Source organism: Alexandromys fortis, unplaced genomic scaffold (assembly GCF_014885135.2).
Source record: "Alexandromys fortis isolate MF-2015 unplaced genomic scaffold, M_Fortis_MF-2015_v1.1 scaffold_296, whole genome shotgun sequence".
Classification (NCBI taxonomy): domain Eukaryota; kingdom Metazoa; phylum Chordata; class Mammalia; order Rodentia; family Cricetidae; genus Alexandromys; species Alexandromys fortis.
In genome coordinates, this window is record NW_026068172.1 from 834909 (window position 1) to 905560 (window position 70652).

General features: G+C 49.3%; 3 protein-coding genes across 4 annotated transcripts; all 3 read right to left on the reverse strand.

Moving 5' to 3' along the window:
- Positions 1 to 6350: 6350 nt before the first annotated feature.
- Positions 6351 to 31142, reverse strand: Tpm4 (tropomyosin 4). Of its 2 annotated transcripts, XM_050128462.1 has the most exons (9): positions 31014 to 31142; positions 24842 to 24967; positions 20012 to 20145; positions 15058 to 15175; positions 14098 to 14168; positions 12417 to 12492; positions 11834 to 11896; positions 11684 to 11753; positions 6351 to 7867 (listed from the first exon to the last, which is right to left on the reverse strand). In XM_050128462.1, the coding sequence occupies exons 1-9, from the start codon at positions 31125 to 31127 to the stop codon at positions 7785 to 7787; spliced, it is 855 nt and encodes a 284-aa protein (XP_049984419.1). In that variant the 5' UTR covers positions 31128 to 31142; the 3' UTR covers positions 6351 to 7784. The 2 variants fall into 2 exon arrangements, with proteins under 2 accessions (XP_049984419.1, XP_049984418.1); XM_050128461.1 differs by lacking the exons at positions 24842 to 24967; positions 31014 to 31142 and adding an exon at positions 24441 to 24669 and having other exon boundaries at positions 6430 to 7867.
- A 13327-nt stretch (positions 31143 to 44469) lies between these two features.
- Positions 44470 to 45411, reverse strand: LOC126492234 (olfactory receptor 1361-like). Its single transcript, XM_050128469.1, has one exon. It carries the CDS (start codon positions 45409 to 45411, stop codon positions 44470 to 44472), a length of 942 nt encoding a protein of 313 aa, XP_049984426.1.
- Positions 45412 to 55662: 10251 nt separating this feature from the next.
- Positions 55663 to 58483, reverse strand: LOC126492228 (olfactory receptor 2Z1-like). The gene has a single exon (XM_050128460.1). The coding sequence runs from the start codon at positions 56825 to 56827 to the stop codon at positions 55868 to 55870; it is 960 nt and encodes a 319-aa protein (XP_049984417.1). The 5' UTR covers positions 56828 to 58483; the 3' UTR covers positions 55663 to 55867.
- Between the last annotated feature and the right edge of the window lie 12169 nt (positions 58484 to 70652).

The following is a 70652-nucleotide window of genomic DNA, read 5'->3' on the forward strand; positions in this document are numbered from 1 at the left end:
GCTAAGTGCGTTGACGCTATAGGTGAAATGACTTTCCCAGGCTTCAGAATTTTTTCTTCTGTTTTTCATATGTGCTTTAAAAAATTGTAGAGATGGCACTTGTCAAGCCTTATGATCTTAGTTCGATTTCTGGTACGCACGGAGTAGAGAGAACCAACTCGTGTAAGTTGCCCTCTGACCTCTACACATAGGTCCTGTGCCACCCTTCCTCTTCTCCCCAAAAGATAAAAATCTGTGGAAAGCATCACCAAGATGAACACTGAAGTTGGCTGGAGAGATGACTCAATGGTTAAGAGCACTGGCTGCTCTTCCAGTGGACCCAGGTTCAATTCCCAGCACCCCCATGGCAGCTCACAACTGCCTGAAGCTTCAGCTCCCTGGAAGCTGACACCTTTACACCAATGCACATAAAATAAAGTTAAATTATTTTTTTTTTTAAAAAAGATTAACACTGGGGGCCAACAAGATGGCCCAGCGGGTCAAGATGCTCACTGCGAAGCCTGACAACATGAGTTTGATCCCTGAGAAGACACATGGTGGAAGAAGAGAACCAGTTCCTACAAGTTCTCTTGCCTTCACAGGTAGACTATGCTAACTAAACAAATGCAATTAAAATATTACATGTATATTATATGTATGAGGGCTGAGGAGATGGCTCAGTCGGTGAAACACTGGCTGAATCTTAGATCACAGAGCAGCTTAGGTCAAGCCTGTCTCCAAATGTGTCTCTCCTTACCCTCATAGCTGATTATGCATGTAGGCTCCAGGCTAATACCAAGTTATCTGATGCTGCCTCCTCAGAGGAACACCATTAATTAAAATGGACCTCTTCCCACTTCCCCTACATCATGCCAGCTGGGAATCAGAGACAGCCCAGCTGCAAGCTCTTCCTGTAGACTACTCAACCTCGTCGAATGGAACCACTCCCTCCCTATAAAACCTGGAGGTAAGGCCACCCTACTCCAGCATATTGACCTGAATCCTGAGTTCTACCATGATGTCTGGCTGCCTGCCTATGGCCATAGGATCTGAACTCCTGCCCTGCTGGTATGTGTTAATAACTCTTCTAATAAATCTCTTTCCTGAAAGGATAAGCTGTCTCAGTATCCCCTGAAAGCTCAAATGAGATGAGGACTGAGTTTGCATCCCCAGAACCCACATAAGGTCAAATGGAAGGCAGGGAGGAGACTCTTGGAAACTCAAAGGTAAGCCTGGCAGCAGTGCACAAAAAAAAAAAAAAAGAAAGAAAGAAAGAAAGAAAGCCCTGTCTCAAGCAAGATGGAAGGCATGGACAACAATTGAGATTGTCCTTTGACCTTCACATACATGTGAGCACACACACCTCAACAGGATGACGAACAGAAAGCCAAGTGGCAGAGAACTGGAATTTCTTTTCGACCTGGACTTTCTGTAACAAACAGCATGTGCGGAAAAGGCCACCGTATACATATGTGGGAGAGGCTGGTCATGAGTCTTGTAGCTTTTGAGAGGATGCCTCTTTTCTGCTCACAAGTCTACTCTCATTCTCAAAAGCACTATCTCTTTCTTACTGTCTATTTTTACGTCCCTGGTGCAATCCTTTGTCCTGGTATATACAAGAGCCTGGAAATCCAAGCAGGTGTGCCTGGGTTGCACCTATAAAAAACAAGGAGGCCTTGTGCATGCCAGGCAAGTGCTTTGAAGCTGACCCATTCCCAGTCTAGAAACTCGTTTCTGAGCTCAGGCCACCATGGAGTAATGGCAAGAATTTGATCTGTGGGTTCCTATTCCTCAGAGGTAGTCTACTTTTAGGTTACTGCGGAACATTAGAAAGGCAGAGATTGACCCAAGGACATACAGGAAGCTGGCCTCTGCCTCTTCTCCCTTTTCATTCAGCTTACTGTAGTTATCTGCCTCTGCTTGGGAAGTTTCCATCAGAACTGATGCCCACTCTCTAGGCCTCAGCCTCTGTGATAGTTGCTTCTCTTGACTACCTCCGCAAATTCTTTTTTCTTGGTACTCTCTTAGGTTAGCTGCCTCTCTCTTCTCTCTTCTCCATCGCCCCTTCACTAAGTACTGCAGATGTCTGTAGATTCCTGTTTGTGTTTCAATATTGGTGTTCTGCAAGATTCTTTCCATCTGACTGTCATTTTCTGGATGCTTTTTTCCTGTAGCTTCTAATATCTCCATAGTGATAATTCTGAATACCTCATCCAGGGACCAGTGAGATAACTTTGTGAAACACCAAACTTGACAACTTGAATTAGAGTCTTAAGATCTGTGTGGTGGGGGTTCAAGGTGGCCAATATGGAAGGGGAAGCAGGGTGGGGTGCCTGTAAGCTGTGGAGCTGAAGCCTTGATGTGCTGGATCAAGAGTGTTGGGCCAAAGCTGGACTAGGGATTTAAGCAGAAGATGCATACGGATATGATCTCCTCTAGTCTATGTGGCTCTACTGCGAGTCTCTCCATATATCTTAAAGCATATGCAGATTGGAAGTCACAAGTGGATGCCTGACATGAAGGACCTAGTGACAGTTTCTCCTGCCTGTAGATGACATGGCATAGAAAGGTATAAGAATGATTCAACAGACATAAACATTCTTCTGTTAAGAACAAGTCGGGCGGGGCTGGAGAGATGGCTCAGAGGTTAAGAGCATTGCCTGCTCTTCCAAAGGTCCTGCCTGAGTTCAATTCCCAGCAACCACGTGGTGGCTCGCAACTTATCTGTAATGAAGTCTGGTGCCCTCTTCTGGCCTTCAGGCATACTCGCAGACAGAATATTGTGTACCAAATAAATAAATAAATAAATAAATAAATAAATACCAAGTTGGGCTGTGGGAACTGACAATAACAGCTGAAATATAGAACCATTTGGGAAGTGCAAAAAGATATCTTGTATTGATAGTCCTTCTGTGAGTTGATGGACTTGTAAGTAGTATCAGACTATAAGATGATTGTGTCTGCAATGATACTGTCTTGGCAGTCATTTCTGTTTACATCTCTACTTCTGTTCAGAGTGTTTATGAAGAGTCTGATGGAATTCTTCATGTCCTCACAATGACATTTAAGCACAGAACCATTCATTCTATATTTTTAGTAAACAAACTGATGGAAAAATTCAAGTAGTGGAAGAGGACACTCAATTCCTGCAAGTTGTCTTCTGACATCTATAAACATGCTATGGCATGCAGCACGTCCCCAGACCCGTACACACATAATACATGAGTAAATAGTGTTAAAAAAATAAATTACTCATCCATTGCCCAGGTTTAATTGCTTTCTAGTCATTATCCAGACTAGCTTGTTCTAAATTACCTTGTGGGTGAAACTGAAATAATTTTTGAAACTTTTAGAAATCTCATATCCTGGTTCTTTGTGTATTTCTATCTTAGTGTGTATGACTGTGCATGTAGGCAAGAGGTTGACTTTGTCAGCTGTCTTCCTCAATCACTCTCCACCATATTGAGACAGGATCTCACTGAACCTAAAGCTTGCCAGTTTGGCTAAACTTCCTAGCCAGAGAGCCTTGTCTCCGTCTCCCCAGTGATGGGGTTAGAGCTACAGACCAGCATGCCTGGCTTTTCCACATGAGTGCTAAAGACTGAACTCAGGTTCTCATGCTTACTCAACAAACACATTACTGACTGAGTCATCTCCCTAGCCCACACTCTTAGAGGTTCAAATCCATTCCCATTACTATAGTCACATTATCATACCCTTCCATGCCCACGTTAGAATGCACCCTGTGTGCTCATTCTTAATGGTCACCCAATCCATCTGTGCCTTTGTCCACCCCTCACAATCTGGTCCTAACCTCACTTTCTTCTATCCATAATTCAGAGGATTGGGGACCCCTCAAGACTGGGACAAGTCAGCAAACACCAGACCCTTTTTGTTGTTATTTTAGCCTTCTCAGTGTCTGTCAAAACTTGCCAAACCTAAGTATATTCTAAGTCATCACCAAAGAGAGAGAAAAAAAAGTTTCAATTACAGTCACACATCACTGGCTCCAATTCTCCCATCGTGGTGGTAAGCAAAGCCTCAAGTGCTGAGGTACAAAAGTGACTTAAACCATCCTGTGTTTAGTTAGAATTCAACCGAGTGGGATGAGGAAGGAGCAAAGACCACATGGAGTAAGAACTTTGATCTTATAATAGTATGGTGCTCAGAGGAGAGGATCATGCTATTTAAAGACATCTGTACCATCTAAACTCATGCTGTTCACACTGATTAGGGAAGCTCTTAATTATATTTGGTTAAGAAAATGGTTTGCATTCTATACTAATGTTTTGAAGACTTTCATTTCTCTGTCTTGAGAGAGGGTCTCAAACATTACTGGCTGGCCTGGAACTCAGAGATCTGGCCCGCCTCTACCTCCTGAGTACAGGAACTAAAGGTGTGAACCATCCCATCTAACTCTTTTGGAGTCAGGTTCTCACTCTAGCCTAGGCTAGCCTGCAGCAATATACCCAACAAAACCTCCGTTTTCTTCACTCTCCTGATCCCCTTGAAGGTAAGATTCTGAAGCAAAACATTAGAACTACTGCAGGAGTGAAACTGTAGTGGATGACAGGCTATTACTCCATGTCCCCTGCCACCCAGCCAAACAGGAAGATCACTTCCCCTTCTCAGCAACTGCTATTGCAGATATTCCCCTTTACAAACATGTCTTATCTCGTGTGAGTACAGGTGCATGCCTACCGTGGCTTATAAGTTGAGGTCAAAGGGCCCCCCCCTTTTTTTTTTTTTTTTTTTTTGGTTTTTCAAAATGGTTTCTCCATGTAGCCCTGGCTGTCCTGGAACTCACTCTATAGACCAGGGCAGCTTTGAACTCAGAACCTCTTGCCTTTGCCTCTCAAGTGCTGGGATTAAAGGCATGTACTACCACTGCCTGACTCAGAGGACAAGTTTTATTTCTATTTCATGTATATGTGTGTATGCCTATTTATCTGTATATGTATCACATAAGTACAAATGCCCTTGAGTCCAGAAGTGGTTGTTGGATCCTCTGAAACCAGGTTTACAGATAGTTGTGAGCTGCCCAGTGTGGATGCTGAGAACACTGCCTAGCCATCTCTCCAGCCCTGAAAGGACATCTTTGGGGAGTTGATTCTCACCTTCCACAGTGGCATCCAGGAACCCAATTCAGGTGGTCAGCCTTACACAGAAAGCACGTTTACCCTGCACCATCCTGCCAGCGTCTTATCCTGAGTCAGTGACATTCTCCCACCTTGCCTTCCTGCCTGTAAAACCAGTCACCGTATTTCTGAATGAAATGCTAAGCAGGTTTCCTAATACTGCTGTTAATTTCCATTTCTGACCAAACTAAGTTCCAGTTTTTATCACATGGATCCAGTCTACCGTTCACTCTTCTATTTTCTGCTTGGCTTTGTGTGTGCCACAGGAAGCCTGGTCCCAACAGGCCTCACACCTTCCTAACTAGGGCAGAAGAAACCTTTCTCTCACCATCTATTAAAATCCTCCCACTCTGCTCAACCCAGCTTAGGCAGGGTTAGGAATCACAGAGGACGGGACATCGGAGTGACAGCAGCCGTATGCTCCCACCTGAAGTGTGGTTAATAATCCTTGTACCATGAAGTCACAGCAGAAGGCAGAGAAGCTACTTGCTGAGCTCTTGGCAGTCTCTTTCACTTTACATTCTACTAACATTTGTTGAACAAGATGGTTTGTGTGCCTGCATGTCTTAAAATACACAGCTGGGCTCTGTGGGAAAAGGCAATTTCTGCCAAGCCTGAACTCAGATGGTGAGTAGAGAACCAACTACTCTGGGTTGTCCCCTAACCTCCATATACTCTCCATGGTATACGTTTCAATGCACAAGTGCACGCACAATAAACAGATATTTAAAAATATCTACACAACTAAAAAAAGGGGGGGGCTTATACCATTCAGGAAACACTGTAGAAGAGGATGGAAACAATGCAAGAGCCAGAATGGAGAAGGGCTGGGAAACGATAGCGTCTGGGCAAGATACAGCCATCATCATAACTGAATTACTATGTCCATACTTGATCTGCACAAAAATGGGACAATCAACAGCCAGGTGTTGGAGGAAGAGGGGCCTGGGAAGCCCATCCCTCAGTATGGAACTAGTTTGATGATAGATTCAGGAAAAGGGGAAATGGTTGTGTACCCACTGATGATCCCACCAGGCTTCAGTGGAAAGTTCCAAACCTACAATCACAGACAGCCTTGGTTTTTAACTAAATGAGACTGGTAGGGATGGAAGTAGGAGGTAAAGGTGTGGGAAGGAGATAAGGAGGCTGTGTGTGTGTGTGTGTGTGTAATAACAAGAATGTATTACATATAACCACAAAATTGCCAAAGAACTAAAAAAGAATAAACTCATACACATTGTTTATGTAAAAATTTATTTGACCAAAATGTAGAAAAAGTGATATTATCACATATGATACAACTGCAAGAATCTAAAGAATAGAGTAGGTTTTATTCAATTGCACAGTTTGCTAAAAGTTCATCTCCCTGGTAGTGTGATGCTTAATAAATAGGAGTGAGGGACAGGGGTTCAGCTAAGCTAGAAGCAGGGCGGTTTTTCAGTTGGAATTGTAAACTTGAGTTGTCCCCACACTGCTAGGGAATGTGGAATGTTTCAGTCTGAGATGTTAACTGAGAAAGCAAAACTACAACAAAGCCAAAAATGTGCAGCCTACAGAATACTCCACATCCAGTTCAGTCAGGAGTTGCTTGGTCTTTCATTAGTGTCATTCCCGAAGGGATTCAAGTCTTGGCAAAGTCAAGCTTCTATTTGTTGTTCCCTGAACAATGGAGATGAAGTTAAACCAATTTCTTTTTCTATCATTTTGCTGGAGACACTTTTTGTTGCCCAACATTTGTTAAAATGTCTGCTCAATATATTCGTGGCTAGCAATCTTTTTGTTTGAGGCAGAATCTCACTGTGTAGCTCAGGAACTCACTCTGTAGACTAGGCCAGCCTTAAACTCACAGAGACGTACCGTCTCTGTCTCCCAAGTGCTGGGATTAAGGATGAGCATCACTGTGCCTGGCTTTGCTAGCCGTCTTTGACATGACTGATCTGGAAAGGACTGGACTCTGCCATGTTCCCTTGTGAGCATGTCATTAGACCACAGCAGACAAGCCCTGGAATAGGACACTTGCTCCTCAGAGGACAATTTTGGAGAGAAAGGAAAATATGCATGGGACAGCATCAAGGATCGATCAGAAAACACATGGGCAATCACTCCGGCATCCTCATGGAATGCTTACAGGAAGTTTGTCCTGCACAGTGGAATGTGGAGCCAACTCGGCATGACTGGGCTAATCTCGCTATGGCTTTACTTCCCACAGTAGCCCGTTTTTAATGTTTGCTCTGGGTGGAAAATAGTCACACTTTTTCTTGTGACAACCCCCAGCCTCCCATAACTTCCCCAACAGCGATCAGATCTATCAGATACATGAGCCTGTGCTTCAAAGTGTGGGGCTGACTAACTCCCAGGAACCAAACGCTCTCAACCGTAAGCAACTACACTCGGTGTGAAATTCCCTGCCTATTTTAAGAATAAATGCAATTTAAGAATAAGAGTAGCTGAAGAAGCTGGTGCCATTTGAAAGGAAAAGGAAAGAAACTTAACTGGTGCTCAAAGCTTGTCTGATACAAAATATTTGGTCATGAATTCATTATCTGCTTGGCATTTCCAGCAAGGTGGAGACACAGTAACAAGAGGAACTTCTGACAAGAGAGGAAAGGAAGACACAGCACACTGTCTGGAGTCGAGTTGGTTTCAGAACAGGACTCTTCTTCTGGGTTATATACAGTTTAGTTCGTTTAGTGTCTGGTCCAGTGTCTGATGTAAGCCCACATTCTCTTCTTTGGCCTGGGCAAGTTTTTCTGGTAAGGATTAAGACAGGAAGGAAAAATGAATTAATAAGTATTTTTGTTAAGGGGGGGGACTCAAACTGTCAGTGGAAGTCACAGCTGAGAAAGTACTTTGTGTTCTAATCACACAGAATACCATGGAGTAATAGAGATCAAGGACCAGACAAGATAAAATATGGCTGGGCATGGTAGTGCATTGTTTGAATCCCAGCACTCAGGAGGCAGGTAGATCTCTTAGTCTGAGACCAACCTGAGCTACACAGCAAGTACCAAGCTAGTCAGAGCTGTGTAGTTAGATCCTGTCTCAAATGCCTGGATTTGTGGTACACTCCAGCACCTAGAAGGCTAAAGAGCCCAAGGTTATCCTGGGCTAAGGCCAACCTAGGCTACATGTGACCTTGTTTCACCACCACCCCAACCCAAAGCAAAATCCTGGGTTGGTTGGATTCTTCATCAAGAAAAGGCACTCGCTGCCAGACCTGATAATCAGGGTTTTGTTGTTGTTGTTTTGAGACAGGGTTTCTCCAAGTAGCCCTGGCTGTGCTGGAACTCGCTCTGTAGAACAGGTTAACCTCAAACTCAGAGATCCGCCTGCCTCTGCCTCCCGAGTGCTGGGATTAAAGGTGTGTGTCCCCGCTTCCATGATCAGTTTTGTCTCTGGGATTCATCTATAGAAGCGACTCATACTGTGTTACACGAGCGCCTCCCCCATTAAAAAAAAAATTCTTTGCCTTGATGAAACTCAAATTTGACCTCCTGCCCTGTATTTTCCTTTGCTAAACCCAGCAGTTCCTGAGCCACAGCTCTTGGACCGAAGCCCTGAGTTGTACCATTAGAGTGAGCCATTTAACTTTTCTAGGTCTCAGTCTGTGCATCTGTGAAATAGAATAGCTAGTGTGTGTGATCCAGGCTTTAGGAGAACTAACTGGGACATGCTTCAGAACTCAGGAGGTGCTGTACACATAAAAGATTCTGGCCCTAGGTGCAGGTGACTTAGTACATTTGTCAAGAAAATGTAAAATCCTGTAACCCATTTTTTCTTTGGAGTGTCTGAGGATTACTGTTTTAATCCCAGGCATAGTGTTCCTTGTCTGTATGCCTCTGGCAATGGAGTCAAATCCCAGGTAAATGACGTAAGACTGAAGCCTAAGTCAGACTGCAGGCAAATATTCAATAACTGAGCTGGTTAAATAAATTTTAAAAAAGAAAACAAAAAGATGGCCAAGGTTCCTTGCTGCTAAGCCTGAAGACCTGTGCTCCATCCCCAGGCCCCATAAGGTAAGATAAACCTGATTCCTCTGTGTGCCCCCTTCACCCCCAATAAATAAACACAATAATTTGTAAAAGCCACTGAGACCTCTATATGACCAAGCACGAGAGAAAACTGCTTCATGTGAGCAATGGCAGGTAAAGGACCTAGCCAGGAGTCATTAAAATACTGGAAGAAAGTGAAAGGCCTCTCCTAAACTGTGATAGGATCAACCTGGAAATTCTCAGAAAGAAAAACACCTCAGGCTGCAGAAGATGGCAGCCTCTCTAGAGCCGCCGAAGCTTTTGTGACAAACAACTGTGACTGGCCACCCAGGCTGGGTGAAGACTTGTTAACTGGGTACTCTTCGGAGCTAGCTGCCCCGTGTTCTTAAGACAGCTCTCCTGGTAATCCAGACTGCAGGTTTGTTTGATGGACAAGCTAAGTGGCTTGTTCAAGGTGACACAGCTCCAGTAATGAAGGTGGGACACAGCCCAGGACCTCTACCATCAATCCTACCCCTCCTCCAGCATGTTGTTAGTTAGGTCTGAGACGAAAGAGGCCCCCACACCCTAGTCCCAAAGACTATCCTTGAGACCCTCAGTGCTGCTCAGACAACAGGAAGAGCTGAGCTCTAAGGCACAGGTCTGTAGAAGCGCTTGCAGGGCTCTAGTAGAATGATCAGACAGACAGGAAGGGATGGTTATTTCAAAGGCTGGAGCCTATTCCTGTCTGGAAAAATCTTGGGGAAACACAGAGCAAACAACAAAAGCACCCCACCCACTTGCAAAGTCTCTATAAACTATCCTAGGGCATATGCAAGACAAGGTATATAGGGCAGGGTTTACAAAATGTTCACCCCACCCCCAAAACAGGGTGTCTGTGTAGCCTTAGCTGCCCTGGACTTGCTCCGTAGACCAGGCTCCACCTGTCTCTGTCTCTTGGGTGTTAGGATTAAAGGCGTGCGCCAGCACCATCCTGCTTACAGACTAGGTTAGGGGAAAAGGCACAGAAGAACGGGAAGGCTGATGGTGGAGAGGGCCGTGTAGGAGAAATGAGGTCAACCTTGGCTGCTCTTCCTCGGATGTCATCACCTTTTTTAAAAATTGGTGTGTGTGTGTCTATGAAGATGTGTGTAGGTGCCTGCAGAGGCCAGGGGAGGGTGTCAGATCCCCTGGAGCTGGGGTTACATGTAGTTGTAAACTACTTCATTTGCATGCTGGGAAATATACTTGAGTCCTTTGAAAGAGCAAGTGGTCTTAACCATGTCTCCAGCCTCCTTACCTTGTTTTTTGAGACACGGTCAGACACTGGTTAGAAAGTCACTCGGGAGACTAGACTGGATAGCCAGCAAATCCCTTCTCCTTGGTACCAGCACTACAAGCCCAGACACACCTAGTCTGTTTACTTTGGTTACGGGAGCTGAATACAAATCCTTATGCTTGAAAAGCCAGCACTTCTCTGGCCAAACAAACAAAAGTCCATGTTTCAGGGGTACTACTGCTGTGTTTGAGGACCCCTACCAGATAGGCTTTTGGAATTTTTTTCAGAAAAGGACCACGTGGGCCTCATTTTTCTTTGAGTGAAAAAAGCCTCTACCTCTCATCCCAGCTATGGTCAAAGGCACATGGCTCCAGCTCAATGAGGTGGCAGACAGAAGATGAAGATGCCTGTTGTCATTCCGGTCAGAGTCTGACACAGGGGAAAAGGCTAACGTTCATACCAGCAGGTGGGTCCCTGGAGATGGCTAGGACCCAGGGTGGCACACGGTGTGCCCTCACAGAGGCTTGCCATTGAGGGCTGGTTCAGATCCTTCATGATAACTATTTACTTGAGCTTTTGGGCACTCTGTCTACAGGGTGATGGAGGGTTGAGATGCAACAAACAGAGGAGCAAAGTGAGAAACAGTGTGACCAAGCCAGAGTTGAGCCCGTGTCAAACCAACAGATCTATGGAGTGACTACTAAGAGATCTCTGAACTGGAATAGCCTAGATGAGCTCTTAAAATAATGGTGAGCTGGGCCTGGTAGCACACGACTAATCCCAGCACTTGGGAGGCAGAGGCAAGGCCAGCCTAGTCTACACTATAAGACCCTGTCTCAAGATAAATAACCCCCACTACCATCACCACTGGGCCCAAGATGACTTCTGCCGATTTAATGATGTCACCCTGCCATAGGTCACCCTTTGGAAGGGAACGTTTTCCCTTATATGGATAAGGGATATGAAGAATGAAGCGTGAGTTTCCCTCCCTTCCTGGATGAGACAGCCTGGAGGATCCCAACCCCGAGTGTCTGGAATTTCCGTGCTCTATCTTGAAGAAAAAAAAATAACAAAATGCTGAGTTGTGTGCTGCCCCAGGGAACCAAGGCCCTGTAGGCCCCCTTTTTTCCTTTTCTTCACACTAAGATAAGCGTTGCCTCTGGGAGACAAGCCAGCAAGAACTGGAGGCATTTAAAAAATGCAAGGCATCTCTGAGAATTCTGAAGACCTCTCTGGAAACAAAGGCCAGCTCTGTCCCTCCACAGACTCCTTCACCCAGCTTTCCAGGCGTTGCTTAGGGAGGTGGGGATTCCTACCTTCCAGGTCATCGATTGTCTTCTCCAGTTTGGAAACTGTCCTCTCTGCAAACTCAGCTCGGGTCTCAGCCTACGGAAGAAGAGAGTCACTACCTTGCTTCAGATCAGCCCCTCAAAATGTAGGACATGGCTGGGCGTAGCCACACTCACCTCCTTCAGCTTGTCAGACAGAAGCTTAATTTCTTCTTCATATTTATCCTCCTTTTCAGAATACTGTGGGAGAAACCAAAAGGCAGGTCTTAAAAAGAGGGGGATGGAGACTGGAGTGACGGCTCAGAGGTTAAGAGCGCCGGATGCTTTTACAGAGGGGCAGTGTTCAGTTCTGAGCACCAAAACGGACACTCACAGCCATTTGTAACTTCAGTGCCGGGAGACCTGACACCCTGCAGTGCAGACATACACGCGGGCAAAACACTTATGCACACTAAATAAAGACTTTCAAAACAGGAAGGAGCTGGGGCAATGAGTCAGTGAGTGAAGCGTAGCCTGGCATTGAACAGTGAAGACCCCAGAGTCCACATAAAAGCTGGATGGTTGTGGCAGCCCATCGGTGGAGATGGGATTCCTGGAGCAAGCTGGCTACCTAGACTAGCCAAAGAGATGAGCTTCAGTGAGAGAGCCTGCCTCAGCAAGGCTCTCATTAGCAAAGGTCTGCATGCCGACACCCCGGCACATGCCAGGTCGCCTGGACTGAAGAACAGAACAATGCACAGCAAGCTCCCCTCCATCTGACCTTTTCAGAAGCAGCCTCCAGTGACTTGAGGTTGTTAGTGACGTTCTTGAGCTCCTCTTCCAGGTCACCACACTTTCTGCACCAAGACAAAAGATCTGTGTTTCTTCTCACATTACAGCAGGCAATTCTCTTCCAAGAAACCCCCACTCCCCAAGGAATGCTGGGAGCTTATCAAACCCTCTCCTGCCAGGTACAGGCAGAGGCAGGGCAGGAGGGCACTTGGAGGGTTTGTAAAGCAAACTGGGCACCTGCCAGGGATGAGGAAATAGGGACTTGTGAAATCTGTGACTGGCCAGGCTTTCTCAGGAAGGTGTGCATATGAGACGAAGCCAGGAGGTGGGAGATGGCATTTGGAGTTCATACTGGACACTCCAGGACAAGCCTAGAATGCATCTATGAAACCCGGGTGCTCCCAGCCCTGCAGGGCTCTCTGAGGAGCTGGATCCCTGTTCCAAGGCCAAGGGGAGAGGTGTTTTGTTTGTTGGAACCTGTGGGATTCTAGCTGAGCTACCCCAAAGGGAATGTGTCAAGCACCAATACCAATATCAGAAGCAAAGCCCTGAACCGCTTGTGGGGCACCTGCCATCTACAGACGGCATTCTGTGAAGATCATATGGCCTGGCTGGGTAAGTGAAGTAAAGGCAGGAAAAGTCCACGTTCCAAACCAGCCTGGCTATATAGTAAAACCTTGTCTCAAAAACAAAACAAAAAAACCAAAACCAAAACAAAACCAGCCAACAAGGAACACTGAGGAGGTGAAGTGAGAGGAGGGTGTAAGAGCCAGAGGATGGGGAAGAGAACTGTGAAATGCTGTCTTCTGCACAAGACAGGACTACTGCAAACTCACAGCAGCAGTGGTTACCCGCCCAAGACCTGCACAGGATGGGGCTGTCAACATTCCATCATGGAGGAGGCATGGGCTCATGAGGCCCACCCTGCCTAAGTAGCTATCAGTAGTTAATGGTCTCTGGGGGTGGAGGAGATGCATTCTTTAATGGGGTAGCTCTTCAGCAAGTTGCTTTGCTCAGGTAAATAACCCCCACCCATGCTCATACTAATATATATATATATATATCTAATAACTGTAGCAGGTCACACACAAGAAGAAAGTTAGGAAGGGGCACTAGGGATAAAAGGTGTAGGAGGTGTGATGTAATCAAAGTAAAATGTGTGTGTGTTGTATATATACACATGTATAAATTGTGAGGAACAACAATTTAAAAGCTCGAAAACTACAGAGAAACCCTGTCTCAAAAAACAAAAAAATTAAAAGCTCAGTGTGGTAGTGTGTGCCTGTCATCCCAGTAGCCAGGAGTCAGAGGCAGGGAGATCAGGCGTTCCAGGCTACAAGAGACCCTGTATCAAAAAATCAAAAACAGAAACAGAAAGCAAAGCAAAACACAGTAGTCTTGGCTGGGAGAAGGAAATTTCGGGGCCTCTAGGCTGTCCTGGGGTCTCAACTCAATTTCCCAGTATCTTGGTGGGCAAAGGTTCCCTTGGTAGTAAGAACCATCAATCATGTTCTGTCAGCCGATGAAGCAAAAAAGGAGGGATGAGCCCTGAACCCTGGCTGCCTGAGCCCTTGAGCGGAGGCCCCAGCTGCAGGCAATTACAAGCACAGCCCACTCTCCCTCCTCCACCTGGAGCCGGATCAGCAGCTCAGCCCCGTTCTGCCACTTACAATTCGGACACCTCCGCACGCTCCTCTGCTCTCTCCAGCTCGCCCTCCAGGATGACCAGCTTCCGCGCTACCTACAGAGACAGAAGGGCCAGCTGAGATCCACCCACCATGGGCCATTCCTTTTAGATGCCGCTCCCTCCAGATCTAAGAGCTCTGGAGCCTGCAAGGGACGGAAAATGTCAGGTTCCCCAAAGTGAGGCAGGCAAGAAGGTAGAGTTGAGCCACTGAACATGGAGGGAGGAGGACTAGAGCCCAGTGTGGTGGACACGCTCATCCCTGTTTGGGAGGCCCCCCAAAATAAAACCAAGCATGAGAGCCTGTAATCCCAGCATTTGGGATGCAGATGTAAGAAAAAAAAATATCAAGAATTAAAGGTTACCCCTGGCTATATAAAAGGTAGTTAAGAGGCAAGCCTGAGATACCTTAGACCCTTTCTCTAACTTTGGAGATGGAGGCAGGAGGATTAGGACTTCAGAGGCCATTCTTGTATTTGCTTCTACATAGGGAGAACAGCCTAGACTACAGAAGTATCTTTCATACCTATAATCCCAGCACTTGGAAAGCTGAGGCAGTGGACACGGAGTCAAGAGTTCATGGCCAGCCCAGGCATCAGGAATTCCAGGCCAGCCCGAGCTAGTGTCAGATCCCATGTCCAAGAAGATAAAAAAGGGACAGCAGAGCCTGACTGGCAGCCATGACCCCAGCATTTGCCAACTGGTCTCATATCTAGCTTGAGGAACAAGAGGAGTGCGCAGATGAACTGGTCTCCAGTAACTCAGACAAGGGGTCACAGGACTTTTTTTGGCACCTGTCTAGATAGTTCCCCAGCTAAGTGGCTGTGTCTGGAGACACAGATGTTCCCACAGAGGGAATCGTCCTGACTGCAGCCTTCCACTGGGCTCCTATCGGCAGCACCACTTCCTCCCACTTCCTGTGGCCACCCCCACTGGTCTCACTCACCTCCTCATACTTGCGGTCAGCCTCCTCGGCGATGTGCTTGGCCTCTTTGAGCTGCATCTCCTGGATCTCCATCTTCTCCTCGTCTTTCATGGCTCGGTTCTCTATCACCTTCATGCCTCTGCAAATGGGGTGGGATGTCAGAGCCAGGTCCTCAAATGCCTCCACCCAACCCATCAACTTCCATATTCATTTCATTGAGAAGCCACCTGGTGCCGCGACTGAACCCAGATCCTCTACAAGAGCAGCCGGTGTTCTTGACTGCAGGGTCACCTCTCCAGCTCATGGTATGTTTTTGAGCCGGGTCTCTCGCTGAACCTAGAACCTGCTGCTCTCTATAGACTGGTTGGCCATGGAAGCCCAGGATCCTATAGGCTTTGCCTCTCAGTGCTAGGATTACAGGCACACACACCCATGTCCTGCTTTTGTGTGAGGATGGGGATACTAACTCGGGCTCAGGCTTGGGCAGCAAGCACTTAACCCAGAACAACCTCCCCAGACTCACATTCATTTATTCATTCATTTATTTTTTGAGCCAGAGTCTCACATAGCCCAGACTGACTTCAAAGTCACTGAGCAATCAAGGATGGCTTTCAATTCCTGATCCCCATGCCTCGACCTCCTCAGTGCTGGGGCAATGGACTTGCATCATCACACCTGACTTATGTGGTGCTGAGGACTGAACCAGCTTTGTGCAAGCATTTTTATCAACTGAGCTCCAATCCTACCCCAACACCCCTCTTATTAGTTCTTAGAAGACAGGGTTTGCTACTTAGCCTGGGCTACACCTGCCTCAGCTTTGGGGAACACTAGAATGACAGACATACATCATCACCATGTCTGGTGGACTTCACAATCACTCCATGTGGTGGGTTTACTATCCCTACTTTACAGATAAAAGAAACTGAGGGAAAGAAAGGCTCAAGGTTATGAAGCTGCTAAGCAGCAGAGCTGATCCTGCTCCTCAGGGTGCACCCCTTTCTTCTTCCTCTCATTGAAGACAAGCCTGAGCATCAGCAGTCACTATGGAGTGACACCTGTGGGAATGTTGAGGAGCAGGTGCAGTCAGAACTGAGAGCCACCGATGGCTTTCTAGAGCCCTCATCTGCACGAGGCTTAGCTAAGGGTAAGGAGAGAACTGGAGGAGCCTGGCAGGTGAGTGGCCCATGTCTGTCATCTCAGCACTTGGGAGACTGAGACAGGCCTTTGAGTTCTATAACTCATATTACATAGAGTTTGGCTCTGTAACATGATCTTGTTTCAATAAAACAAAAGTTTAAAAAAGAAGGAGAAGGAGGAGAAGGAGAAGGAGAAGAAGAAGGGGAAGGGGAAGGAGGAGGAGGAGGAGGAGAAGGAGAAGGAGAAGGAGAAGGAGAAGGAGAAGGAGAAGGAGAAGGAGAAGGAGAAGGAGAAGGAGAAGGAGAAGAAGAAGAAGAAGAAGAAGAAGAAGAAGAAGAAGAAGAAGAAGAAGAAGAAGAAGAAAGCAGACAGTAAAGCCAGAGTGGCACACCGTTAGTTCCAGCCCTCGAGGCGGAGGCAAGGGGCCTGTGAGCTTCAGGTCAGCCAGGTTTAGACAGTGAGACTTTGTGTAGAACAAAGAGACAACTTCCAAACCAACCAACTAACCAACCAGAAAAACAAAACAAAAACCCAAAGCACACAAAGGCACAGAACTGAAAGAACATGTCCATGCCTGGTATGGGCAGAATGTTTATGCTGGGATGGAAGGGAATTGCCGGAAGCTTCCAGAGCCAGGGCTGAACGGAAACAAAATGGACAAGCTGCACTACAAAGACTACAGGGAAGGCGAGCATAACCCGCACAGCCCAAAGTGCTCAAAAATGAAAGTCATGTACCTCATGCCTGACTTTCAAAATAAACTTTTTTTTTGACATGTGGGGGGATGGAACTCAATGCTATGTGAATCCTAAGCAAGAGTTCTCCACTAAGGCCCATCCACAACCTGAACCCGAGTAGTCACAGCACAGATGGTAAACTCCTCACGCACCAGGCTGCTGTTAGGAGTGAGCAATAGAAATGCATGAAATGACCCTGGTCCTGGGTAGAAGGGGCTTAGGGTACTCATGGACTTCCTTTTTGGACTTGGATCCCCCCCTGTTCAAAATATCTCATTATGCTTATGCAAATATCCCCCAATCTTGAAGCAACCAAATTCCCAAGTACATTCTGCCCCAATCATTTCAGATAAAGGATGCACAAGTACACCCAGGTCAGAAAGGAGGATGTCCTAGGGTGGTCAGAACAACTCAGCTGGAGTGGATCAGAGAGGTCGTGGGGCTAGGGAGATGGTGGTGGGTCAAGGGAGATGGCGGTGAGTTAAGGGAGATGGCGGTGGGGCCAAGGAGATCATGGTGGGTCAAGGGAGATGGCGGTGGGTCAAGGGAAATGCGGTGGGTCTAGGGAGATGGCGGTGGGTCAAGGCCTCCACACAAGCTTGAGACCTGGTCCTGCTCCCCAGCACCACATAAAAACCACTGCCAAGAAGGTGGGGACAGTATCCATGGAGCTTGCTGATCAGATGTATGGCTCACTGGGAGACCCTGTCTCAAAAAACGAGGAGAGCTAGCCAGAGAGGTATCTCAGTGAGGCAGCGCTTGTCACCACCAGTACTGCCAGATTTTCCAGCCTCCACACATCTGTGGCACACAAGCAAAATAGAATCAACTGGAAAAAAAGAGGCCAGGAGTGGTGGGGCACGGAACACGCCTTTTGATCCCAGCACTGAGGAGGCAGAGGAAGGTGGATCGCTCTCTGTGAGTTCTAGACCAGCCTGGTCTACACAGCGAGTCTCAGGAGAGGCTGGACTCCCCACACAACAAACAACCAGATGGAAGCTGGGCACAAGGCTTGGTGACACATATTATTAAAATGTGGAATATGATAAAACACTGGATTTATTTTTTATTATAATTTTACATTTATTTGTGTGTGAGTGCATGTGCCCCAGCATGAGTGTGGAAGTTGGAAAATACCTGCAGGGATTGGTTCTCCTCCACATTGTGGGTCCCAAGCACTAAATGAACTCAGGATGTCACACTTGGCAGCAAGTGCCTTTACCCACTGGGCAATCTCACTGGCCTATTGTTTTTGGGTTTTATTATTATTTTATTTATTATTTTGGTATTTATTATTGTTATTATTATTATTTTCGAGGCAGGGTTTCTCTGTGTAGCTATGAAGTCTGTCCTGGAACTCACTTTGTAAATCAGGCTGTTCTCAAACTCAGAGATCCGCCTGCCTCTGCCTAGTGCTGGGATTAAAGGTGTGTGCCACCACTGCCCAGCTTTATTTTATTATTTTTAATGATGTGTGTGCGTGACTGCAGGTGCTCACAGAGGTCAGAGGTACCGTGTTCCCTGGAGTTGAAGTTATATACAGTTGTGAGCTGCCCAGTATGGGCGCTGTGTGTGTTCAAGGGTGTGTACACGCCATGGCACAGACGTGGAGGGCAGAGGACAGCTTGTAGGAGTTGGTTTTCTCCTTCCACCCAGGAACTGAACTCGGGTCATGAGATCTGGCAGCAAGTGCCTCTACCCACTGGACTACCCCGTCAGCCCAAGTGGACTTTTCCCAGTGTTGAGTACAGAGCCCGTAGACAGGAGCAGCCCAGCTTCTAGTTTGTGTCTAGGGTCTGGTTTGAGTTCACAGCAGCGCAGTCTGAACTCAGTTCTTTGGCAGGAGCCTGCACTGGTAAACCTTCAGTGCTGGGCCAGCTGGCCACACTGTCCATGTCTGGAGCTTCTGTGGCTATGCACTGTGCCCTCATCCCTCTAAGCAGAGACACCAGAGTCACTGACTCCGGGGAACAGTGGGACAGAGCTCCCTGTGGAAGCACAGATGTCACTAGAGTGACACAATCAGCCGCACACAGTGATGGCTGGTATACACCGTCCCCAAATACAGCTGTCATCATCCGGAAGCCTGAAGCTTGCCAGTCATGGGGACCACCGCCATTTATGCAAAAGAAGGAGATCACCTCGCTTCTGCCTCCCTGGTTCTGGAATAAAAATATGCAATGCTAACTGCGCCGTGGTGGCGCACGCCTTTAATACCAGCACTAGGCAGAGGCAGGTAGATCTCTGAGTTCGAAGTCAGCCTGGTTTACAAAGTAAGTTCCAGGACAGCCAGGGCTACACAGAGAAATCATGTCTTCAAAACCAAATAAAAAACACCAAAAAACCAAAAACCCAAACCCAAACGACAAACAAAACGCATGCACTGCTGCACCTGCCCTTCTGCCTTTACTTCCTCTTTCGCACCATCATCTAGGAACTCCTTTCCAGAATGGGGATGAGCCACTGTGGCTTCCCCAGGAAGCAGCAGACCACTGCGGCCCCACCCCCACCTGCTCATCTTCGCTTTTCTCTGCCTGTTGGAATGTGTTCTCCTAGGCCATCATCAAAACAAAATAACAACAACAACAAAAAACCCAAGATGGACACATGGGAGAGCGTCTGTCATCCCAGCACTCAGGTAGCCGAGGCAGGAAGGTTGTTGCTAGGAGTTGAGGCCAACCTAGGCTACGTAGGTAGACTCTGCTTCGAACAAAATAAAACAGAGAAGGGAATTAAAAGTAAGCAAGTAAACAAACAAAACAAAACAAATCCAAAAAGTCACCACACAAACGGGGTGTTTGTAGGGTTGTCACACATCTGTAAAACCTCATCATCTTTCCCTTTAGCTTTGAGGTCACCAGTACCATCTCAACATTTTTTTTCCATCTAAAATTTGTTTGTACGTATAGAGGCCAGAGGAGGACATCTGGTGTCCTGCTCTATGACTGTCTTATCCCCTGAGACAGGGTCCTTCCCTGAGCCTGGAGGTCGGCTGGCAGCCAGCGAGCCCCAGTGTCCTGTGCAAACACAGTAGGGTTTTCACACGGGCGCTGCTGATTTCAGCCCTTTCACACGGAGCCAAGCCGGATGCATTAGCCTACCTCTCGCTCTCATCCGCAGCCTTCTCGGCCTCCTCCAGCTTCTGCAGGGCTGTGGCCAGTCGCTCCTGAGCCCGGTCCAGCTCCTCCTCCACCAGCTGGATGCGGCGGTTGAGAGCAGCCACATCTCCTTCAGCCTGCGAAGTCAGAGGCACAGCAGGGTTAAGAAATGGCAAGCTGGCGAGCGGCAGCCCCCACCGCCTTCCCTCCGTGACCCTGACCCCCAGCCACAGCCCACCCCAGGGGTCCAGGCTCAAGAGAATTCACTCTCATCTTAATTTAAATTTGATTTTTAAAAATGATTATCTGTGAGACAGGGCCTCACAAATTGTCCAGGCTGGTCTTCAACTCAGGGATTCTCCTGCTTCAGTCTCTCAGGTGCTGCTGTGACACTATGGGCAAGTCTAAGCACCCCGTCTACTCGAGAACTTTGGGGATTCACTCTGTGACTGATGGCCAAGCAAGTCAACAAAGGAGAGACCACCTGTGCAGCTATCACGTGCTGACTAAGAATCTAACTGCAACGGGAAAGAAACCCAAGCCTTGGTGGCCCACTTGGAATGCAGAGGCAGGCGGATCTCTGTGAGTTCCAGGCCAGCCCAACATCTCAGCACTCTGAAGGCTGAGGCAGAAGGATGGCCAGATGGAGGCCAGTTTCAGCTACAGAACCCACTATGAAATCCAGGTTAACGCTGGCCTACCCTCAACCTACAACAGACTCAGTATTAGAGTAAGTTCCAGAAGGTTCTCAGGCTCAAGGTAGGAGTCTCAAGGGACCCGGCTAAGCATGTTCCTAGTCGGCTCCCATACACAGGCTCAGTCCGGTCCCACTAAGAGGCCGTGAAGCTGGATAGGATGAGAAGGGAAGGAACGCTGTGCTAAGGGCATGGGGCAGACCAAGTAGTACTACTGGCTTTTTGGTATTTTCTGTTGTTTGTGGTTGTTCTTCTCCTAGTGGGAGAGGGACCTGGGGCCTCGTGAACACTCAGGAAGTAGGCTGCCCTGGAGCTGCCCTGTTAGCAGGCTTTCTGGAGGCCCTTTCACAGCATGCAGAAGAGCAGGAGCTCCGGGGCCAAGGGGGCAGGTTGTGTGTGTCGCTCTCTATGCCTCTATCAAAGTCTGAGCTTCTCAGGACTAAGGGCTCTGACCAAAGGCAAGGGCATGGCTCATCCCTAACACAGGGAAAGGCTGTGGGGGCGGGGGCTCTGACGGCTCTGCTTTGTCATTATTTTTCTGAGTTACATTCAGTGTGTGTGTGTGTGTGTGTGTGTGTGTGTAGAAGCAGGGAACCTGTGTAGCAGTCAAGACGACAACTTTGGGAGTTAGTTCTCCCCTTCCACTGTGTCCTGGGATTCAAACTCAAGGCAGCCCAGCTGTTGGCAAGCATCTTTAACAACCGCACCATCTTCCTGGCCCTGGTACTGCTTTATCTTCAAGTCTCACCCATGTTATGGGTGGGGATACTAGGCCCCATCAGTGCAGTGGTTTTGTTCAGTGACTTAGGGCTGGTAAGTCCCTTCTTCCTTTATCCCTCAGAGGCTTGGAGGCCAGGCCAGTTACCTAGGGATGGCCACCTCAAGAAGGAGCATAAAAAGTTGGTCACATGAGACTCAATTAGCAGAGCATGGTGACATATGCCTGTGATTCCAGCTCCAGGGGAATGAAGCCAAAGGATAAATCATTACGGGCTAACCTGGACTACTTATTATATAGCAAGTTCCTGTGTCAACATACCAGAAAGAGAGAGAGAGGTGGGGAGCTGGGGAGCTGGGGAGCTGACAGTTAGGAGAAGTTCTTGTTGCCCAGCATAAAGACCTGACTCGAATTCCATCACACACAATGTGTGTCTAGGTGCATGGGGTTCAGCTGAAGGGAACTCAGGAGAAGTTAGGCTATCGGCTCCCTTTCAGGGGTAACTACTACATGGGGACAGCTATAAAAACAAGTGGCGGGCGGTGGTGGTGCACGCCTTTAATCCCAGCACTCGGGAGGCAGAGGCAGGCGGATCTCTTTGAGTTCGAGGCCAGCCTGGTCTACAAAGGGAGTTCCAGGACAGGCTCCAAAGCTACAGAGAAACCCTGTCTCGAAAAACAAACAAACAAACAAACAAACAAACAAAAAAACCCCAAACAAGTGGGAGTCTGGGTCCTCCCTGCCCCTGTTCACACAGTGGGGAAAGTAACAGAATGGGCCAGGCTGCCTGTCAACACACAGACACAAGTTTGCGACTGCACCGCCCAACATGTGTGCCTGTGTGTCTCAGACCTCTCCTACCATGTGGGTCAGCCTTGGCAGCAAGCACCTGTACCCAGCTGAACCGTCTCAGTGCCTACCAGATTCCAACAACTAGGGCACGATTGGTTCCTGCCCACTTGAGTTTCTAGCGTATTTAGCAAGAGTATGCAGCTAGGACTACTAGCTGATTTGTTAACTTCTAGTGTTTCCCAAAGAACCTCATACCCATCTGCAGTCTGCAGTCACTAGCGTTTTTTCTAAGTCCTGGTCTTTTGTAGTCCAGACTGGCCTTGAACTTCTGATTTCCTTGCCTCAACCTCAAGTGCTGGGAGCAGCTATCAGTTCACCCTGTCCTGGAGAGGGACGCGGGCTTTGTGCATGTTAAGCAAACACTGTAGCACTCAGGGACAGCCCCCGCCTCTAGCGGAGTCTGCAGAGGTGCAAGGCCACACCCGGGGTAGTAATCAACTTTCACAGCCACACTGAGTTTCTTAGTCAGGAGTTGTTTCAAAGAAAAGAGAAAGAGTTTAGATTGAGGAGGCACATTCTGAATCTTGGCACATTTTCAACTGCTTAAAAATCGAAAGAGCTTTCGTTCATAAACATCATTAACGGCAACGCATGCGGGTACGCGACTCTCTCTCTCTCTCTCTCTCTCTCTCTCTCTCTCTCTCTCTCTCTCTCTCTCTCCCCCCCCCCCCCCCCCCCCCCCCCCCCCTCCCCCCCCCCCCCCCCCCCCTCCAGGCTAGTCATCCCGAGTTCCGCCCCTTCCTGCAATCAAAGCTTTCCACGGGCTACAAAGGGTTTCCCTTATAAGGTAAAAGAGGCTCGCTAGATACTTGTGGCCCAGGAACAGGAAGACGTCGGTTAATCACACAAAAATCTAAATGAAACCAGCTGTTGGGAGACAGGCCCAGAAGTCTACCACATGCTCCCCCCACCCCATTTCTGGTCCGGGTGCTTCTGGCCTGTAATCAACTTGAGAGGTCTCCCCACAAGGAAGAGAAGCACATTCTGTCACACAAACTTTTAAAGAAACCCCAAGTTTTCCAAAAAGTATCCCCCGCACCCCACCCCCGAGCCGCCAAATTCCTGGCTTGGCTGGAGGCTCGGGGCCATTTTGGAGCTGTCTAGGGTGGGACTGGAGTGTGAAAGGCCAGAACAGCTACTGTGTGGAGCTCTCACCCGGTTCTGAGGCTTCCTCCAGCCAAAGCGGCCCTTGAGAGATTCAAGGTTGCCACTCGGGCCAGGCTGTTGCTCAGACTGCCTTGGGAGGAGTCCAGGCGGTGCCTGCGCTTCCAACTCCTCCTGGCCCGGCAGTTTCTAGGGTCCCAGCCCTGAGTCCCTACACTCAGGCTTTCAGGGTCCCTAGACGTCCCCTCAACATTTCTCCCTTGTCTGAGGCTCCTTAGCCAGCAAAAGTAGCTCCAGTACTCAGGCTGGGGACTCTCGGAGTCCCGGAACCGTCCCGAGTTCACCTCCCTGGTTTTGTCTGGCCACCCATCTCCACCGGACTTTTTGGAAGAGAAACGCGAATCGAATTGTGGGTGCCAGAGCTGGGTTAGAATCCAGATCCGCCTCCGGCCCCAGGCTTGACCCAGGAATAAAGAGGAGGCTGCTTCCTCTTTCGGAGGTATTCATGCACCCGGGTCCCCGGACTCCTTGCGCTCCGACCCCGGAGGGCCCCTAGTGGATATTCCCAGGGACTTGGGGAGACAAGGTGAGAGGGTGCTGCAGGCCTGCGCCCAGATACGCCTGCGCCCAGATACTCCTGCACCCCACCCCACCCCACCCTCGGAGGACACGTCGCCGCCGCACCCCAGGGACGCGCCGAGAAAAGTTCGGGCGCGAAGACGCGAGAGCGCGCGCCGCCCCGCCCCCACCGCGGTCCGGCCGCAGACAATGGGAGCGCGGCGTCCTCCCCGGCCGCCCTGCAGAGCCCCACGCAGGACTGCTTCGCGCCCCATCCCCCGTTTCCCGCCCGGTCAGCGTACAGCGCCCGCTTTGGGTCCCGGGGTGCAGATGACCCAGGCGGAAAACGGAGGGACGGAGGGAGGGAGAGCTGGAAGCGCGCGGAGCCGGGAAGAAAGGAGGGCGCGCAGAAACGCTGCGCGGCCCGGGAGCGCGCGGGGCTGCAGCGCGGGACGAAGGCTGGGGTCGCGCGGGGGTCGGGGACGGCGCGGCCCGGGTCGCTCACTTTCTCGCGCCGCTCGCGCTCGCCGTCCAGCTCGCGCTGCAGGCCCTGCGCGCGGTCCTCCGCGTCGTCCGCCTGCTGCTGCAGGGCCTGGATCTTGCGCTTCACCGCCTCTAGCGAGTTGAGGCCGGCCATGGCGCGCTCGCTCCGCTGGGCTCCGGCGACAGCTGAGCGGCCGCGCCCGGGCCCGTGAGCCTTGGCCACGCCGGGGCCGCCCCCGCCTCTCCCCGCCCCCCGGCCGCTGCCGTCGGGCCGATGAGGTCACCCCGGCCGGCCCGCGACGTCAGCACCGGGGGGTGGGGGGCTGACGTCGGCACCGCTGGCCACCGCTGCCCTGAGGGCTCCTGGTCCTCCCGCGCGGCCCGCCCCGCCTTGCCTGAGCGGGCGCCCGCAGCTGCGCTTACATCGGAGGCTTTCTTCTCTGCCAGCTCTAGCTTCTCCTGCGCGTCCTTCAGGTCCTCCGACTGCTTGTCCAGCTCGTCCTCCGTGCCCTTCAGTTTCCTCTGGAGGTGCGTCAGCTCCTCTTCCACCTGGGGACACAGAGGAGAACAAGTCAGCTTAAGAATCTGGGTCCCAGCTCTCTGGGCCTCAGTCCGTAAAGAATGGACGTAGTTGTGCACGCTTGTCGCCCAGTGAGTGTATGGGAGGCTGAGGCAGAGGGATCGGGAGTTTGAGGCCTTGCCAAGAAACATAAAGTCTTTATGAGCTGGTGAGATGGATCAGCGGGTAAAGGCGCTTGCCACCAAGTATCCACAGAACCCACCCCCACAAGCTGCCCTCTGACCTCACACACGTGCCCCCCACATTAATGTAGAAAATAAAAAGTATATGTCGACAGGTCTCTTACAGAGAACACTGGATTTACTCCCAGTTCCTGTTCCAGGGGATCCAACACCCTCCTCTGGCCTCCATGACACCACCGCACAGGCATGCATGCAGGTAAAACACCCGCACACATAAAATAAAAATATATCATACACACATTTCAGTAATTGTGCACTACTGACTTCTTGGACTCACAGCATCCCCACTCTTGAGGACGTCAGAGCCTCCCTTTGCTTGTAAACACTACAAATTCCATCCTGCATGTCCATTTTCGGACTACAGCTTCCAGGTGATGGCTGTTTAAGCAAAGTGGAGCCTCTGGGGCCCTTGCTAGGTTTGCTATGCAGGCCCATCTCCCTGATGAGAACCTTCCGTGGCTCCCCATTGCTGAAGAAGACTCGCCTTTCAGAGACCATTTCCCTTACAAACTCAGGTTCGCGTTCCAATTTTTGCACATTTGTCGTGAATCTGCTTTAATTAACACGTCCCCGTCCCTTAACCTTCTCCAAACTCTAGCCTTGTTTGTCCCGAGGTTCTGTCCCCCACTTCCCGTTTGAGGTGTTCCATCCATCTCTCTCAGTCGGCTCAGGAAGCCACCCAGCCTCCGTCTCACCTCCTAGCTGCCAGGGCCACTCCTGTGTCTACTCTAGGGGATCTCCTGGTGCAGCCTACTGCTGCACCCCTAATGCTGTACGTGGCTCCCAGCGGGCATCCCTAACCGGGACATCCTGTTCTGACTCCCTCACAGGAAGCACTGCCTTCCCTAGGTTACCCAGCGCAGGACTGGAACCCAGTTCTCAAGATAAACTTGTTGGGTACTGAATGCTCCCAGCAAGACTGATCGCTGTGGAGAGTAAGTGTTAACTAAAATGATAACCAGCTGAACATGTGTTGTGCAAGTGTGTGCACACGCGCGTGCACAAAGCAGGCCAGAGAACATTAAATGCCGCCCACTTCTTTTTTTTCTTTTCCTTGTTTTTCAAGACAGGATCTCACTGTGTAGAACTGGCATTAAAAGCTGGCTGCTGTCCACTTTTTTTTTCTTTTCTTTTCTTTTTCTTTCTTTTTTTTTTTTTTTTTTGGGGCAGGGTCTCAGTGTGTGGGTCAGGTTGGCTCTGAGATCTGTTGCCTCTGCCTCCCTCCAGTAGGGTTAAGACTTTGTCCTCTTCTCTCCCTCCTGTGCATTGTAAGAGGGGCCACCTGGGAGGTCCCGAGGCACTCCTCAGTGGGTAAGAATTAAAGCCCACCCTCCAGGGGGAAGAGCCAGGTCTGACACAGAGGCCAGTCCCAGATGACACAGCAGAGAGCGGCTCAGCTGGCTTGTGTGACTTCTGCCACTATCATGGATGTATCTGGGCCACTCCATCTTCCCTAGCACTTGAGGCTAGAGCCAGGGCCCTGACCCCCAGGCAGAGAGCCTGGAGTTTGGCTCCCAGATCTAGATGTCTGACTCCTGGCCCCTTTTCTGACCTTGGTTTCCCCATCTGCAGAATGGAAACCTTGGTCTGGTGAACTCTGAACACTCAGGCAGGAAGCTGACTGACTAAGAGTGAGTCATTTTCCTTAAAGACAACTCCCAGAGCAGGGCCAGCCCTCACCCACCCCCATCTTCCTTCTGGACCTGTGAAGTATTTATTGAGCAGCTACTGTATACCACGCATGGGTATTCTCTCAGTGTGAAACAGATAGGACCCCACTGGACTCAGAGCCTGTAAAAAGAGTTTGAGGGGTTTTTGTATGCTTTTAAAAAAGAGGTGTGTGTGTGTGTGTGTGTGTGTGTGTGTGTGTGCAGGTAACTGCACAGGCATTGTATCCTCTGGAGCTGGAGTTACAGGAAGTTGGGAGTTGTTTGACCAGGTGCTGGCAGCTGAATTCAGGCCCTCCAAGAGCAGTCAGTGCTGTTAGCCACAGTCCCGTTTCTCCAGAACCCATTTGTTTTTTGAGGCAGGATATCCTCCAGCTCTCTATGCAGCCGGGGATGAGGTTGAGTTCGTGACCCTTCTGCCTCCACCTCCAGAGTGCGGAGGTGACAAGCATGCATCCCCTCACCTGCCTGGGCCTTTACTGAGTTCCTGATGTTTTGGGAGACAGCATTTGAACAAGAACTGAGACGGACATATGAGCTCACTGAAGCCCCATGTTACAGAGTGGCAAACTGAGTCCCTGAAAGGGGACTGGACTCCAGGGTCACATGGGTAGAACTTGGATGTCAGCTCTGGTTTGAATGTGAGGCTCTGCTGGCCACACCTTTTGCTGTCAGCCCACTTATCCCTAGTATCCCCAGCCTCCTCCCTCTGGCATCTGGAGTCTGCCACCCCGGGTTTGCAGCTGAAGTCTCCATGGGCCCCAGCATCAGAACACAGCAGGGCGTGCGCATGGCTCTTGGGTGTAGGTGGGAGACAGAGGTTAACATCAGGCATCTACTTCTGTCGCTCACGGAAACTGGAGTCCACTAGTGTGTTAGCCTGGCAGGGCAGGGAGCCCCGATCCCCAGTGCTGGAGTTACAGGCTTGCTCTGCTGTGCTCGGCTCAGGTCCTTCTCATGCTTGTGTGGTGGGCACTCGCCCCTGCCGTCCGCAGCTCCTCAGGAGTGTGTTGACTGGATTGGTGACACCCCAAAGCCTCTGGTGGGAACTGGGTTGTTTTACTTCTGTCTAAATTTCATGCACAAAGCATGTGGGTGTGCAGCCTTTCCTGGTCAACTACTGTGCTTCGGGGCTCAGTTTCCCTCCCAGTAAAGTGGTCATAGGTCACAAAGTTTAGTGAGGTAGAGGCAGGATGCGGGGTCAAAGGGCAGCAGTCCCGCGGATGTTGCTGCCCCGAGTTGGGAGTGGGCAGGAAACAGCCAGGCCAGTTTTCCATTCTACTTCCACCCTGGACAGGCACAGCCAGGAACCGGATCTGGCTGGAGGTCCCCGGTGGGTACAGGGGCAGGGGTTGGGTCCGATGGATCCTGATTGGCTCTCTCTTTCCTCACACAGTGTTAGGCACTCTAGGGAAGGGGCATCTAAGTTAGTATCCATACCCACCCTGCAGCCTCCATTGCCAGCCTCAGCATCCCAAGATTTCACTAAGGGCTCAGAGATGGTGGCCTGCAGCCAAGCACAGTGGTGGACACCCGTCATCCCAGCACTTGGGAGGTTCAGACGGGAGGACCGCTTTTGCAGGCCAGCCTGTGCTACATGGTTGGATCAGGTGTCAGAAAACCAGATGACACGGTGAATAAAGGGACGCAGGCACCGGGACACCTGAGTTCAGACCTGGGGCCCAGCAGGGGAAGGAGAGGGCCGACCCATAAAACTGTCCTCAGATCTTGCCGGGCGGTGGCGGCACACACCTTTAATCCTAGCACTGGGGAGGCAGAGGCAGGCAGATCCCTGTGAGTTCGAGGCCAGCCTGGTCTACAAGATCTAGTTCTAAGACAGACTTGATAGCTACAGCGAAACCCTGTCTCGAAAAACAAAAAACAAACAAAAACAAACCCAACCAACCAGACAAAAAAACTGTCCTCAGATCTTCACATGTGCCCTTCCCCAACACAGAACACAAATAAAATGAGAGAGACCTGGGTTTGAACCCAGATCACTCCTAGCAGGTTGCTTGAGAAAAAGACTTGGAAAATGATGCTGATGATGAAGAAGGAGGAGGAAGAGGAGGAGGAGGAAGAAGAAGAAGAAAAGAAGAAGATGACCCGACAATCTGAGTTCAAATCCCCAGCACCCATATAAAAACCCATGGCTACGCATGTGTTCTGACCAGCACCATGTGGGGTAACAGGAGGCCACCAAGCTAGCCCCAGGGCCAGTGAGACCCTGCCTCAAGGGGTGCTAGAGCGGGACACCAGGTGTCTTCCTCTGCTGCCTGGGATACAGACGTGTGTACAACACATACATACATACACACACACAGATACACACACACAGACACACACACAGAAAAATCCAGCGAGAAGCAGGACAAACAGCCACTATTTTGGTCCCATAGCTGGCTGGGGACTGTGAGAATCTTCTCTTTTGAGCACTAGGTTCCCTTGGGAGAGTCGCTAGACCATCCAGTCACAACTTAATGAGAAGCAGAGCTGCAGACTTTCTTTTCTATTTCCCAAGCCAAACCCTTCACGGTGAGGACTTGAGGGTTGGGCGACACACAGTGTTCACACACCACACAGATACGGGCAGGCGGTCTAGGACAGGGCCACTGTGGTTGTCAGGGAGGGCTCCAGGGAAGGAGGAGGCGTGGAGCCGGCCTACACATATGTGTCACACACAGGCTTCCAGGCAATTCTGGGACAGCGGGGGATGGGGAGGCCTACCGGGGAAGTCAGGCGGGGCAGGATATAACCCCACATTTATTGAGTGCTTACTCCGAGCTTGGCAATGGGCCAAGAGTTTCACCTGCACTGTCACCCATGAGCCTCCATGTGAGCTGGGGAGGTGGCTCTGTGATTTCCCCACCTTACAAGGGAGGCCACAAAGGCACAGAGAACTGTGTCTGTCCCTGGGCACACAGCGATGAAGGCTTCTGTCTGAACTAACTCCTGGTCTGGGCAGGGCTTTGGTGTCACTATTCTGGGGGATCCCTGGGTTTATCTGAGGCGGCAGATGCTTCTGTGGACTCTTAGGTGACCCTGTGGTGGGTACGCTCTGAGGACAGAGTGGGGCACTGCCAGAGTGGGGGGCAGAGCTGTCTTCCTTCCTCCCACTGTGGCTCTGGACACAACATTGGAACAAATGAATTTGCAGTGACTGTCTGTGAGTGCTGAGCCTGGCCAGTGTTCACTGCCCCCTCCCCTCATCGGCTCTTCAGGGAATCCCCCAAGGCCTCCTGGGCATTTGCGCCCCAAACTTCCTGGCAGCTCCAAAGCTGTCTGGGTGGAAGTGATCTCTGGCTTTGTCACAGGAGCCCGGTATACAGGGTGCTCAATGCTCCGCTCCTTGGAACCCAGACTTGTGGGCCACACTGTAGCGGGTCACAGGTCACCTCTCTCCACACACAGCCACTCTCTCGAGGATGCTGTCACAACTGGGCAATGGCCATGCTGATAAGACCTCATGGACGCGAGTCCAGACACTACAGCCCCAGCAAGATATGATCATCCTGTGTCTGTGACAGAAGCACACAGACAGACAGACAGACAGACAGACCATCTTATCTTCCTCACTCCTGACCCTGTAGTGAGGAAACACGACGTTTGCACACAACACCAAAGTGCGCACACTGGAGGTGATGCACAGGGAGAGGAAGCCTCCACACACAGCCGCCCTGACTCACACCCTGACCGCCAGGCCCGCTCCTTTCAGACTTCACACCTGGGGCTCTGGAGACCACAGCCTAAGCGCGGCTCCTGTGCTGTATGAGAGCTTGACCTGGGTCGCTGCCCACAGACTCCTAGGAAGAACGGGGCTCCCCTCAGCTTTTCTTTGTTAGAAAATTATGCCTCCTAGTGTCGTGGTGCAAGTGCGGAGGTCAGAGGGCAGCTGACTGCAGGAGCTTCTCTCCTTCCACTCTGTGGATCCCAGGGACTGAACGCGGGTCATCAGTCTTGGAGGTAGATCCCTTTACCACTGAGCCATTTCCCCAACTGGCACCTTGCCTTTCCCTCCCCAGTATCAACCCCCACCCTCCGGCAGTGTCAAGGCCCCAGAGTTCCTGGGATGCCCACTCTCAGGCCGAGCCTGAGACCGGAAGGAATCAGCACAGAGAAGTTACTGGGAAGCCCGGAAGCAGCCCAGCGCGGCACAGGGTTCTTACTTGCTTGCACTTGTCCTCAGCTATTTTCCTGTCTGCCTCGGCCTGTTCAGCCCGGTCGATGGCATTCTCCTTGTCCAGCTTTAGCATCTGCATTTTCTTCTTGATGGCTTCCATGGCTTCTACGTGGTGTGGGCACAGGGCTGAGTGAGCAGCAGAGGGTGGAGGACCAGGCCTTATAGCCTTTGCATGTGCGCCCGCCCTCCTGCGGGCGAGTCTTGGAGGAGGCCCAAATCTACTGCCGGGCCAGCCACCACTCGCTCGCTCTCAAGGACTTGGCCAGCTCACCTACCCAAAGACCTCACCTTATTTGGATCTAGGCTTTACTTATAACGTGGTGACGCAGGTATGGGGCCCACTGAGACGGCGGGCAACAGGCAGGTCTCTGGAGATTCTTGTGGCTAGACCTGGCAGCCTCAGTTTCCCTGGCTCCAGGGAAGAATCAAAGCGTGTGAGTAGGCTCAGTCTTTGCCTCAGCTGTGGAGGGATGCCTATCTGCATCCCCGTCCTGGGAGCGCTGCCTGAGGGTCTTAGCCAGTTGTCTCTGTTAGGTCCCCTGCCTGCACCTGGCACCGTCTCTACTCTCATCTCCCAGCACCATCTCTCCTTCTCTGATTCTTTTCCATTTTCCTTTCTGTCTCTCTTACATCTGTCTCTCCTGTCACTGTGGTTTTTCTCACACGTAGCTCACCAAAGCGAGAAGCCTGATCCATCAGCTGCCATGGTTTATCTCCTACAAACTCCGTCTTCCTTGTTCAGAACCTGCTGTGTCCCCCAGTACCTACAGAAACAGCAAATGGCCTTAGACCCCCCCCCCCCCCCCCCCCCCCCCCCCCCCCCCCCCCCCCCCCCCCCCCCCCCCCCCCCCCCCCCCCCCCCCCCCCCCCCCCCCCCCCCCCGCTTCCCACTCCTGCCAGTGCCCCTAAAAAGCCAGACCCTGGACTCCCGGCCCAGCAGCAGACCTTCTTGCTCCAGACCTAGGCCTAGCCCAGACCTTCCCCTAAGTCCTTTCTCTACCCCTTCTCTTGATCTGTGTTCTCACCACACAGATCAGTTGCCTTTTGTGACAAAAGCAGACTGGGTTAAATATATCTTCAGAGTGTCAAGGAAAAAACTTCAGGGCAGGTGACCAAGGCTCCCAAAGGAGACTGCTGGTACATCATACCTGTCACAGGCCTAACAGGGAGACACTTCCGCTCTGAGACAGGATCTTCCAATGTAGTGCAGGCTACCGTGGAACTCATGAGTCTCTCCTCTCGGTCTAGCGGAGTACTGGGGTCCCATGCCTTCCCACAGCCCTGGTTACGTACTACATACCACATACACTTCACCAGAGTCTGGCGGAGTACTGGGGTCGCAGGCCTGACCACAGCCCTGGCTACACACTACATACACTTCACCAGAGTTTTTGCAGTGCTGTGTGTGGAACTCAGAGCCTTACCCCATACTCAGCAAATGTTTCTCTGCCCACTCATGACTTCACTGGGGTATTCTAGCCAGGGGTTCTACTTATGGGCCATATGGCATCCTGCCCCTCCCCAGTGCACAGACAGGGACCTGAGGTCCTGGCTCCCTCGTAGCCACCCAGCTTCTCAGTGACTCAGCTGACTCTGATGCTGGACTGACGTGAGGTCTTTAGCACCCGCCCACCCCATGTGGCTGAAATCAACCGCCTAACACTGAGTCATCCAAGGTCACCTGGCTCGGTCCCTACTGCCCCAGGTGCCTGCCCACCGCAGGTGCTGTGGCTAATTCCAGGTCTGACAGCAGCGGCTCAGGAAGGGGATCGATCCGAAGAACCCGTTTTCCTGGGTATGGCCTCACAGAGCAGGCCCTGGTGTCTGGACCTGTCCCTCGCTCAGGGAGCTCCAGGGTGGAACCTGATGCCAGAAGTGGACTAGGGGGTTGAGCCCCTGTCCCCTGACATATCCTCTTTGTCCTCTGCCCTGTAGCCTTAGGGATAAACACAAAGCCTTTCTGTATCTCTGCCCCAGGGACATTTGGGAAGTCCTGGCTAAGGGTGGAGAGACATTTGGAGTTCCTGGTCCCCAAGGGGAGGTCTGGGATGACTGTCCAGTCTGTGTGCACCCAAGGAAGGGCCAGATAGAAGATATCATTTATAGCTCACTTGAGGATAGGCTTTGGACATGAGACTCGAAGTCGTTCGTGGAACAGAATTATGATCCAGGCTGGGTCAGCCCACCCCCCCTCTCTGCTCCTTTACCCACTGAGCCATCTCTCCTGCCCAGTGTGAGGTTTGGGTGACATGGTAGACACAGTGACTCAGTCTTGTGGGGTGAGGCTGACCACTTTAACAGTGCAAACAACTGTCTCAGTTTGGGTGTTGCAGAAGCAATCTTGACACAAGATATCGGGGTGGATATGGGAGGTGATCCAAAGACATAGGAACAGTGAGGCCAGGAGACCTCAACCTTCAAATAAACTGGTTACTACCAAGTTCAATGGGGTTGCAGTACCACAGCCAGCCTGTTGGGGCGCCAGAGAGCACACGTCTTTCCCACCAGTCCCTCTTCCTTGTGATCTGTGCCTGGAGGGTGCTGATTGGCCAGCGTTTCCGTGACCATTTTTTTTTCTTTTTGTTTTTGAGACCTCCCCATCTCACTATGCAGCCTAAGTGCACCTGAAACTCATTATGTAGGCCAGACTGGCCTGAACTCACAGAAATCCACCTGCCTCTACCTTAAATGCTGAGATTAAAGGACTGTGCCACCATGTGTGTGGCCCATGTTTTAGTTTTCATTCAGCCCAGGCTAGCCTCCACGCACCCTTCCTGCCTCACTCCCGAGTGCTGGGATGAGAGCACAGGTGGGAGCCATCAAGTCAGTTGGTGCCCTGGGTCTCCACACGCCACTTCTTTAAAAAAAAAATATTTATTTATTTGTTATGTATACAATATTCTGTCTGTGTGTATGCCTGCAGGCCAGAAGAGGGCACCAGACCCCCATTACAGATGGCTGTGAGCCAACACGTGGTTGCTGGGAATTGAACTCAGGACCTTTGGAAGAGCAGGCAATGCTCTTAAGCTCTGAGCCATTTTTCCAGCCCCTCTATGCGCCACTTTTGAGGTGGGGAAAAGACTCTCTTATGTCATTTGACCCTAGTCACCCACCTTGTTCCACCCACTACATATTCATGAAAGGCAGAAGCTAATTGTATCAGCCTTCTCCCGGTGACATCAAGAGCTCCTGCCCCACCTCCTTCTCTGGAGCCATGGTAGTGAAACGGGGGCCCAGCACTGCACTTTCTCGCCAACGCTAACGCTGCTGGCTGGCCACCCTCTTCATCTGCCCTGGCTTCTGGCTTTACTTTGTACCTAGGGCTATCATCTCATAGGCTCTACCTAACTTCCACATCTGAAAACTGCCAGTCAGCAGGCTTGTAGCAAGTAGGGATTTGAACAGGAGTGTCTGATTTAGAAACCGTGATGCTTCCATTTATTAAGAAGAACCTGAGGGACTGGGATGCTGGATCTGTGGTAGAGCACAGGACTAGCATGTGAACCCCAGGTTCTGTCCCCAGTGTCAGCCCTGGGATTTCATTTCCAGCACGGCTGAGAGGACCAACATAGGTTGTGTGGGTGTGGTCTGATGTCCTTGCAATGCTGAGCAGCACTGTGTGGTTTAGAGAGCTACAAAACAGGCAGGGCCACAGGCTTGGCAACATAGTGGGGTAATTAATAATAATTACAGTTAACATTGATTGGCCCCATTGTGCCTGCGGCTCTCTGCCAAGTGCCTTCAATTGAATTGCATGCAGTTTTGCAATCTCCCAAGAGACAGACACTGTGTTTTACCTTTAAAAATATAAAAATATGTATGTATTAGTATTTTATGTGTATATGTATATCTATGTGTAGTTTGTGCATCACATGCATGCAGTGCCCTTGAAGGCCAGAAGAGGGCACCAGATCCCCTCCAGAGTTACAGGTGTCTGTGAGCCACCCAGTGTAGCTGTTGGCACTGAACCTAGGTTTCTTTAGGAGCAGCCAATGCTTTTCACAGCTAGTAGCCTACTCAAGTGTCAGAGCTAGGATTTGAACATGGGGTCTTGACTCCAGAGTCCACACACAGAGCCACTAGCCAATGCCATGGACAGCCTCTTCTGGTCCAGGGCCAGCCAAGATTATTCACAGTGGTCAGTCAAGGGGTGTCATTGCTGCTATCAGGGGACAGTTCCATTCATGACTCTAATATCTGGTCCCAGGGATGTGGCAGCCTGGGTTCCAGCTACCTCCAAGGTTGTTTGCCTATGGAGTATAGCTTCCCCTGTAGAGCAGTGTGTTTGCCTATGGGGCATAGCCTCTCCTTGTGAAGCAGAAGGCAGGTTTGTTTGGTTGCTGTAGAGATAATAATATTCCTCTTGGACCTGAAGGTGGGGCAGGAATGTCTGCTTCCAACATAAAAGTTGGAATTTACTCTTTTAAAGAATAGTTTTTATTTTTTCTTTGAAAATTTTCCATCCAATAAATCTGATCATTGCTTCCCCTCTCAATTCCTCCCAGAACCTCGCCACCCACCCAACTCCATTCCTTCTTTCTCTCTTTCTTTAGATAAACAACAACAACAAAAACAAATAGGCAAACAAAAAAGGAAACAAACCAGAATAAAAAAACAAAACAAAGAAAAAGCACAAGAAACACACATATACAGTCCCATAAAAACACAAAATTGGAAACCATAATAAACAAAAATTAACAAACAAAGCAATATGAGTAAAAATTCTGAAAAATTATCATTGAGTTGTTTTCACGTTGGCCATCTACTGCTGGGCACAGGGCCTCCCTTAAGTGTGGTTTGTGTACTGAGAACCCCCCCCCCCCCCTGGGGAAAACTAAGTGTTCCTCTGCAAGCAGTTGTCAACTGGAGGTAGTTTCTGGGCTAGAAATGGGGTTCATATTCACTCCCCCTTCAGCACTGGAACCCCATCTGGCTTAGACCTATCCAGGCCCTGTGCAGGCTGGCACAGTCTCTGTGAGTTCATATCTGCATCGGTCTTGCTGTGTCTAGAAGACCCATTTCCTCGGTGCCCTCCATCCCTTCTGCCTCCTCTTCTGCAGAGCTCTCTGAAGCCTGAGGTTTGATGAAGATTTTGCATTTAGGGCTGAGTTACCCCAAGTTCTTCCACTCTCCACAGATTTTACAGTTGTGGGTCTCTGTGTTAGTACCCACCCATCAAGGTTTTCTGATGATGGCTAAGTAAGACACTGATCTATGGCTATAGTAGAATGTCATTAAAAGACATTTTATTGCTGTTTCTTTAGTGAACCAACAGCATTGGTTTTACCCTAGCCTCATGACTTATTTAGTCTCAGGTTTTAGGCCATAGGAGCAGTGTCAGGAACAGATTCCATCTCATGTGATGGACCTTAAATCCATCAGGGAGTGGTTGGTTACTTCTACAACTTTTGTACTATTATTGCCCAGGTATTTCATGTGGGCAGGTCACCATAGTAGATCTCAGGTTTTGTAACTGGGTTAATGGTTACCTTTCCCCAGTTTCTTTAAGAGAATTGTTTTACATTTATTTGTATGTGTGTGTGTGGGGAGACAATTTCGAGGAGACAGTTCTCTCCTTCTATAATATGGCTCCTAGGGATCAAACTCAGGTCATCTGGCATGGCAAACAAGTGCCTTTACCTGCTGAACCAGCTCGGTGGCCCTTTTTGACAACTTCATATGTGTATACAATATAGCTTGATCCCATGAATCCCCTTCAACTACTCCCTTGCCACCTTTTCAACATGTCTCCCGCCTACACCCTGCATTCTTTCTCTCTGTATGTATGTATGTATATATGCATGCATGTATGCATGTGTGTATGTATGTATGTATGCCTATAACCCGTAGTGCAATTAACACTCCCTGTTGAAATGCCGACTCTCTTCTTGGTTTGATCCTGTGTAGTTCCCGCAGCTATAGTCAGTTCATGAGTGCAATGGCCCTGTTGTGTCCAAATTACAGCATTTCCCAGCACTCCTCCCTGTCCTCCCCATCCTCCTTGTCCTCCCTGTCCTCCTTGTCCTTCTCATCCTCCTCGTCCTCCCCGTCTTCCTCGTCCTCCCCATCCTCTCTGTCCTCCCCATCCTCCCCATCCTCTCTGTCCTCCCCATCCTCCCCATCCTCTCTGTCCTCCCCATCCTCATCGACCTCCTCGTCCTCCCCATCCTCCCCATCCTTCTCACCCTCCTCGTCCTCCCTGTCTTCCTCATCCTCCCCGTCCTCCCCGTCCTTCCCATCCTCCCCGTCCTCCCCATCCTCCCCATCCTCTCTGTCCTCCCCGTCCTCCAGCTCTTACGTTCTTTCTGTCTCCCTCCTCTGAGGTGCTCTCTGAACTCCAGGAGAGAGGTGGCAATGGAGATGGCCCATTTCTGGCTGAGTACTTAACGGTCACTTTAATCTCAGACCTTTGGCCAGCTATGAATCTGAGTATGAACTGCTGCCCACTGTGGAAAGAGGTCCCCCTGCTCAAGGCTGAGAGCCTTGCTCGTTTACAGAGATAATTACTAGCACAGCTGCTGGAGTCAAAGGTGAAGTCCTCCGATCCCTCCGGCTCCAGCTGGTTCTGTGTTGAGTGGAGGAAGAATGAGCAAGGGCTGTTGGCTTCTGCTGCCTCAGGGTTTCCGGGGTCCTCCAATGTGGGAGGGGACTGGCATTTCCTGGTGACTCCCTCAGACCCTGGACTGCGTGGTCCTGCAGCTGTGTGGAGCAGTCCTTCCGTTGTAGCAATGGGCTCTCTCCTGGCAGCTGCGTCCAGGAGGCTGTCCCCAAGGCTGCACCTTGTCTCTGCAGGGAGAGGTCTGTGCCTTCTTTCTCTTCTCTCGCTCTCTCAGGGTTTATTTTAAGTTACATATATTTATGTATGTGTGTTGACCCCTGTTGACCCCAGGCTGTGCCCAGACAGAGAAGGGAGACCAAAAAGGCGTGATTGGGGGAAGGCCCTGGGATGCAGCTTCCCTTTGACTCTTCCTAAGCAAAAACAGACCCTCCAGGTTAGAAGCCCGAAACTCACCCAATTATTTTTATTTAATGTACCTGTGTGTCTTTCTGTGTATGTATGTGTGGCCCCAGGAATGCCAAAGTGGGCGTTAAATCCCTCAGATCTGGAGTTACAGATTTGTGACCCTTCTGATGTGTGTTACGGGGTGTGAAGCAGGTCTCTGATAGAGCAGATGGCTCATCAGTTGAGAACACTCATTGGCTGCTTTTCCAGAGGGCCTGGGTTCAGTTCCCAGCACCCACATGGTCGCTCACAGTTGTCTGTAGCTCTAGTTCCTGGGGATTTGACACCTTCATACAAACATACATTCAAGCAAAATAGCAATGCACATAAAATAATTTCTATGGATAAAGTTACATGTATGTGTTGTGGGGTACCCACCAGAGAAGACCACTCAGACACCAGTTTAAGCCAGTAGAGTTCTTTATTAGCCAGGTGGCAACTACCCTGGGTGGTCAGGATCCCAGTGCAGCCCTGAACCTTTCTCAGGGTGAACTTTTAAGAACAAAAACCATGTTTTGGGTTGATATACCTTCAGTTAGCATGAACAGTTAGCCAGAAGCCAAAATACAAGGTTAGTCATTCAGACTTTCCCAGAACTCTGATGAATTAGGTCTTTGTTTTCATTTTAGCAGGTAGTGCTGGCTTCTTGCTGGGTTCTCTAGCCTGAGTGGCACTTCTGTCATTGAGTCAGTTGTGCTAAGGTCGGAGGCCTCCTAAGGTCCTGGGCACTGCTACATATGTCTGGAGAGAAGAATGTGCAGGTGTAGGTGTTCGAGGAGACCAGGAGAGGGGGTTGGATGCCCTGGAGTTAGAGTTACAGGTGCTTGTGAGCCACCCAAGTGGGTGCTGGGAATGGAGTCGGGTGCTTTGCAAGGAGTAGGCTGTGCTCTCACCCACTGAACGCTGCTCCGTGCGCTCATCCCATTCTCCATCTTCAGTACCTTTATCTGTTCTTTGCTGCTATAACAAAATACCCGAGCCTGGGAAGTTACTAAAGTAAGGAGCGCTCATCCCATTCTCCATCTTCAGTACCTTTATCTGTTCTTTGCTGCTATAACAAAATACCCGAGACTGGGAAGTTACTAAAGTAAGGAGGTTTCCGTCAGTCGAAAGTCCATGATTATGCTAGTCAGTTCTCCACAACAAAACATCTCAGGAATGACTTTATAAATAAATACATTTGCTTTGATTCAACTTGTGTAGCGACTGTTCTTGTTACTGACATGGGAGAGGAGGAAGCATTTATTTCAGTTCACAGTTTGCAGGATGAGGCATGGAGACACGTCTCCATCTGGGAGGTGTGGTCAGGGGAGGCATGGAGGAGTGTCTCCATCTGGGAGGTGTGATCTTGCTGCTGTTACTTATTAATATAGGCAGATGAGGAAGCAGAGAAGTAGGAAATGGGTGTTATTATCAAGGCCTCGCCTGTGGCCACTTCTCCCAGCTAGGCCTCCTATCCTAAAGATGCATAAGCTACCCAAATAGTGCTACCTGCTGGGTACCAAGAATTCAGACACACAAACCTGTGGTGAGTATCTTACATTTGAACCACAATAAAATCTATGCCACCAGCCCACCTCCCAACAATGTCACATAGTATGGTGGCACACACTTGTAATCTCAGCTCTCTGAGAACCTAGAGGGCATGATGGTTAGGATTGGGTGTAGTGATGAGGCGAGCAGGCCTGCTTTTCGTCCCACCCGGGTCCCGCATGGCTAGCTTAGCCCCAGAATAATTACATGGAAACTGTATTCATTTAAACACTGTCTGGCCCATTAGTTTCAGCCCCTTATTGGCTAATTCTCACATCTTGCTTTAACCCATATTTAGTAATCTGTGGTGCACCACGAGGTGGTGGCTTACCAGGAAAGATTCAGTGTGTCTGACCTGGTGGCTGGCTCCATGGCGTCTGCCTCACTTCCCTTCTTCCCAGCATTCTTTTCTGTCTACTCCGCCCACCTAATTTTCTGCCCTATCAAAAGGTCAAGGTGGTCTCTTTGTTAACCAATGAAAGTAACACATAGACAGAAGGCCCACCTACATCACTTGGGAGAGGTTTATTTCAGACAGGTGGGAGAATATGGCCAGAGGCTTTGGGAAGGGCCCAGAATGAACTGGGCCATGGAAGGTGGGGAGAGTGAGAGAGGAAGAGAAGACAGAGGGACACAAAGGAAGGCAGAGAGAACCCAAGTGGCTGAGTGATATGGGAAGGGATGCTTGGGGAACTGGAGAGGTTTAGGGTGGGGGCAGGGTGAGAATGTGTGTGTGTGGGGGAGCCACAGGGACTGAGCGAGACTTGTCTCAGATGTCTTTGGGACCTGGCAGCTGCAGTCTGTCCAGCTTGGGTTAGATGGAGAGTTCCAGACTAGCCAAGGCTCTATAATAAGGTTTTTATTTTCCTCAAGAACAAAATATAACAGTGGTCTAGAGAGATGGTTCGGTGCTTAAGAACATTTGCTGTTCTAGAAGAGTTTGATTCCCAGGCAGCTCACAACTACCTGCAGCTCTAGGGAGAACACACACACAATCTTAAAATATTTAAAATTATTTTCTTTCTTTCTTTTGGTTTTTTGAGACAGGGTTTCCTCTCTGTTACAGCTCTGACTGTTCTAGAACTCACTCTGTAGACCAGGCTGGCCTCGAACTCACAGAGATCCACCTGTCTCTGCCTGCCAAGTGCTGGGATTAAAGGCATACACTCCCCCCTCCACCTGCCCTGGCTTAAAATTACATTTATTTCTCCTGAGTATACATGCATCTGGCGGGGTGTGAACCATGGCACGTGTATGGAGGCCAAAGGACCACTTGTGTGGATAGGTTCTCTGCTCTCTCGTGCGTTCTGGGGATCCAGTTTGAATATAAAGCCATTTTCCCAGCATGTCGGCTTTGTGTTGTCTCAGAGGACAGCGTGAGGCTGAGGGAGGACCAGCTTCGCTCAGATGCCCGCTCCACTCCCCCTGTGTGGGCACAGCATCACGGTGCATGTCTTGTTTGGGTGACATGGGGGGACACTGGTGGCACACGCCTTTAATCCCAGCACTCAGGAGGCAGAGGCAGGTGGATCTCTGTGAGTTTGAGGCCAGCCTGGTCTACAAGAGCTAGTTCCAGGACAGGCTCCAAAGCTACAAGAAACCCTATCTTCAAAAACCGAAAAAATTAAAAAAAAAAAAAAAAGATGACATGGGGTTGGGATTGTGGGTGCAGCTTCCCCGACATGACTAAAACTATCTTGCAGTCCTCTCTGCCTCTTTCCATGATGTGCTCTGAACCTAGGGTTGTGTTACAGATGTCCCACTTAGGACTATGCCCTCATGGTCACTTGTTCTCTGCATTTGTTCAGCTGTGTGTCTCTGTAATAGCCCCCATCTGCGGCAAAAAGAAGCCCCTGTGATGACAGGTGAGAGCTGCATTATTAAGAGCTTGCAATGACTCCTTAGTCATTTCCTAAACCAACCAACCTGACTGTCACAGGTAAACACGGTTAAACATCTGTGGTCAGTTAACCAGGTATCCACTCAAACATGTGTATTCAGTTAACCAGGTAAACAGAGTTAAACATCTGTGGTCAGTTAACCAGATATCCACAGTTAAACATCTGTGGTCAGTTAACCAAGTAACCACAGTTAAGCATCTGTATTAAAGATTTGTTAGTAGGGCCAGAGAGACTGCTCAGTGGCTAAGAGTGATTGCTGTTTTAGCACGGACCAGAGTTCAGATCCCAGCACTCACATTTGGCAGCTCACAATCACCTGTAACTCCAGCTACAAAGCTCCTGATGCCCTCCTGTGACCTCTGTGGACACACACACATACACACACACACACATGCACATGCGTGCGCGCACACACACATACACACAGAATAAACAATATTTTTTAAAAAAGGATTAATCTAAGATGGGTGGTGGTGTACACCTTTAATCCCAGCACTCAGAAGGCAGAGGCAGGAGGATTCCTGTGAGTTCAAGGCCAGCCTGGTCTACAGAGTGAGTTCCAGGGCATCCAGGACTACATTTGAGATGGTTCAATGGGTAGAGGTGCTTGTGACCAAGCCTGATGACCTGACTTCCTGACTTCGAAGGAAAGAACCAACATCCACAAGTTGTCCCCTGACCTCCACGGGTGTCATGACACAGGTGTACTTCCATATGTACACACATGTAAAAAATGTTAAAGATGAATTTATAAGTTAGGCACAACAGAGCCCTAACAATAAAGAACTAGTGACAGAATAAACAGTGATAAAGTTATATGAACACGATCTCCTCTCTCTCTTTCCCCCTTACCATTTTTGACTTCTTTCTCCCTCCCTCTCTTTCTCTCCTTTTCCCTTCCTGTCCCTGTCTCTCCCTACCTCTCTTCCATTCTCCGTTCTCTTCAAGACCTCACTCTGTGTCCCAGGCTGGCCTTAAACTCCACACTCCTCCACCCAGCCCCCAGGTGTGCACCCCAGGTGTGAACCCCCCAGGTGTGAACCCCCAGGTGTGCACCCCCAGGTGTGCACTCCCCCGGATGTGCACCCCAAGGTGTGCACCACCAGGAGTGCACCCCCAGGTGTGCATCCCCCAGGTATGCATCCCCAAGTGAGAACCCCTCAGATGTGCACTCCCCCAGGTGTACAACCCCAGGTGTGCACTCCCCAGGTGCGCACCACTATGCTTAGCTTTCAGCTATGTCACCATATTGTTCTTGTCCATCTTGGGATATCAGGAGATGACAGGATGTGTATGTAGCCACAGGAGCTCTTGGCACAGGCTCTGAGACAGAGGATGGAGATGCTATTTGAAAATAAACACCCAGCGCCTACATGCTTAGCCTGAAACTGGGATAGTTAAGTCATGGATGGGTGGGTAGGTACGGCATGGGCACGCTGAAGAGAGGGTACTCCCATCCTGGGAGGGATGGAGTGGAACAGCATCAGATATAATCACGTGGGAAGAATGCCAAATGATTGGGAATTTGGGTGTTAGAGATATGGCTCCATGGTTAAGGGTACTGACTGGCTGCTCTTGCAGAGGACCCAGGTTCAGTTCCCAGCATCTACATGGAGGTTCACAACCATCTGTAATTCCAGCTCTAGGGGAGCCAACAACTTCTGGCTTCCACGGTCACTGTACACACATAGTGCTCAGGCACACATGTAGGCAAACATTCATACGCATACAAATAAAATAAAATAATTTAAATCTTAGGATTTGTTTTTTGAACTTTCCTTTTTTCTCTTCCATTTTAATGAACTTATTTTGTGTGCATATGTGGGCGTGGTTGCTGTGGCAGGCGTGTGGACTCAGAGCAGGTTGTGCAAGAGTCTGTTTGCTGCTTCCGCCATGCCGGTCCCAGGGACAAAGTCATGTGGTCAAGCTTGGTGGACAGCCTAGAGTCTGGAATTTTCTACTTGACATTGTTTTGCGCCATGCATGGTTGCTTGTGACTGACTGAAGTTGCAGGATGCAGGATTGTGATGGGAAGACCAGAGGTTGGCACCTGTGCAGTGTGTATAATAGACAGAGCCAGGGCCCAGGACACAGATAGGGCAGGACTTAGTACTGGAGGAGGGGCAAGAAGGAAGGAGCTCGGAACCCCCAGTGGACCACCACGGGAGTTGTGGCCAATGAGAGGTGATCAGGTCACAACACTGGAATGGATAATTGATTCCACCTTGGAGGCTGGAGAGATAATTCAGTGGTTAAGAGCATTTGCTGCCCTTGCAGAGGATCTGAGTTTGGTTCCCAGCACCAGGAGTTCTGACGCTGCCCTCTCCTGGCCCCTTTGGGCACTGCACTTACACACACACACACACACACACACACACACACACACACAAATATACCAGAATACCCAGGTAGAAAATAAATCTTAAAAAGTTAATTCTTTCACCCAAGTACTAACTCTGTCCATCTAAGACTGGACAAAATCTGGTGTGTCCAGGATAGCAGTTAGGGAGAAATAATTAATTCTATAACTAGAATTATGGGAGTGATCCAATCACTGTGAAAATGTGGTTGTTATGATGGGGGAGGCTAGATGTAAAGCTGTCTGTTCCTCCCTCCTTTCTTCCTCTGTCCCTCCTTGCCTTGCTCTTTCCATTCCACCATGGAAGGGCTATTCTGGAAGGACAGCTCAGTAGCTAAGAGCACTTACTGCTCTTCTAGGGGACTTGAATTTGGTTTCCAGCACCATTTCAGGTGACTCACAGTCTCTTGTAACTCCAGTTCTAAGGATCCAATGCTTTGTTCTGGGCTCCATGGGCACCGCACACATGCATGCACTTACGCACATACATGTGTGTGTGCACACACACAGCCTAAAGAAAACAACTGTTTTGTAGACAACTTCGGGAGAATAAAATTGGCGAATTAAAGCCATGTGATGAATGTCTGGGCAGTTCAGGACAAAGGGGCTTAACTTCTGCCCTTCTGAACAACTCCCAGCCCTGGGGCTACCCAACAAAGACCATCTTCCTTCGGAAAAGAGTTCCCAGGGCACCTTTTATGTCCCTGTTCCTCAGGGTATAGATGAAGGGGTTCAGCATGGGGGTGACCACGGTGTACATCACTGCAGCTGCTGTGTCCTTCTGGGCTGTGTGAGAGGATGTAGGGCTGAAGTACACCCCGATGAGTGTCCCGTAGAACAGGGATACCACGGAGAGATGGGAGCCACAGGTGGAGAATGCCTTCTGCTTCCCTCCCGCAGATGGGATCTTCAGCACTGTTGCGAAGATGCGCGTGTAGGAGATCAAGATGCCCACGAAGGGGGTGATGATGGGCAGTGCGCCCACGGTGTACACCATGACGTTGTTGAGAGACGTATCTGAACAGGCCAGCTTCAGCAGTGGGCTGAGGTCACAGAAGAAGTGGGGGATCTGGTTGCGGGCACAGAATGAGAGGCGAGTCAGCAGGACTGTGTGGGTCAGGGCATTTGCGAAGGCTGAGGTCCAGGAGGCAGTAACCAGGAGGCCACAGAGGCGGGGCGTGATGGACGTAGTATAGTGTAGAGGGTGACAGATGGCCACGTAGCGGTCATAGGCCATGGCAGTCAGCAGGAAGCTGTCGATGCCAGCAAACCAGATGAAGAAAAACATCTGTGTGAGACAACCAGGGTAGGAGATGCTTTTGTGTCCCGACACGTGGTTGGCCAGCATCTTGGGGATGGTGGTAGAGGTGAAGCAGATGTCTACAAAGGCCAGGTTGGCCAGGAAGAAGTACATGGGGGTGTGGATCCTGGGGTCAGTGGCAATGGCCAGGATGATGAGCAGGTTCCCCAGGCCTGTGAGTAGGTACATGCTCAGGAAGACGGAAAAGAGCAGCTCCTGCTGCCTGGGGTCCTGTGACAGGCCCAGCAGCAGGAACTCAGAGACCCCGCTGAGGTTGGCGCCTTCCATGGCAGGCCTAGAATAAGTAAGAAAGTGGATCTGTGCACGGTGCTGACCGAGGTTCGTCCTTCTGTCCGTCGTGCCCCCCCACCAACCTCTCACCCCCGTATACCTAGATTGTATCCCTTTCTTTGCTCAGATGAGACCCTCACGGGGGAATTCTAGGCAGGGGCTCCACCCTGAGCCACGCCCCTAGCCCCTCACTGGGGATCCTAGGCAGGGGCTCCACCCTGAGCCACGCCCCCAGCCACTCACTGAGAGATTCTGCTGTAGAGCCTCTGCCTAAGAGTCCCACAGTAGTAGGGTGGGGTGACGCAGTGGCAGAGTGGCTCTCTTAGCATGCGCAAGGCTCCTGAAGGGGGAAAAGGTAAAAGCGGTGCTGTGTAGGAGAGGGTACATTGTCTGAGATAGCATGTTTATCAGATTTACAACACTGTCGCAAAAGCTGGAGACAACCAATGCACAGCAGGACAGCTTATCTAGGCTCAGAGCTCCAGTGGCTCCAGTCCCAGCCTTGTGCCTGGCTGGGGCAGTGTGAAACAGTCTGCTGTGGGGGGTGTGGCAGAGGAAGAGAGAGAAGGAGGGGGCCAGTGCCCCAGTGCCTTTCCCACTACATCTGCCTCCTAAATGTGTCACTGTTTCCCAATACTGACAAAGGCTGATGATCGAGTCTTTTTATTAGCATCATTATTTTCTATTATTACTACTATTATTTTGATTTTTCAATACAGGGGTTCTCTAGCTGTCCTGGAACTCGCTCTGTAGCCCAGGCTGGCTTTGAACCCACAGACCCATCTACCTCTGCCTCCCAAGTGCTGGGATTAAAGTTGTATGCTATCCCTGCCTGGCTTGTTTTTATTTTTTATTTTATTTTATTTTTTGAGATACAGTCTCACTATGTAGTTCAGGCTTCCCTTGAGCTCACAGTGCTGGGGCTATAGACATGCTCCACCATGCCTGGCTCCAGAGTTTGCTTTCCATCTCCTCCCCTCCAGTCTCTCTCTCTCTCTCTCTCTCTCTCTCTCTCTCTCTCTCTCTCTCTCTCTCTCTCTCTCTCTCTCTGCATTTGTGTGCAGAACCTTAGGAGGCCAGAAGAGAGCAGTGGTTCCCCCGCAGCTGGAGGTACAGTTGGTTTTTGAGTTGCCTGACATGGGCACTGGGAACTGAGGGGCTTTCTGAAGGAGCAGCACAAATCAGCTCAGCTGCACTGAGCCTCTTCTCCAGCCTCTAATACATGGGCCTGTGCAGGGAGTTTCAGACCCAAGGTTTAACGGACAATGATTTCATTTCCTCTTTTGCTGCTGCTGTTTTGTCGTTTTGAGACTTTTGTAGCTCAGATGGGACTTGAACTCTATGTTCCAAGGCTGACTTTGGATTCCTGATTCTCCTGCCTCCACTTCCCAGTCCGTGGATGACAGGCATGTGTTTCCAAGCCCTGCTGATCATTTCCTGGATGTGTGACCAGAAGCAGGTCTGCTTAAAATAGAAGGGAATCCAGGCTAGCAAGACAGCTCAGGGGGTAAGGGAGCTTGCTGCCGAGTCTGACAACCTGAGGTAGATTCCCCAAGTCCCAGATGGTGAAGGGAGAAAAGAATCTTACACGTTTTCCTCTGACCTCCCTCCCTCCCTCCCTCCCTCCCTCCCTCCCTCCCTCCCTCCCTACACACACACACACACACACACATGCACACACACAGATGCTAGATAGATGGATAAACAGGTAGGTAGAGAGAGAACGAGCTCTTTGTCGATGGATGTGGGGACCACATCACACAGCGCTAGCTTTCCCTGGACTATTTTCTCCCCCTTAGCTTGGATAATGAATGTAATTTGTTATCCAGCTGAATTTTTTTTTGAATTTTAATTCAAGGTCTCTATGTAGCCCCGGCTGTCCTGCTGTCCTAGAACTTGATATATAACCAGGCTGGCCTCAAGCTCACAGAAATCTGCCTGTCTGTGCCTCTAAACCTGTACATTCTGAAATTATCCATTTTTTTTGGATGCCTGAAAATCAGTCTCTCTCTCTCTCTCTCTCTCTCTCTCTCTCTCTCTCTCTCTCTCACACACACACACACACACACACACACACTCTTTTCACTCACTTTTTATTTTTACCCACTTTCCAGCCCTGCCTGCCTGAATTGGTTAGTTAATTTCAGACCCTAGCACCATTCTGTGCTCAAGGTCATAACTCCTGTGAGCTGTCACCCAGGGGCCCTTAACTCCTCAGGTATCCTGATTTTTGCTGGGCTTGCTCAGATCCCCAGAGGCTATGTCAACCCTATCTCAGTGTCTGGCCTGACTCTGGGCTCCCTGGCTTAGCCTCATCCCCACTGCAGTCAGAGCTGCCCAGCAGGGCTTGGGTGGACAGTGGTGGCCACGGTTGCCCAAGGGTGCTGACCATCTTGTTTGCCACTGCTCCTCATCACCCTCTACTTCCCCTCTCCTCACTCTTTCTTCATCCTCCTCCTCTTTCTCCCCTTCTGCCCTCTTTTTCTATTTTTAAATAAGATGACTATTATTGTTTGCGGTGCTGGAGGTGGATACTCTCCACTGGCTGGGCCCTCTTCCACTGTGCCACACCCTCCACCTTTGGTTTGTTGAGACTGTGGTCTCACTCTAGTCCAGTCTGGTCTGGAATTCAGCGCAGCCCTGCAGCGTCTTTGGCAAGCGTGGATGACAGGCGTGGGTCGCCACACCCAGCCTCCCTCCCTGTGCCGCCGATTCTCAGCTTGTCACTGTTGAGTCTGCTGACTCGCAACCTTACTCCATTCCCTGGTTTCTTTGGCACCAGGCTTACTCTAGGTCACTCTCCACAATGATACTGGATCAGGGTGAGGGGACCTGCCTTTCCTCTGTAAAATCTTTCACTGGATTCCTGTTGACCTGCTGCTGATAGCTGGCAGCTACCATTCATGAGATGCTGTATACAGAAGATCATGAAGAGGCATGGATGGAGCCCTCATCTCACTCAGCACTCCAGCTGGGGGCTCTTTATCTCCGTCCATGCACTGGGGGGACTCGGGAAACCATCAGTGGCTCAGCACGTGATAACACAACACTAGACAGCCTGAGCATGGCAGGCTCATCTGTCACCCCAGCACCAGGCGGCTGAAGCAGGAGGATTACAAGCTCCAGGTTAGCCTGGGCTACATAAGCGCTTGTCTCAAAGCGAGCAGAAAAGGAACAGCAATGCCACGCGGAGCCCATACTGTGTCCACTGAGCAGAGCTGCCCATCTGTCATCTTTTTTATAGCCACAACCTCATGAGGCCTTGGAGAGGGTCACACAGTGGGCTCGGCTGGACCCTCCACAGCCGGCTGCCCAGCGTGGCCACTTTCTCCTTCTGCCCAGCTCGTCTATCTCCACTCACCTATGGGAAGTGTCCCTCTGGCCTTGGGGCTCCTGGTGGGAGCTGAGCCAGCGCTTCTTAGGAAAGGGTCCTGGACACTGTATGGCCTGTGGATGCAGATCTTTATCCCCACAAAGGAGTGTGCAAGGCCTTGGCGGAGCAAGATTTAACCTTCATCCTCACATCCTGGGCTTGGTCCCCATGGTCTTGTTAGGACGCTGGTTAATTGCTCTGTGTTCTGTTCCTATCAGGCCAGCTTCTCAGGGGCTGAGGACACCGTAGCTCCTTTCCAGGTTTTCCCTCCACACCTGAGGTGCCAGTGTCTCTAGGATTCTTTGGGTGGCTCCCTGAAGAGCTTGGTTCAATAGGATTCCCTTGACACTGTGAGTCCTGCCCAGACCCTGGCACAGGTTCGTGGCTTCCTTCTGCTGGAACCAGTAGCCTATTCAAACCTTGTTAACAAAGATAAATCTGTTATCTTTGGGGGGTGAGGGATGCACTGTCAGTAGCGGGCGCGATTCCTGTGGTTAATACCCTTCCATTCCTCTCGATTGTTCTTCCAGGAATGGCTCCCTGCCTTCCTTTGACAGCAGCTGTCTCTGTTCCCTTGCTGAGGGGTGTACCCCAACCTCATGTGAGGTCTTGTTCCCACTGACCTCACTAGTTTTGACTATAACCACTTCCCGCCTCCCATTTTCTTCTAAACCAGGTTTTCTGAGAGCCCAGATTGAGTATTTGGGTCTTGCAGCTGGGACTCCTCCACATCTTCTGAATGTTTTTTTTTTTTTTTTTTTTCGAGACAGGGTTTCTCTGTGGTTTTTGGAGCCTGTCCTGGAACTAACTCTGTAGACCAGGCTGGTCTCGAACTCACAGAGATCTGCCTGCCTCTGCCTCCCAAGTGCTGGGATTAAAGGCGTGCGCCACCACCGCCCGGCTTCTGAATGTTTTTTTACCCGAGCTGAGCTCTCTTGGTTTATCCCAAGTCCCTTCTGCAGGGCGCCCGTTTCTCTGAGCTGCTTCCCTCGCTGGGGACCTGTTTCTGGGCTCCCCGCGAACCCACAGCCTGCCGGTGTTTGTTGTGTTTCTTGCTCTCACTGACTGGATTTTCTCAAGCACAGGGCTTGGGTTGAGCTTTCTCTGCTGTCCAAATGCTGCTCAGCTGGGACTGGGTGTCAAGGCAGGAGAGGGGCCATTGCTGTGATGAACAAGCTAGCCTTCGGGAGAGTGACCTGGGAAACTGCACTTTTATGTTCCCAGTGGACCACAGGAGCTTCAGGTTGGATGAGCTGTGGCTTGAACAGCGTGTGTTCTGTTCAAAATCACAATGAAACTTAACCCAGTTATGAACTGGTTGGAGTTTGGGCAGGGGTACCTCAAGAAGTGTCTAAGATGGGAAAGGATATGTGGCTACCGAGCATGCGTGAGGTGTTGGGTTCCAGCCCTGGTGGGGGGGGGTACAGGGAGGGGAGAGAGAGAGAGAGAGAGAGAGAGAGAGAGAGAGAGAGAGAGAGAGAGAGAGAGTGGAGAGATGTGAGAGAGAGTATGGTAGGTAAGAGAATTTTCTGCTCTTGCAGAGGGTCGTAGTTCAGTTCCAGCTTCCAGTTCACAATGGCCTGTAATTCTCGCTCCTGCTCTGGGCTCTTAGGACATTGCACACACATGTACATGCCCCTGTCCCGACAAACACACAGACACATACGTTTAAAAAAATGAAACAACTCTTTTTTTTTTCCCCCTGAATCAGGGTTTCTCTGTGTTGCCCTGGCCCAGGCTGGTCTCGAACTCAGAGATGCATTTGCCTTTGCCTCCTGAGTACTGAGATTAAAGGCGTGCGCCACCACCGCCCGACAAAACAACGCTTATTAAAAGAAAAAAGAAAGAAAGGGATTTGAGCAGCCAGACATGGCGTTTGTACACTTGTCCACCAGCAAGGGGATCCAGAGGCCTGCCCCCGTCACATGGCCTTCCAGTACCTTCATAAATTTTTATTTAGCTGCATGCCTTGGTGTTGTAAAACGCTAAATTGTGTGGCTTTAAACCTTTCCTCCTGGGTCTCCAGCGTTTTGGGGGACTCTGCAGGACCTTCAGGCATTACCCCAACTCTGGATCTGAGCTTCAAGGAGGCTGTGCGGATTGGAAGTGGCACCGCGCCCCCTAGCGGCCACAGTGAGAAGCACGGTACAGAGCACAGATGCTTCAACCACAGCTCCTGCTTCCTGGTCCCTCCCTTCCCTCCCTTCCCTCATCCCTCCCTCCCTCCTTCATTCCTTCTTCCGTTCTCTCTCCTTCCTCCATCTTCTCTCCTCTCTCTTCTCCCAGCTCCTCCTCCCCTTTTCATGAGTAGAGGATGAACCCAGGACCCATCACAAGCCAGGCAAGCACTTTTCTCCTGAACCACACACACAGCTACAACTCCTTCCGCATTCGTTGAGATTTTGCGGAGTCGTGGCTCAAGGCAGACGGTCAGTGTGTACATCTCACTAAGTAACCCTGTTGGCTGGGCAGGACTATTCTTCTGCCTTAGGTTCCTTGGTCGTGGGACAGTGTTGCTTGATTATACTTTTGGGTTTTATCCTGTAGATAGGGTCTAGATATGCAGGTCAGAATGGCTGAGGACTCTCCGTACTCCTGCCTCCTGCTTCTTCAGGGCTTGGATAGACGGTGAGAACCATCGCTTCCAGTCTCAATGTCCAGAGTTAATGTCCTCTTTTTCTGTCTGGTTGAGACCATCTAGTTGCTATGTGCTAGTTTGCTTTCCTTTTAAAAAGATTTATTTATTTATTTATTTATTTATTTATTTATTTATTTATTTATTTATTTATTGTGTATAGTGTTCTGCCTGCATGTCAGAAGAGGGCACCAGATCTCATTATAGATGGTTGTGAGCCACTATGTAATTGCTGGAAATTGAACTCAGGATTTCTGGAAGAATAGCCAGTACTCTTAACCTCTGAGCCATCTCTCCAGCCCCCCCCTTTTAAAATGATTAATTTATTTTTATGTGCATTGATGTTTAGTCTGTGTGAGGGTGTAGATCTCCTCGAGGTGGAGTTACAGGCAGCTGGGAGCTGCCATGAGGATGCTGGGACTTAGTTTGCTTTCCACCATGACAAAGGCTGGGCAGTAGTGGTGCACACCTTTAATCCCAGCACTCAGGAGGCAGAGGCAGGTCGATCTCTGTGAGTTTGAGGCCAGCCTGGTCTACAGAGCTAGTTCCAGGACAGCTAGGGCTGTTATACAGAGAAACACTGCCTTGAACACCCTCCATCCCCAAGAAAAAAACCCACCATGACCAAAAGGATCTTGGTGAGGACAGGATTTGTTTGGTTACACATCCTTGATGTGGGAGTGATTTCTTATTAATAAAGAAACTGCCTTAGCCCATTTGATAGGCCCACCCTTAGGTGGGTGGAGTAAACAGAACAGGATGCTGGGAGAAAGAAGCTGAGTCATGGAGTCTCCATGATTCTTCCACTCCAGACAGACGCAGGTTAAGATCTTCTCTGGAAAGCCACCTCGTGGGCTACACAGATTATTAGAAATGGGTTAGATTAATATGTAAGAGCTAGCCAATAAGAGGCTACAGATAACAGGCCAGGCAGTGTTTAAAAGAATACAGTTTCCGTGTAATTATTTCGGGCATAAGATAGCCATGTGGGCGGCCGGGTGCCGGGGACACAGCCCCGCCGCTCTTATCACTACACATCCTGAATCACAGACCATTGAAGGAAGCCAAGGCAGAAACTCACTCAAGCAAGGCAGGAATCTGGAGGCAGGAGCTGAAGCAGAGACCATGGAGGGTGCTGCTTACTGCTTTGTTCCCCATGGCTTGCTCAGTCTGCTTTCTTATAGAACTCAGGACCACCAGCCCAGGACTGACGTTGTCCCTACACATCAATCAAGAAAATGTGCCTCAGGCTTGCCCACAAGCTCATCCAGAGGCATTTTCTCAGCTGTGGTTCCCTCTTCTCAGATAACTCTAGCTAGGGTCAAGCTGAGCAAAGTGACCAGGACACCGTGTGTCTTGTGGATGCTCATCTTTGAGGACACTGAGGACGTAAGAACAAATTTAGGGCTGGTGAGGGGACATGCTGGGCAGAGGCTGGCCATCAAGGCTGACTTGATTTTGATCCCTGGGATCAACATGGCAGAACACCTGACTGCCGAACGTTGTTCTCTGACCACAGGCACAATAGCTAAATACATTACTAGTAATAAATAAGTAATTTAAAAACAAACCTATTTAGTCTGACTGTTAAGATTTGCTAATGTGTACAAACACTCCACCACTGACGGTCAAGACACTCTGACCTTTTGTAGGCATGGTGATGCAGACATGTTATCACAGTTTTCTGGGAGGCTGAGGCAGAAGAATCACAAAACAGAGTGAATTCAAGGATAGGCCTTGTTCCAAAAGAAAAAGAAACAGGAGAAGTGGGAATATAGCTCAGGGGTAGAGCCCCTGCCTAGAACCCCCAGTGAGTGACTGGGCTGTGGCTCACAAATCAAGCCTCTGTAAGCCACTAATAGCAGTACAGACACTTTCACTTGAAATCCTGAGTTGAGCAATCTTACTTAAGCCTTGGGTCTCCTGTGAGTGATAACAGAAGCTTAAAAATGGCAGCATCACTAGGTAGTGGTGGCGCATGTCTATATCCCAGCACTCAGGAAGGAGAGGCCAGCCTGGCCTACAGAGTGGTTTCCAGGACACCTAGGGCTACACAGAAACCCTGACTTGAAAAACAAACAAAGAAACAAATGGCAGCATCAATTAGTGACAGAGCTGATAGCCCTGATGAGTTCTCATTCCCCCACTCAGCTCGATCACTATCAAAACAGCAGAGTAATTCGTATGTGGCCTGGTTAGTGAGGGTTACCCTGAGTGACTGTCTTTTACTAAGGTAAAATCTGACCTAAGCAAAATTACTGCCAAGGTCAGCAGAGGCTGGAAGTTTCACAGTCTTGTTGGCTGTTCTTTGTGGATTTTAGACGTTGGATCCAGGAGTCCTGGCCTGCGATGACTTCTTTCCTTCTTCTTCTCTTCCTTCTCCTGCTTTTCCTCCCCCTCCTCCTGCTTCTTCTTTTTCTTTTCCATCTCCTCTTTTTTCTTCCTTCTCCTCCTCCTTCTTGGTGACAGGATTTCACTGTGTAGACCTCGCTGGCCTGGAACTCACTAAGTAGACAGGGCTGGCCTCGAACTCACAGGTACACACTTGCTTCTTTCTCTGGAGATTGCTGGGATCAAAGCATGTGCACCATACCCTGTGACTTTCCTAGAGAGAAATGAAGAGAGAAAGGTTTGTTCCCTCTTGACAGACACTGATCACAGACCAAAGAAATCACTCTACCCAATCTAGTTCAGGGCACCAATGCATTTATTGGGGTCACCTAGAAAGAATGGTGACTCAAGGGAGCTCCCAAAGTTCACCCCAGGATGGTGGTCGACTCACAAAAGCTGTGCCACTTGCAGACAGCTCCATCTCATCGTCCCCACCCTAGAAGTTCTTACTGCTTCATAGCCTCGAGGAGGGGCCTTGCAAATCCTGTAAATTTGATGAGTTTCCTGAGACTTGTAAGTTTTGTTTATTTCCTTCATATATAATACGAACCTTCATCCTTCCTCTGGGAGTTTGGAGGAAATCACCAGACAACAATCCCTGCCCAACTGTAGAAATGTTAGTCATGGGTGAGACAGGTTGACTATTAGAGCTGTCGCTGTTCACTTTCTGTGGCTATAACACAGTGCTGTAGACTGATAAGTTATAAGGAAAAGAGGTTTATTTTGCTCTGTGGTTCTGTGAATACAAGGTTGAAGGGCCACATCTGTTAATGGTTCTTTTCTGGAATAGTCCAGGTTTGCCTCAACTCAATATGTACCAGAGAATGACGTTGGACAGCTTTTTAATTTATTTTTTTTGTTTCGTTTGTTTGTTTGTTTGGTTTTTTGAGACCTGGTTTCTCTGTAGCTTTGGAGCCTGTCCTGGAACTAGACCTTGTAGACCAGGCTGGCCTCAAACTCACAGAGATCTGCCTGCCTCTGCCTCCCGAGTGCTGGGATTAATGGTGTGCGCCACCACTGCCCAGCGGCTTTTTAATTTGTATTTACCATTATTTTTCATGTGTGGCATGTATGTGTGTATGCATCTTTGCATGTATGTATGTGTGTGTGCACATGTGGAGGCCTGGGGTGATGTTAGGATTCCTCTTCCACTCCTCCACCTTATTCTAGATCACCGATGTGGCTAGTCTGTCTAGCCAGCTTGCTCTGGGGAATCTCATCTCTGCCTTTGGAGGCTGGATTAGAGGTGGGCTATCACAACCACCCAGCATTTGTGTGGGCTCTGGGGATCTGAACTCACATCATTCTGCTTATGTGGCAAGTACTTCAGGGCTGCAGCCATTTCTTCAGGCTGACTGTGAAAACTCAATCCTCCTGCCTCCACCTCTCCAGTGCTGGGGTGACAGGTGTTTCACCTGTACAGCCTAAAACACTTGCCCTCCTATTTAAATAATTTACAAAACATTTATTATGTGTGTATATGCCATGTGTGTGTGGGTGCCCAAGGAAGTCGGAGGAGAGAATTGGACCTCCTGGAGCGGGAGTTACAGACAGCTGTGAGCTATGAGTGCTGGGAACCCAACACAGGTCCTTATAGGACCAGCAGGTGCTAAATGGATGACTCACCTGCCTTCCCATTAATGCATTATTATTTTTTTTTGAGGCAGGATTTCTCAGTCTCAGGATTTCTGGCTGTCCTGGAACTCACTCTGTAGACCAGTTGGCCTTGAACACATAGAGGTTCGCCTACCTCTGTTTTCTGAGTGCTGGGATTAAAGGTATGTGCCCCCACTGCCTGGATAAATGTATTTTTTTTAAGGCAGCTTCTTGCTATGTATCCCATGCTGGCAGAAACTTGAGGCACCCTTACTGCCTTGGCGCCCCTGTACGGAATGCAGGGGTGACAGGCATGCACCCCGAGCTGGAGTGTAACTTCTAGTTTTCACACAGAAGGGAGAAGTGCACCGTGGAGGAGGCAGCTGGCCAGTTGCAGTAAACCACGCATGTATCCAGCCTTACAGAAGGACTCCTGGGAAAACCAGCACCCCAGAACGTCACTGCTTCACCCTGAAGTCTGCTCTGCCCATGGCCTTGACGAAGGCCATTCGGACTTCTCTGTTCCTCAGGCTGTAGATGAGGGGGTTGAGGGTGGGTGTGATGAGGCTGTAGAAGAGGGATACCATGTTGTCCTGTTGTGGGCTGTGGTAGCTGCCCGGGACCATGTACATGAACACGGCTGCCCCGTAAAAGAGACCCACTACAGCCATGTGTGACGAGCATGTGGTGAAAGCCTTGTGTCTAGCTTCGGCTGAGTGCATGCGCAGCACAGCCCCCAGAACATGGCCGTAGGAGGTAAAGACGAGAGACAGGGGCAACAGTAAGATCAGCACCCCGGAGATGGATAGTGCCAACTCATAGGCGGATGTGTCTGCGCATGACAGCTTGAGGAGAGCTGGAAGCTCACAGAAGAAGTGATCCACCGTGTGTGAGGCACAGTAGGGGAACCTCAGGGTGATGGAGGTCAGGGTGGAGGCCACAAGCACACCTGAGAACCAGGATGCGCCCACCATCACCAGACACACCTGGCCTCGCATGAGCACCTGGTAATGCAGGGGGTGGCACACAGCCACGTAGCGGTCATAAGACATGAAGGAAAGAAGGACGCCCTCAGAGACACCCATGAGCATGAGGAAGAACATCTGGGTGGCGCATCCCCCGAAGGTTATGGCGTTTCTTTCCTGCAGGAAGTCAGCCACCATCTTGGGGATGGTGACCAGTGGGAAGCCAATATCCAGAAGTGAGAGCTGGCTGAGCAGGAAGTACATGGGTATGTGGAGTCTGGAGTCTGTGGCAATCAGGAAAATCAGTATGGTGTTGCCTAGCAGTCCTGTGGTGAACATGGTGGCCACGAGGAAGAAGAGGATGAGATGAGGTCCTGTGTGACTGAAGAGCCCCACGAGTGTAAAATCTGAGGTTGTTGACACATTTGATGCCCCCATCCTCCCAGAGTGCATCACTGTCTAGGGAAGTGCAGGTGATTTGGTAAAGGGTCCCAGTGGGATAATTTTACATCATACTGCAACTGTTCGGTGGAGGCCCTCCCCCTCCCCCACTGGAGTCTCACTAGGAAGGGGATGAAAATTTATGAATAAATTCAGGTTCAGCTCAAGTTAGGGGCTGGGTGTGTGGCTCAGGGATGGAGCCCCTGCCTAGAATCCACTTGTGACAGAACACAGAGAATTCCACCCTGGTACCTGAAAGATACCATCACGGTACCTCTCAAGCAAGCACAACGTAACAATATTTACAACTGAAGTCCGTCACTAAGCTAAAGTGCACAAGACAGCTCCACAGTGGGAGATCAGAGGACACAGCTCACCAGACCCCTGGGGCTGAATCATGCGTGGGATTTTGAAGAGGTCAAGATTCGAAGTAGGGAGACCTTGCCCAAGATGACATAGGTAGATCAAGACATGTCTGGAACCGTGAAGAGAGGCTCATTTCCATACCGTTGTCAGAGAGAAGATCTGAAAATCAATAACAGCCGGAAATGGAATATTTGGGATGGTTCAAGAGAGACGGAGAGTCTGCAGGTTGGACTAAGTGTTCCCAGTGATAGAGGAGATACAATATCAGCCTGCTTATTAAGTTTCTGTTGTGTGTATGCGAGTATGTGTGTGTATGCATGTGTGTATGTATATGTGTGTATATTGTGTGTGTGTAGGCTAGATGTCACTGTTGGGTGTTGTTTCTCAGGGGCTGTATTCTCCATTTTGGTTTTTGATATGAGGTCTTTCCCCAGCTTGGAGCTCCCCAAGCAGGTAGCTGGTCAGCAAGTCAGGGAACCAGCCTGGTTTTTTTCTCCGCAGAGGTGGGATTATAAGCTTCTGCAGCCATGTCTGTTTCTTTTTCTCTTTCTCCCACTCTCTCTCCCTCTCCTCCTCCCCGGTTTTGCATACATGCAGACATGGTAGCCAGAGAGCAACTTGGAGGAGTCAGTTCTTTCTCACGATGCGTATTTCAGGGACTGAATTCAGTCCTCATGTTTGTATATCAAACATTTTATAACAGAGTCCTCTCCCAGCCCACAGTTAGCTCAGGGCAGATGCGTTATGTTTAGTGTATAAACGCATGGCCACACAACCAAATTACTGACCAACTAACAGATCAACCAACTACTAACCAGCCAACCACAACACTTAAGCCTCCATGGAGATAGAAAGTTGTCACATGGTTAGAGCGCTGGCTGCTCTTGCAGAGGTCCTGGTTTATTCCCAGCACCCACAGGATACTCACAACCATCTGTAACCTCAGTTCCAGGAGATCCAGTGCTCTCTTCTGGCCTCTGAGGGCACCAGGCACAACCATGGCACACAGATAGAAATGCAGGCAAAACAATCATACACATGAAATGATAAGATTAAATAAAGTCAACAAATCCTAAAAACAAAAACCAAACCCACAAAACACCCCCAAACTAACCAACTGGCTGACCTTCCTACTGTCCAACCAACCAAGTAACCAGCAATGAGAACAGAGCAGTAAATGGAACAGAGGTCACCAGGGGCCTGAATCTGCAGATGCTGGCTAGCTGATTCTCTCAGCCCCTCTGGGCTCTGGTGCACAGCCTAGAAGGAGATCAGTGTGTTATTTACACTGCTTTAATGACCATGACCATATGTAAATCAGAAAGATGAATGTCTTAAATATATACAACCTTATCTGTCAATTAACTATTAAAAGAATCAAATAAGCTAAAACCTGGGATTATTATTAAAACTTGAGCTTCCACAGTGGTGTCTGTCTTATCCAATCTCTGGACAACGTACAATATTAAGGAAGGATGGAGAGGAAGGAGCAGTTACTGGGATGTGAAGAGGGAGGCTGTCTGACTGAGAAGTCTGGCTGGAAGCCTTGACACAGTTATCAGCTGCTTCTTTGCCTGCAGGAAACCTCAGTTTCCCAGGAGTCTCACCAGGAGCTCCATCTACAGTTAAAACACAGCCTCACTTCCTTGTGCACTCCAAGGTGGCCTGGAGCCATCTCCCTTATCAAGATGGTGGTGGTGGTGGTGGGGGGGAAGTTTCATAGCAACCCTCTGAGTTATAGTTTGAGAGCCTCCAAACTGGCTTACACAGCCAATGCTGGGAGCTTAACTGAGACTCCCATGAGTCCTTCCCCACACTCGGGTGTGACACCTCATTTCTGTTCTGAGAGGTTCCTGCTTTTTTCTTAATCTTCATGCTTAAGAATAACGGCAGAAATATCTCTTAGTGTGTTGTGTGATATTTTATTTATGTTTTAATAAATAAAGCTTGCCTAAAGATCAGAGGGCAAAGCTAAGCCACCAGAGGCCAGGCAGTGGTGGCACACACCTTTAATCTCAGGATTTGAGAGAGAGAGGCAGATGGATCTCTGTGAGCACTCCCTTGTCCCAGTCCACTGCCCATTGCAAGTTCCCACATGGTCAATTCCTCTGTCCATCCTGCATGCACTGCCAGTGTCCATCACAAGCACCTAAGCCTGCCCATCCTCTTCAACCGTCAGTCACAAGTCCCTGAGCCCACAGCACCCACTTCAGCTGTCAATCATGGTACTCAAGACTGCCGCTTTGTGGCCAGCTACCAGACCCAGTGTCTTCCCCATACTCTGGCTGGGCTCCACGGTTCCCACACCCTGTGGTTCTGTCTGTCTGCACTGGGAGGTGCAGAGCTCCTGGTCTCACTGTACACAGTACTCACAAAGTGGATCAAGGGTCCTCACAGCCAGTTCTGGGCCAGGAAGATGGGGGAAGATGAGGGTTTCTAAGCCCCAAAGGGAAAAGAAGTTCCACTTTCCATGGTGTGTATGCTTTGAGGAGAAAACTGTGGACCAGAGACTAGGGATAAATCAACACATTGTGTCATAGGAGAGGTTGGAAGGCCAGTGAGTGATGTGGGAAAACAATAAGGAGGTTCTGCCTATAGCTGTGAGCTCAGCTGAGAGAAGGCCCTGGGCTTAGCTGGTGCTAGCCCATCTCTCTTGGGATCTGAGCAGGTTGTGTACTCCCTAGGATTCAGTTTACCCCAAGTTAGATGATGGTGAAAAGTCCCTTCCTCACCAACACTGAGGATCCAATAACTGCCCTCCCTATGTCTTGCTGTGCCTCCCGGTTAACCTTGACTCATTCCTCAGTCTTTCAGGATGCTGGGGTTAAGATATGACCCACCATACTTGGAGAAGGAGTTTACACTCTTGAATCAAGTTCTGAAGTATTATTTATATCGTAAAAGAAATGTAAACATTCAAATAGTTGGTAGGATGCAGCTCAGTAGATGAGGGCTTGCTTACCGTGCTGGAAGCCCGGGATTCCATCCCCAGACCATAAAAAGACCAAGGACTTTCTTCACAGCAAGTAACCGCAATAAGGATGTGTTGGTTTGGGTTGGGGCATTTCTGAACCTGGCACCACTGACATTTTTAAGGTGGGTGCAGGCTGGCAAGATGGCTCAGTGGGTAAAGGTGCTTGCCACCAAGACTGAAGACCTGAGTTTGATCCTTGAACTAAGTCGAGCCCACTTCCGCAGGTGTACCCTTGCTCTCCTGCCTCAATAACACCGCTTTTAGCCTCTCTGTTTAATGTTTCTCTCCGTGGGGAGATTGTTCATGAAGTAAAGGGCATCACCTCCAAGCCTGAGGGTCTGAGTTAGATCCTCAGAACCGACTCCCAAAGTTTTCCTCTGACCTCCATGTTTGCTGTGACTTTAAATAAGACGTGATACATAAAAATCCTTCCTGTTGCAGGACAGACACTGCCTCCCCATCCATGTCCTCAATCCCAGCTCCCTTCCCTGGAGGACTCACCTGGATCTGTCCTGGGTACTCCCAGCTGATGAATGTAGGGTCACAGACAGTGGTCCAGGCTCAGTCTTGAGAAAGGAGTATGCAGGTGGGCTCTGGTTTACCTCTGAGAGTTTGGACTTGAGAACAATAGTTGAATTCAGGACTGCTGGCTTCCAGATGTTGGGTCCCTGCCTGTGAAGAACAGCTGGGGATGTCTCAATGACTTCCTGTTGTCTCCTGGAATGTTTGGGTGGCCCCACTGCTAATCTAGGAAAGTGCACCCCACCAGGGTCTGGAATCTCTTGCAGGTTGCTTTTGAATAGGATTTAATTTGTTTTTACTGTCGTGTGTGTTTGGGTATGTGTGTATGTGTATATGTATATATGTGTGTGTACTACCTTTTAAGGCCAGAATAGGGCGTTGGATCCCCTGGACCTGGAGTTACAGGAAGTTGTGAGATGCCCTGATGTGGGTGTTGGGAACTGAACTCTTAACTTCTGAGACATCTCTCCAGACCTTGTGATGTCATCTTTGTGTGTCAAAAGTTGCCTTAGAAAATTAGTGCTTCTCCCCAGCAAGCCCACCCCTGTGATAGGCTGGTGGGATGGCCTGGGATGGTGCTTTCTTTTTATAACTTCCTTGTTATTGCATACGTTTGAAGCATGTGTGTAGGTCAGAGCACACCTTTCTGGGGTTAGTTCTCACCTTCCAGCTTTACATGGGTTCTGGAGATCCAACTCAGGTTGTTGGTTTTGTTGGGTAAACACCTTTACTCACTCATCGCCCCTCCCCACATCCCCGGGTTCCTCAGAAGAGTCCCTGCCTCAGGCCCAGGTCCAGGGTTTCTGCCAGTGAGCTACACCCACAGCACTCTTTGGACTCATCACTACTCCCCCGTGTCTCTGTCTCTTTCTCCCCTTCCCCTCTCTCTCACATAAATGACAGCGGGAGAAGGTGTGCCACAGCCCACAGGTCAGACTATGACTTGCTGGGACCAGCTCTCTCCTTCCAACACAGGAGCCCTGGGACCAACCACAGCCACAGGCCTGCATAGCGAGCCCCGTGACCCTGGAGCCTTCTTGATGCCCCCTCCCTTTTTCCCTACTGTTTGAAACAGGATATCAAAACTTTTCCAGGCTTGTTGAACCGCTTTCTGTGTGTCAGGCATTATTTAAACTAGCAATCCTCCTGCCTCAGTCCCTGAGCAGCTGGGATGGCAATGCTGTGTCACCGGGCCTGGCTGTCACAGGTTTCGTGGACTGACTTTAGAGATCTTTCCATCCACATCTCTGCTGTGTGTTTAAGATCTGATGCTGAGACGAGAGATGGAGAGGGGCCAGGCTTGGCTGGCTCTGTGCCAGTAAAACCTTCATATATCCTCATCCCTGACAGCACCATTCAAGGGAACCTTGCTTACTTCTCTTTTCTGAGAGTCTCCTGTGATCCAGACTGGCCCTGAATGACCACTGTAGCTAAGCTTGACTTTGGACCTGATCTTCCTGCCTCCATCTCCCAAGTGCTGGGACAAGCATCTATCCGTCTGATTTATATGGTGCTGGGGATGAACCCAGCGCTTGTGCACGCTAGGCAAGCACTCTGCCCACCGAGCTACCAGCGCTCTGGATACTGAGGTCCACGTAAAGTTCTCTAAAATTACGGCTTTAGCTCCACAAAATTGCTTTAAGTTCTTTGAAATTCAGGTGGAGAAAGAAGGTTCTACCCATGCTGGAGTTTCTATGTCCTTAAATTAAAGCCAACCATAAAATGTGTTTTAAAATGTTATTCTTTGGGCTGAAGAGATGGCTCAGCGGTTAAGAGCATTGCCTGCTCTTCCAAAGGTCCTGAGTTCAATTTCCAGCAACCACATGGTGGCTCACAGCCATCTATAGTGAGATCTGGTGTCCTCTTCTGGCGTGTACATGTTAGCAGTCATTGTATGCATAATAAATAAATAAGTTTTTTAAAATAAAATAAAATGTTATTCTGGTGGGGCTGGAGAGACGGCTCAGGAGTTAAGAGCTTGTGCCACCCTTGCAGAAGACCCAAGTTTAGTTCCCGGCATGCACAGTGAGCAGCAAACAGACAGCTCTAGAGGATCCCATGCCTCTGGCCTCTGAGGACATCTGAGCTCACATGCACAACCCTCCCACCACACACACATAATGAAAATAAAATAAAAATTACTGGCAGCCTAAAGCAGTCTGCAGAAGTACTTTGGGTCTGACTCCACAGCAGCTGTCCCGAGTTCATCTTCCCAACTCCTCGGTTTCAGTGGAAACTCAGGGGTGGACTTATAAAATAGCATCTGGCTCACAGAGTGCAATTAAAGAAACTGAACAAGGGCCATAGCGATGGCTCCGTGGGGAAGGGGCTTACTGCTCAGTCTGATGGCCTGAGTTCAGTCCCTGGGACCCCAAGGAGAGAACTGACTCTTGCAAGTTGTCCTTGACCTCCATGTGGGCACCGTGGCATGTGCTTGCACACGCGCAGACACACACATCTGAAGCAGAAACAAATCAAATGAAACTCACTGAGTGCTCGCATGCTCTGGTGGGAGCTGGGGATGAAGTCAATGCATCTTCTTACCCTCGCAAATGCCTGCATACCCTCGAACCTGGCCCAATCAATAAATAAAATATGGACAGCAACACGTCCTTTCTAGTCTCATAGAGATACCCAAGGCGTCCCAAAGTCCCCGTCCAGCTCCCTCTATGCCCAGGTCCATACACTCCTGCCCACACTTTTTCTAGAATGTCTTCCTGACAGAACCTTTTCAGAGAGCAGTCCTCTGCTGATATCACTTGCTCTGCTCTGAGGCGCCATTAAAAGTGCTCTCTGAAGACAGGGACCCTGGGGATGCAACTGCATCACGACCCTTCTTTTTATCTCTTGGGTTTTTTGTTTATATGGAAAATTAATAGCTCTGGGAGGTGTAGCCCTTGAGACTGGAATTCCTCCCAGAAGATTTTGGAAAATATTTTCAACTTGCCACTCTGGGAAACCGTTCAATGATTGACTCACAGCCAATTGTAGCTGAGAACTTAAAACTCTTTCTGTATTTTCTTGTGGGAACAAGGGCTAGGAGAGCTGGTTCTTCTCTTTTCCTTCATTTCAGTATGGACACACGCACACAAATCTAACTCCTAGTCGGTGGGCTATGCTCAGTAGTAGGACACTTGCCTAGAGCATCCCATGCTCTGGGCCGCACTCTTGAGACACACATGCTTAAAGTTTTAAAATTATGTTGACATTTACTGATTTGTGTGTGCAGGGGTTGGTGTGCGTGTATCACATCGTGTGTGTAAGTCAGAGGACCACCTCTGGGAGGCATTCTGTCCTTCTACCTCATGTTTTAGGGATTGAGCTTGAGTTGCCGGCTTGGCAGCAAAAACATTTATACTCTGTGCCATCCTGTTGACCTGTAGACAAATTTATACTAAAGGTATAATAATATAAGATAATACAAAACCATTTACAACAGGAAATGAAAAATGATTACAGATCTATGAACTATACTGAAACTGCTACTAAAAACATCCCTACAAAATAAGAATTCCATGATCATATGGGCTTCTTTTTGAATTAATTTATGGGAAGAGACATGCTTAAAATTATCCTTAGTTTTCTATAGTTCTCTCTCTCTCTCTTTCTCTCTCTCTCTCTCTGTCTCTGTCTCTGTCTCTGTCTCTCTCTCTCTGTGTGTGTGTGTGTGTGTGTGTGTGTGTGTGTGTATGCAGTACTCACAGAGTCCAGAAGAGGGTGCCAGATCCCTTGGAACTGGCATTATAGGTGATTGTGAGCTGCTGTGTGGGTGCTAGGGACTAAACTGGAGTTGTCTGCAAGATCAGCCAGTTCTCTTAACCACTGAGCCATATCTCTGTCCCCCTTGGTTTAGTTTTGATAAAATTTTTATCACTATATATGAATTACATGTAATAATGTATTTTATGAGTACAATAGTAGATGGAACAGGCTGCTGGGAGAAGAGCTGGCAGAGCAGCAGAATGTCCAGGCCAGGCTGCTGGGAGCAACATCAGGAGTGTTGTGGGCTACCTGACCACTGGAGCCTCAACCTCATTCTGCCTGCACCTAGAGGAGTGACCATCTTAGCCTAGGGCCAGCAGGCACCTGGAGGAGTGATCACCAAAGGCTCTACCCTGCTCATACATGAAGGAGCCTTCAATGCAGCCACAATCTCCAACTACACCCATTAGCAAAAAAGGGACTCCCCTGACACACAGGCTCTACCTCTTCCAATTGGAGGAAGAGTTGGGTAGACAACAGGGTAAGAATACACTCAACAATATAAAGAGCAATACAGCACCACCAGAAGCTAGTGGTTCTATAACAGCAAGACCTGAACATCCCAATGCACATGAAGCAGAAGAAAATGACTTTAAAAATAACTTTATAAAGATGATTGAGGCCCTTAAAGAAAAAATGAACAATTCTCTTAAAGAAGTGGAGGGAAAGACAAACAAAAAATTGGGAGAAGTCAACAAATCCCTTAAAGAAATCCAAGAAAAGGCAATCAAACAGGTGAAAGAAATGGTTTAAGACTTGAAAACTGAAATAGAGGCAATAAAGCAAACATAAACCAAGGGAAACCTGGAAATGGAAAATCTGGGTAAACAATCAGAAACTACAGATGCAAGCATAAACAACAGAATACAACAGACAATTGAGAGAATCTCAGGAGTTAATGATATGATAGAAGAAATAGATTCATCAGTCTAAGAAAATGCTTAATCCAATGAATTCTTAACACAAAATATCCAGGAAATCTGGGACACCACGAAAAGACCAAACCTTAGAATAATACAAATTGAAGAAGAAGAAGAACTCCAGCTCAAAGGCACAAAAAATATATACAACAAAATCAAGGAAGAAAATGTTCTCAACCTAAGGAAGGACATGCCTATAAAAATACAAAAAGCTTACAAAACACCAAATAGACTGAATCAAAAAAAGTCCCCTCACCACATAATAATCAAAAATACTAAACATACAGAATAAAGAAAGAATATTAAGAGCTGCAAAGGAAAAAGGCAGACCTATCAAAATTACAACTAACTTCTCAATAAAAACATTGAAAGCCAGAAGGTCCTGGTCAGGCATTATGCAGACACTAAGAGACCACAGATTTCAGCCTATACTCCTATGTCCAAGAAAACTCTCAGTCAACATCGATGGAGAAAACAAGATATTCAATGAGAAAAGTAGATTTAATCAATACCTATCTACAAATTCAACCCTACAGATAGTACTAGGAGGAAAACTCCAACCCAAGGATGTTAGCTGTACCCATGAAAGCATAGGCAATAGACAATTCCACACCAGCAAATCCCAAAGAAGGGAAACACACAAACACTACCACCACCACCACCAAAACAAAAATAACCGGAACTAGCAATCCCTGGTCATGCATAACTCTTAATATCAATGGATTCAATTTGTCTATAAAAAGACACAGGCAAACAAATTTGATATAAGAACAGAATCCATCCTTCTGCTGCATACAAGAAACTTACCTCAACCTCAAAGACAGACATTACCTCAGAGTAAAGGGTTGGGAAAAGATTTTCCGATCAGATGGATCTAAGAAACAAACAGGTGTAGCTATCCTAATATCTAACAAAATAGACTTTAAACTAAAAATCAATCAAAAGAGATGAAGAAGGATATTTCATATTACTAACAGGAAAATCTATCAAGCTGAAGTCTCAGTTATGAACTTTTATGCCCCAAATACACAAGTACCGTCATTTGTAAAAGAAGCATCACTAAAGCTTAAATTTCACATCAGGGCACACACACTAATAGTGGGAGACTTTGACACACCACTCTTACCAATGGACAGGTCTGCCAGACAGAAAGATAACAGAGAAATAAGAGAACTAAGAGATGTTATGACTCAAATGAAATTGACAGACATGTACAGAATAGTCCACCCAAACACAAAAGAATGTACCTTCTTCTCAGCACCTCATGGATCCTTTTCTAAAATCAACCACTTACTCTGTAACAAAGCAAATCTCAACAAATACAAAAAAATTTGGATTAACTCCCTGTGTCTTATTGGATCATCACGATTTGAAGTTGGAATTCACCAACAAAACTAATTGCAAGATACCTTGTGGAAATTGACCTATGCTCAAGGGAATCACCACTGAGTCAAGGAGGAAATAAAGAAAAAAATTAAAGACTTACTAAAATTCAATGAAAATGAGTGCATAACATACCCAATTATGGGACACAATGAAAGCAGTGCAAAGAGGACAGCTCATAGCACTAAATGCCTACAGAAAGAAGCTGGAAAAATCCCACACTAGTGAATTAACAGAACACCTGAAAGCTCTAGAACAAAAAGAAACAAACTCACTCAGGAGGACTAGATGACAGGAAACAATCAAATTGAGGGCGAAAATCAATAAATAAAAACAAAGCAAACAACACAAAAAATCAATGAGGGAAAGAGTTGGTTCTTCAAGAAAATCAACAAGATAGCCAAACCTTTATCAAATGAACCATAGGCAGAGAAGGATATCCAAATTAACAAAATCAGAAATGGAAAGTGGGACATAACAACAGATGTGCAGGAAATCCAGAGAATCACCATGTCATGTTAAAAAACCTGTATTCCACAACATTGGAAAACTTAAAGGAAATGGACAATTTTCTGGATAAGTACAGTGTAACCAAGTTAAATCAAGATCAGATAAGCCATGCCTGAACTTGTTTTTAATTAAAATTCTATTTATTTACTCATTTATTTGTGGTGTGAACACGTGGAGGTCAGATGACAACTTGTAGGAGTTGATTCTCACCTTCCTAGGTCACAGGCCTGAAGCAGGCCATCGGGTGTGGGGCAAGTGACTTTCTGTATTCAGCCATCTCCCTGGCCCATGTCCAGCTTTTTCCAGAGGTGCTGGGACTCAAACTCAGGTGGCGCCTCATGCTCGCTGAGTAAGCACTCTTACCCACCCATCCATCTCTCCCTCTACATCTGTTCTCTTTTGTTTAATGTGGGCTCTACAGATTGAAATAGGCTCCTCCCTCTTGCAAGGCAAATGCGCAACCTACAGAATTGTGCCCCCGTCCTGTCCCTGGATTTGTCTGATAGAATTCTCAAGAAGCTCTGGGAAGCTTTATGGGACCCATAATTCAGCTCTGAAGACTGAGGCTCAGGGCCGAGGGGCTGATCTCCTGGGACTGAAACTTCTGGAGCCATTGTCCACTGTGTGGAGGGAGAGGAGGGACCAGGATGCTACCCAACAAGCACCCCCCTCTACTGCCACTGCCCCGACTCTCTCTGGGGTTGTCCCATAAGCCTGGCTTTTTCCATGGGCCTCCCTGGAAGAAAACTCCTGAGCTGAGGGCTTACCATAAGGGCAGACCCCATATCCGACTTCCTGGTCCCTCTGGCCACTGTGCCCTGGAATCTGCAGCCGCGGCTGACGGACACTGTCTGAAAGGGCCCTGAGTCACTGGTCCCTCTGGCCACTGGGCCCTGGAATCTGCAGCTGCGGTTGATGGAGGCTGCCTGAAGGGGCCCTGAGTCAGAGTCACAGTAGTTCAAGGCTTCCATGTGGAGCCAGGCTGGCTTCCAGCCCTGGTTCCTGAAACCTTCATGGTCTTGCACATTGGTGACCTCAGCACCTGTCAAAGACACAAGGACCCACGTGTGCTGCTGCCCCACCTCACACCTGTCCTCGGAGACTTCCTTTGTCTCTGTTGAAAAGTCGCCTCCTGGGCTGGAGAGAGAGCTCAGGGGTGAAGAGCGCTGACAGCCTTTGCAGAGAGCTGTGGATAGGGGAGAGTTGGGGTCTAGGACAGCAGAATGCATCATTCCAAGGAAAAGGTTCTGAGCCTTTTCCATCCCGAGTCTTCTCTGCATCCATCTCTAGGGGTCTTCCCCACGGATGGCCACGCTGCAGGGCTCCCAGCATGCCCTCCACAGACTGAGGACTCTGGTGTTCTCAAGGTAGTGCTGGGCTTAAAGCCTCCCAAGGGGAGATCAGGACCAGTCCCCTGCCTCTGTCATATCTTTTCAGCACATCTCTGGTCTCCCACTGGTCACAAAAATGAACTGCAATCCCACCCAGGCACACCTAGGACTTGGGGGGGGGGCTGGATTTCCTGCCCCCCCTTAGTGTCTTTCTCTTATGTCTGGCTTCTCTACTAAGATGTACCAATGAGCCCTGTTGCTCAATCTAGATATGATCTTGTCACTGGCTTCCCCTTTCAGACTCCTTCTCAGAACCCATCCTCCACACTTCAGTGTTGACTTAGATCTGCTTTTCCCTCTGTGTGATTTGGTGACATTTGCTTTCCTTGTAAATGGCATGGTGCCAGGGGTGCAGAGGTTCAGCTAGACCACAGGCTGCTCTGCCAGACCCGGGTATCAGGAGATGACGGGTGAGAGCTGCCACCCTGTGGAGACCTGGGGGGGTCACCTCTACTTTCTTGGGGTTCCCCAATGCAGTCCTTCCTAGCAGGAGGAGCCAGAGGCTACATGGGTGCCACACTAGCTTTCCTGGGTGGGTGTGGACAAGTGTGTATTCACCCCAACAGGGCATCCAAGTGGCCAGTCCGCTAGCGTCCAGCTTGGTGAGAACAATGGGTTTGTTAGGTGTTTTGACAGAGAATAGGAGAGGGCTTACTTATAGAATCATGGGTGATCCCCAAACAACTCATAAGGTCCCACCCATCCTGAGTGACAGGTTCATGGAAGCTGGACCACAGAGTCCCGACTTCAAAATCCTCCTTTTCCTGTGTAGTCTAGCATATCCGAAGATACCGTCTCTCCAGACTCCAGCATATCCCAAGATATCACCTACTGCTGGGAGAAGAGTCCTAGCTGGAGTACCCGAAGAGGGTCTCCTGACCCCCCTCTCTGGACTCTAAAAACTCTATCACCATTACCATGGCTACTCCTCTAGTGTTCTGTTGAGCTTGCCATGACTACCAGGAAACATTGGAAACAACATTCTGTTAGGCACAGATGGAAAAGTGCCATATAAAAACGGGCCCCCTAGACTATGGAGGGATATGTGATACCTTGAGGACAAGTCCTGAGACCACACTATCTCCCCATGTGGGTTCCCTCTTGTGGTTGCCTCTGATGCTGGGACTGCAGGGAATGAGAAAATCCACCTTCCAAAGCCAGGGTGGACATGGTGCTGGCAAGAGACCTGGGGGAAGCATGAACTAACTGCTGCTTAGCCAGGACAAGCTTTGACAGCTCGTGCATTTCCACCTTCCAGACCCCTGATGCCTGTCTACCTTGGGGTCTCATGAGCCCCTCCCCAGCTTCCCAGAGGAGTGTTTCAATTAAGAGGAAACTGTCATGCTACATATACCAACCCTGCCCGTGTTGAACGCCCAGTGCCCATCTGGTGACACTGGTTTGAAGTTTCTGGAAACTTCAGGAGGCCGGGTAGAGTTGGAAGACATAGACCACCAGGGATGGGATCTTGGGGTTTCTTGTCCTCTGTCCTTTCTTATATCTCTTTGATTCCTGTCCATGTGAGGTAAAGAAGTCCCCTACCATAGCTGCTGTTGCCGCAATGTGCAACATCAAGTTGGTAGGTTGAGTAGTCATGGACCGGATGCTCTGAAACCTGGAGTAGAGCAAGTCTCCTCCTTTCACTCACAGGTTCATAGACACAACTAACACAGAGTCATAAGGGTTCTGGAGGAATCTGATGAGAATTCAGACAGTAATGGCTGCACTTAGAAATAGTGGCTGTGCCCGTGAGGTAATGGCTGTACCCAGGAGGTAATGACTGTGCTCATAAGTCTTTAAATGGGAAAAACCACTGAGCTTTTAGTTGGAGTAGAGGCTACCTGTTCTATGGAATTTTCCTCCAAATTGCAACATTTCTTCCTAACTGAAACATTTTCTCCAGAACGGAAAGGGGGCAAAAGCACCTCAGGAGGAATAGAAGTTTAGGGGATTCTTGGGATCTTAACCCAACAATTTAAAAAGGGTTAAACATTTGCTGGACAGAGACT

Coding starts and splice junctions, on each gene's coding strand:
- Tpm4 (XM_050128462.1), bottom strand. CDS start 31,127: ATGGAAGCCATCAAGAAGAAAATGCAGATGCTAAAGCTGGACAAGGAG. Junction 15,176..20,011: donor GCTGCGGATGAGAGCGAGAG/GTAGGCTAATGC, acceptor CCCCATTTGCAG/AGGCATGAAGGTGATAGAGA. Junction 7,868..11,683: donor GACAATCGATGACCTGGAAG/GTAGGAATCCCC, acceptor AATCCTTACCAG/AAAAACTTGCCCAGGCCAAA.
- LOC126492234 (XM_050128469.1), bottom strand. CDS start 45,411: ATGGAAGGCGCCAACCTCAGCGGGGTCTCTGAGTTCCTGCTGCTGGGC.
- LOC126492228 (XM_050128460.1), bottom strand. CDS start 56,827: ATGCACTCTGGGAGGATGGGGGCATCAAATGTGTCAACAACCTCAGAT.